The sequence below is a fragment of the Protomyctophum parallelum genome, assembly GCF_964188405.1.
Source record: "Protomyctophum parallelum genome assembly, chromosome: 4".
Classification (NCBI taxonomy): domain Eukaryota; kingdom Metazoa; phylum Chordata; class Actinopteri; order Myctophiformes; family Myctophidae; genus Protomyctophum; species Protomyctophum parallelum.
The window spans coordinates 31587621-31659709 of NC_139700.1; the positions used below are offsets into that span (position 1 = coordinate 31587621).

General features: G+C 41.9%; 2 protein-coding genes across 3 annotated transcripts in view; one reads left to right on the forward strand and one right to left on the reverse strand.

Moving 5' to 3' along the window:
* Nucleotides 1-4886: 4886 nt before the first annotated feature.
* On the reverse strand, nt 4887-52660 carry tubgcp6 (tubulin gamma complex component 6). The gene is made up of 28 exons (XM_083763633.1): nt 52386-52660; nt 50282-50643; nt 49885-50052; nt 48845-49174; nt 47237-47394; nt 45205-45415; nt 42545-42703; nt 41727-41848; nt 40203-40266; nt 39206-39315; nt 37881-37972; nt 34716-34855; nt 34122-34271; nt 33207-33288; nt 32292-32385; nt 29991-30101; nt 29719-29857; nt 29169-29261; nt 27089-28831; nt 24330-24663; nt 23899-24051; nt 22489-22660; nt 17706-17847; nt 17068-17262; nt 13576-13708; nt 9884-10097; nt 7279-7472; nt 4887-5394 (listed from the first exon to the last, which is right to left on the reverse strand). The coding sequence occupies exons 2-28, from the start codon at nt 50609-50611 to the stop codon at nt 5303-5305; spliced, it is 5925 nt and encodes a 1974-aa protein (XP_083619759.1). The 5' UTR covers nt 50612-50643; nt 52386-52660; the 3' UTR covers nt 4887-5302.
* Nucleotides 52661-61357: 8697 nt separating this feature from the next.
* Nucleotides 61358-72089, forward strand: part of LOC310857940 (myosin heavy chain, fast skeletal muscle-like) — a 24454-nt gene continuing 13722 nt past the window's right edge. For both annotated transcript variants that reach the window (XM_083763969.1, XM_083763970.1), the window contains exons 1-16: nt 61358-61454; nt 62739-62788; nt 62896-63114; nt 63216-63359; nt 63647-63803; nt 64535-64562; nt 65495-65618; nt 66221-66313; nt 66410-66473; nt 66602-66700; nt 69034-69137; nt 70060-70198; nt 70539-70657; nt 70991-71140; nt 71450-71620; nt 71856-72043. In XM_083763969.1, the coding sequence (XP_083620095.1) occupies nt 62908-63114; nt 63216-63359; nt 63647-63803; nt 64535-64562; nt 65495-65618; nt 66221-66313; nt 66410-66473; nt 66602-66700; nt 69034-69137; nt 70060-70198; nt 70539-70657; nt 70991-71140; nt 71450-71620; nt 71856-72043 (1787 nt within the window). In that variant the 5' untranslated portion in view covers nt 61358-61454; nt 62739-62788; nt 62896-62907. The remainder of the gene's footprint in view (nt 61455-62738; nt 62789-62895; nt 63115-63215; nt 63360-63646; nt 63804-64534; nt 64563-65494; nt 65619-66220; nt 66314-66409; nt 66474-66601; nt 66701-69033; nt 69138-70059; nt 70199-70538; nt 70658-70990; nt 71141-71449; nt 71621-71855; nt 72044-72089) is intronic.

Sequence of the window (72089 nt, forward strand, 5' to 3'; positions counted from 1 at the left end):
TTTTTAGATTTTTTAGATTTTTTTTTTAAATCCTCAAAAATGATGAAAAACGGTGTGCTATAGTATGCCGTACGGTATGGGCTATAGCCCATGGTCAAAAATGGGATAAAAAACGTCTAAAAATAGACGTCTAAAACACGTCTATTTTTAGACGTGTTTTAGACGTCTATTTTTAGACGTTTTAATCCCATTTTTAGACGCTCGTCTAATAGCCCATACCGTACGGCATACTATAGCACGCAGTTTTTCGTCATTTTTGAGGATTTGAAAAAAATGAAAAAAATATATATATGGGTTATAACCCATCGTTTTTTGATTTTTTTGATTTTTTCAAACCCTCAAAAATGATGAAAAACGGCGTGCTATAGTATGCCGTACGGTATGGGCTATAGCCCATGGTCAAAAATGGGATAAAAAACGTCTAACAATAGACGTCTAAAACACTTCTATTTTTAGACGTGTTTTAGACGTCAATTTTTTGACGTTTTAATCCCATTTTTAGACGCTCGTCTAATAGCCCATACTGTACGGCATACTATAGCACGCCGTTTTTCATCATTTTTGAGGATTTGAAAAAAATGAAGGAAAAAAAATGATGGGTTATAGCCCATCGTTTTTTGATTTCTTTTTTAAATCCTCAAAAATGATGAAAAACGGTGTGCTATAGTATGCCGTACGGTATGGGCTATAGCCCATGGTCAAAAATGGGATAAAAAACGTCTAAAAATAGACGTCTAAAACACGTCTATTTTTAGACGTGTTTTAGACGTCTATTTTTAGACGTTTTAATCCCATTTTAAACGCTCGTCTAATAGCCCATACCGTACGGCATACTATAGCACGCCGTTTTTCATCATTTTTGAGGATTTGAAAAAAATGGAAAAAAAACCGATGGGTTATAGCCCATCGTTTTTTGATTTTTTTGATTTTTTTTTTAATCCTCAAAAATGATGAAAAACGGTGTGCTATAGTATGCCGTACGGTATGGGCTATAGCCCATGGTCAAAAATGGGAAAAAAAACGTCTAAAAATAGACGTCTAAAACACGTCTATTTTTAGACGTGTTTTAGACGTCTATTTTTAGATGTTTTAATCCCATTTTTAGACGCTCGTCTAATAGCCCATACCGTACGGCATACTATAGCACGCCGTTTTTCATCATTTTTGAGGATTTGAAAAAAATGAAAAAAAAAAAAATATGGGTTATAGCCCATCGTTTTTAGATTTTTTCAAACCCTCAAAAATGATGAAAAACGGCGTTACTATAGTATGCCGTACGGTATGGGCTATAGCCCATCGTCAAAAATGGGATAAAAAACGTCTAAAAATAGACGTCTAAAACACGTCTAAAAATAGACGTGTTTTAGACGTCTATTTTTAGACGTTTTAATCCCATTTTTAGACGCTCGTCTAATAGCCCATACCGTACGGCATACTATAGCACGCCGTTTTTCATCATTTTTGAGGATTTGAAAAAAATGAAAAAAAGAAACCGATGGGTTATCGTTTTTTTTTTTTTTTTTTTTTTCAAATCCTCAAAAATGATGATAAACGGCGTGCTATAGTATGCCGTATGATATGGGCTATAGCCCATGTTCAAAAATGATGAAAAACAAGGTTACAAAAAAAATCAAAAATTCAAAAAATGATGGGCTATAACCCATGTTTTTTGAATTTTTCAAATCCTCAAAAATGATGAAAAACGGCGTGCTATAGTATGCCGTACGGTATGGGCTATAGCCCATGTTCAAAAATGATGAAAAACAAGGTTATTCTTTTTTCAAATATTCAAAAAACGATGGGCTATAACCCATGTTTTTTTTTTTTTTTTTTTTTTCAAATCCTCAAAAATGATGATAAACGGCGTGCTATAGTATGCCGTATGATATGGGCTATAGCCCATGGTCCAAAATGATGACGTTCTCTACCGCAACTACTTAAAAGTATAGCGGTGTATGAGAATGGGTGTTGCGGAGGATGAGAAACTGTTTCTCATCCTCCGCAACACCCATGATGATGTTTTGCTAACAACATAGAAGCCTACATTCTTACACCTAGCAACCCCATTCTAGCCTACTTAGGTTCATCTTACGGTGGACATGTTTGCCTGAAAAGGAATATTTGAAATGTTTCATAGTTTTAGAAATATAGTGCTTTCAAATTTACAATGGGGCTCAATGGCAGACATTGGCACGTCAAAAATCACTTTCACCTAGAAACTCCATTCAAACTTTTTATTATTCAGCTTACTGTGGAGACACATGCTGGAATTTTTTTACTTTGAAATGTTTTATAGTTTCTGAGTTATTTAACTTAAACGCCCAATGCATTCTCTATGGCAATAGCACAAACTTTGGCATGCTACTAGTCCTACATACTTAAACCTACCAACCCCATTCTAGCCTACTTAGGTTAGGTTCATCTTACGGTGGACATGTTTGCCTGAAAAGGAATCTTTGAAATGTTTCATAGTTTTAGAAATATAGTGCTTTCAAATTTACAATGGGGCTCAATGGCAGACATTGGCACGTCAAAAATTACTTTCACCTAGAAACTCCATTCACACTTTTTATTATTCAGCTTACTGTGGAGATACTCATACCCACACTTCACGTGGCACTGTCTAAAAGTCACAGTCATACATACTGTACCATACAGTGTTGCCTTTTCTGATTCAAAGTTCCCTCAGCACACACAAAGCTTCCCTCAGCACACACAAAGCTTCCCTCAGCACACACAAAGCTTCCCTCAGTCCATCGTTTTTTTTCATTTTTTCCGAATCCTCAAAAATGATGAAAAACGGCGTGCTATAGTATGTCGTACGATATGGGCTATAGCCCATGCTCAAAAATGATGAAAAACGAGGATTAAAAAAAATGAAAAAATGAAAAAAACGATGGGCTATATATAGCCCATGGTAAAAAATGATGAAAAACGAGGATTAAAAAAAATGAAAAAATGAAAAAAACGATGGGATATAGCCCATCGTTTTTTTCATTTTTTAATTTTGTTCAAATCATCAGAAATTATGAAAAACGGCGTGCTATAGTATGCTGTACGATATGGGCAATATTCGTCTAAAGGGCTGTCTATAAATGGGATAAAAAACGTATAAAATGAAAGTTTTTTAGACGTCTATTCTTAGATTAGACGTTGATTAGACGTCTATATATAGACGTTTAAACAACAGCTAATCAACGTCTAATCTAAGGTTAGACGTCTAAAAAACTTTTATTTTTAGACAAAACACTGGGCCAAACTGGTACCAGTCAATCCACTGCTTTTATTGGAGTTTTTTTCTTCTGGAATTCGGCCTTAAAAGTAAAGACTTGAGTGGGGTTTGAACCCACAACCTCAAGATCCAGTGTCCTAACAACCTAACCCACTATCCTACTTGAAACCTGACACAACACAGTCTTCCTTTGTATTTGATCATACAAAAGAAACAAAATAACAGATTTGTCTACTGTTTGTTGTGCTGTTATTTATCAAAATGTTTATGAACCACTGGCTTTGTCATTAGATCTATGACAGAATGTGGTAAAAGTACAACACAACAGCATGTGTGGCCAAATAGCCCACCTATTATTCAAGAAGATGTATTAGAATGTCTGTGTGTTTAAGAAGAGCCAGCTGAATGCGTAGAGAGGCTGCCTTTCAAGCTGAAGGTCCTGGGTTTGAACTACGATGAAAATCTTTCGTCCACTACCTTTTTTCACTGACAAAAACTACATAAAAAAATGTATCCTGGTTTTTTATCATTTTTGACCATCCCACTGAGCAATAGCCGGCTATTAGACGTGCGTCTAAATAAAAAACGTCTAAAAATAGACGTCTAAAAAACGTCTAAAAATAGACATCTAAAACACGTCTATTTTTTGACGTGTTTTAGACGTCTATTTTCAGACGTTTTTTATCCCATTTTTAGACGCTCGTCTAATAGCCCATACCGTACGGCATACTATAGCACGCCGTTTTTCATCATTTTTGAGGATTTGAAAGAAATTTAAAAAAAGAAGAAAAAAACGATGGGTCTAAAAAACGTCTAAAAATAGACGTCTATTTTAGACGTGTTTTAGACGTTTATCTAATTTTTAGACGCTCGTCTATCGTACAGCATACTATAGCACGCCGTTTTTCATCATTTTTGAGGATTTGAAAAGAATGGAAAAAAACAAAACGATGGGTTATAGCCCATCATTTTTTGAATTTTAGATTTTTTTTTTATCGAAATTTATTTATAGAATTTCTTTATAGACTTTATAGTGCTTTCACATTTGAGAAATTTATAATGGGGCTTAATGGCAGATAGTGGCACGTAAAAAAATCACTTTCACCTAGAAACTCCATTCACACTTTTTATAATTCAGCTTACTGTGGAGACATGCTGGAACTTTTTACTACGTTTTTTTCAAAGTTTGTGCTATTGCCATTGAGAATGCATTGGGCATTAAAGAAACACGACATACTATAGATCATGGTTTCGGACGTCATACTATAGCATGTCGTTTTTCGTGATTTTGGAGGATCTTTTAAGACACAGTAAGGAAAACGATACATGTTCAATTGTTTATGCATGTTAAACAAATTATGTGCCTTTGATTCTTTCAAAATAGTGAAGTGGGGTGCCCACATTTAGACCCACATTTTGATTTAAAAAAAAAAGACGTCCACAGACATCCCCCCCCCTCCCCCCGCATCTCAAAATATTTTGTTCCAGGGACCCCCAGAAGCAAACATTTCAGTTAAAAATGTTTGCTTTAAAAACGTATGTGCGTTTTATTTTCAGCAAAAATGCTAGATTTCAACAAAAAAAATACTGTAGGCTACCACAAAATGGTTAAAGCACTTTTTATTTACTTACAATGAAACCTTATTTTACACACAGCCCACAGGCTAGGGTTGGCATGGCCCAGAGCAGAGGGCTGTTGACATTTACATATACTGTACATACATCAGCCTAGTGTTGGCAACATATTAATTTCATTTTCTAATCATCTGTCCATCCATCCAGGTTGTCTATGCCTACAACCAACCACAGAGCTCCCTTTTTTACAACTATAATAGAAACATTATGTCCCATACAAATAAAACAAGAATGACTCAGTCATAATTGCCAGCTGCAGCAAGCTCTCGTTTATGAACATGTATAATCAGTGTGTGTGCCGCAGCCTCTGTCTCAGTTCACGTTGCAGCGTTCAGAGTATGCAGCCAATACGGCATCACGTTGCGGAAATGAAGGCAAGAAAGCATGACTGTATTTCACAAGCTTAATGTCCAACGTTGTTGCTTTCTGTCAAACTCAGGAGTCTTTGTAGTAGTTGTTGAAGTTGATGCGGAGCAGGAAGTCCTCTAAGTGAGGCTGGTAGCCTCTGTTCACCAGCTTGGTTACCACTGGAAGAAAAAAACTAACTTTAGTCACTACTAAGCATGAAAAACTAAACAAAGACTCACATGTACTGCCTATAAACCAACTGCAACAAGCCTTCACGTAGCATGCTATTATCTACTGTATACTTAGTTTTTTTATTTTTCGAGGGGCGCTAGCCCCTCCTATATACAGGTTCAATGTTTGTTTTTAGTTCAATGTTTGTTTTAAAAACGCCATTGACAATAAAGATAATTTACTGTTTGTTTTGTCTCAATGTTTGTTTTACATCATCATGTTGTAAGATGATAAGAGTGCCGGCTCACTTCACACAGGTGTGATTCTTTAAAGGGATTGTGACATTTAAAACACATTTTTGTAGATTTTTTGGCTTTTTTGGCTTTTCTTGACATCAATTTCACCAAAAAAAGTTTGAACATTCAGTGTATTCTCTGCTGTCTGGACTTTTGTGAATAATTATGCAAAAATGTCTCATCTGGTTGGACGGCAGAGATATACGTAGATCTCCGCTAAACCTCCGCCCCCTCCACTCTGCTTCCTGCCTAGTGCCTACCCTCTCTTCTCCACTTCCTCATTGTGACCGCGACTTTGTTTCTTTGTAATACTTACTAATAATGGCTTCTAGAGAAAAATCAATCTGCTCTGTTGTTGGCTGTGTCAATCAACACAAGTCCTTACACTGGATACCAACTGGCCTAGATGACTCTTTTATTTTTGACGATGACGTTCCTACCAAGTTGTCAAAGTAGCGCATCTTGGGTTGACAGGAAAGGGGGAATTACCGACATCTACAGGCTAAAATAATGTGTTTTTCCATGGCTTCTCAGGATGAAATTTACACATGCACAAAAACCCCTTTCAAGAAATACTGGAGTGGAGTTGAGTGTTCAAACTTTTTAGACACGTTTGAAGGACCATGGCCAAGACTTTTAATGTTTTTAAAATTATGTTATAAATCATGTCATAATACCTTTAAATAGCAAAAGTAGCAGATCTACAAGCTCAAAACATGTAGCTTTGTGCTGCATTTGGAGCTTGTGGATCTGCTACTTTTGATACTTGTGTGACACTGTAGTATGATCAATCAAGTCGGGCGTTACGTTACGAAAGAAAAGGGAAAATAAGTTAGAATATGGAGATAAGAGGTTTCTGCCTGACAGCAACAATATGTTCGATTTTTCTAAAACAAGCAGGGCCTGAAACTGCTCTCATCAGTAACCAGAGATCTTCCACTTGAGAGAACTTCTCCTGTTTCATGTGTTTATTTCTTATTGGGCACAACAGTAAAATGTTTTATTTTGGTTTGCATTTTACCCTTTTTCGTCAACCAATTTAGTTGTTGCCAATCCCTCCCATGATGAACAGCCAATTGTGTTCGTGTAGATTCTAGACGCTCGACAAAGTCGGATGCACAACGGTGGATTCAAACCCTCAGACTCTGCGGTGGTGGGTAGCTACTTTAGCACTGCGACACCCGATTTCTAATCACTCGTACCATGTTTTATATAATTGACAAAATGTAAATCACAGCTCTCTTCAGTGCCCAATTCACCCTTATCCCTTTAATCTGAGCCGTAACTAAGTGCAGTAACTACTGTACGTTTGGTTTTAATTTGTGTATCCTCAAATGAGCCTTCAAGATTTGGCGGGATAAACGGGATCAAGAACAGATACAGATACAGAATTAGTGTAATATCACTTGTATATAACCTATTTGGCTCACCAATTGAAACACTAATTATTTGCGTAGTTACTGCACTTTGGCTTTGTAGGGTTGTATGCTGCAGTCTGTACATAAATAAATACAAAGTTGGTTCAATGGAGAACAAACAAACAAACAAAAATCAAGTATGAATTCCAGTGAAATAAGCAGTTCAAGTGTCTTTTACCTTTGAAGAGGAAGTGAGAGTAGTACTTGAAGGTGTTGTAGGACTGCTGCATGGCAATGAAGCTGGGGTGCACTGCCTCCCCCTGCTGGCGGTCCCAGGGCAGTGCGATCAGCTGGGCGCGGAACTTGAGGATGAGACTAAAGATGCTGTGGATGATGTTCATGACGGGAGCAGCCTTCTCTGTCAGCAGACCCCTGGGAAGAGGCCGGGAGAAAGGGTGCAGATTTTAGACAACTCGAATGCTGAAATTAGAATGCCGAACAGTAAGAATTTTGTACATGGTATGAGGTTTCCACTCGACAAAGACAATATTCAATTAAATTAGGGGGGACCATACTTATGTTATAATTTAGCATTCTCAAACAGAAAACTTAAATGCTGGGAAAAGGGGTGTTTGAACAGCTACATCTGCCCCAACATTCAGTTAAGCAGTTTCTGAGATGTCACAAGTGGAAGAAGTGCAACTTGGTAAACTCACCTAAAGTCCCTATAAACCTACACGCAGATTACTTACATCATCAATATACATTTAAATAAAACATTTACAGTAGAGAGGCTTCCAGAGCTTGGGAAATAATATCTAGTTATTTTGAATGTTAGACATTTGTAATATAAATTTATAGGACAATATTATACTCAAAGTACTGGCGATGCAGTGTGTACATCTAGCAGCTTTCTCTGTGAGTAATGTCATAATTGTGAAGTTCCATCATAATAATGATATCTCTTCTGTAGGGAAGAATCCACCTAACTCCATTTTTAAATTAAGAAAACCTTAAATTTAACAAAGCAATACTGCCTGTATTAATGTAATAATGTCACGAAATATCTCATTTTAAAGCTGCACGTCTCTAGTTTACAGCAACAAATAATAAAAATAATAATGTTCCTAGCATGTTCCATCGTTTACTTATAAGCATTTTAGTACACCTTGGTTTGACTTATCACTGAAACCAAGGTCTACTGAAAAGCTTATAAGTAAACGATGGAACAAGCTATAATCATAATTATGTTTTCATTGTAAAGTAGTGACTTGGAGCTATAAAATGAGACATTTCGTGACATTGTGGTCATATCTCACATTTTCCGATTGCCATTCAAAAAGTCGCCAAATCTGGCCAATGCTGGCCAATGCCCCATTTCTTAATTCGTCATTTTAATGCAATAAGAGGGATCAGCGATCTAAATAAAATACATGACGTTTTACTTTCATTTTCAAATTAATACCCAGAAGTGCCACCAGATGGCGGGAACGTTCCATTATTCTGATTTCTGCAAAAGTGTCAAATCTGGCTAAATCACTTCCTGTCAAACGGAAGTAAACAAAGGAGGCTAATATGACCCCTAGCACATAGCTTGGCTGTCCGGATTGCTAAGCTAACATTAGCTTTTTCATAACTTCCCAAACATCCCAAAATATCAAATTTTTTGCCGCGGATCACATAGAGACGGCGCGCGTGCACGATAGTGCACGATCGCGCGGGTTTCGGCCGGTTTTTGGTAGATTACATAAAAAAAGAAAAAAAAAGTCAAGAAATTCCATTATTTTGTTATAATAAGACGTACTGACAGGGCAGTACGTCTACTACGTCAATAACGCCATTGGCCACGAGGGATTTGTTGATTTAACACGCAAATAACGTCAATGGCCACTAGAGGGTTTTAAAGGACAACTTTAGTTTTTTTCAACCAAGGTTCATGTTTTAGGTTGTTATTAGAGAAAGTAAAAGATGAGTGTTAATTATTTTTAATTTGCTGCTTTCTTTCGTTTTAGGGATTTTAGCTGTTTTTGACAGGGGGGCGGGGGCATTCGAGCATGGGGCTCTTTATAGCGACTTTATAGCGATTTTTTTATTTTATTATTTACTATAGTCCTACTAGACGCCAAGAAATGACATCTGGCCACAAAAGATCACAGGATCTACTGAATGTGTCAAACTGACATATTGAGCCTATGACACACACGTGGCTTCCCCCCAGTAGGCTACCTTCACATTCAGTAGATCCTGTGATCTTCTGTGGCCAGATGTAATTTCTTGGGGTTTATTAGGACTATAGTAAATAATAATAAAAAATAATCGCTATAAAATGTTGTAAAAAAATACATATTTAGCCCCATGCTCGAATGCTCAAGTGTGTCAAATGGTGTCAAATGGTCCTATTGGAAAACAAAAGTAAAAAAAAAAATCTATTCTATGGTGTTCAAAAATCTAACTGGAAATTTTGATCATCAACCCCCAAAGTGGGGTCCAGGGACCCCCAGGGGTCCTTGAGAGAGTTGCAGGGGGTCCCCAGCTAAATAATAGTTAGTAACAAAATGGACCCCTTATGGGTCTATAACTCTAAGAGTGTAGACTCTCAGAGTTAAATTAACAATATATTGTTAGTTAGATTTTACAATATACATTGGGGGGCCCTTGAAATGAAAATGGTTGAAAATCACTGCTAGAGCCGTAAAGATCTTATGGGGGTCCCTGCATATATTTTCAAATCTGGGGGTCCGACATGAAAAAGTTTGGGAACCCCTGATCAACAGATCAAAATGGCATGATGGACGGATGGATGGATGCATGGATGTGGTGCACGTGCGCTCCCCGGGCCTCACCTGAAGATGGCTCTGTTGAGGTAGTCTGCGTGCATACGGTGGATGGCGTCCAGGTCACTGGCGGAGGCCAGCTTGGCCGTGAACTCGCTCCAGGACACCTGCAGGATCTGGTTGGCGAGGTAGCCCTGGATCACCTTGACGAAGTGCTGCATCTCGTGTCTGTACAGCTGCAGCTGGCGGAACTGCGCGGAGCGGCCGGCGCCTTTCACCAAGGCTGTGTGGCGGGGGGGGCAAGGAGAACATGGCTATGATTATAAATTGAAGAGCACTGGTTCTTGAAACCTGTTTGGCTTCTGTACTTGGGATTCAGAAAGCAGGAAACCCTGCTTTCCAAGTAACCCCTTTATCAAATGGACAAAAGGTCAAATTTTTGTGTGAATATGTTCAATGTTCACCATGTTTTTTTGTTTTTTTTGTATTTTAACACTACAGTAGGTTCATTCATGCAATGTTTGGTAATGTTTTATCATTAAATATGACAGTCAAATATTGTTTTTCCATTTTTTACACACTCTCACGTAGTACCTCTGAGTACATGTACTCCTATTTGAGAAACACTGGCATAGAGCACTGGTTCTTGGCACTGGAAACGTTTTTAATTTCAAAGGATCCCAAGTTTGCAGGACACAGACCCCGAATTGATGCAATCTTCTGTCTCAGGCCAGGGACACCAAGCTACACTGTAAAGCCCTAACTCTGAGACTGTACAGAGGTGTACAAAGGGAACCAAATGCCATTTTCACACACTTAAGAGTTACAGACCCGTAACTTCTCAAGGGACCCCTGGGGGTCCCCAGACCCCACTTTGAGCACCACTGGCATACCTGTATAGCACTTGTTTCATGTCAAGGCCATTCACCTGTATTTGACAGCAGACCACTGATCTGAAAAGCTTTTGTGCCATGAGGACCTCCTCCGATAAGAGAAGATCTGTGTTAAAATAATACAAATGACCGTAGTCTTACCGTGCAACATGAAAATTAATGTCGGGTAGTCGACTAGTCGTTAAAAGATGATTTCTCCCTCTGCCATTTCCTCGTATTTCTAGTTTATTTAAATAATGTCATGCAAATTTGTCCAGTACATAGCCTACTGCAGGCCTGGTTGACTAGATTTAGAAGACATTTTGATGCTCTTACATTATGATTCCATTATGATTCTCTATGGGGGAGAAGGACAGCTTGACCCGTCTCCTCGCTGCTAACGTGCTTATTGGACAAGGACGGGTTGGGGAGGGACTTAGTGAAGGGCCTTCTAAAGTGTCATTTCAGATTGTGGCCCTCAGATGACTCTAAATTCACAGGCATTTTGTCCAACACGGTTACTTTTCAGGATTCAAATTCAAAAGTATCAAAAGTAGCAGATCTACAAGCTTCTGAATCTGCTACTGTGGATCTGATACTTTGATACTTTTGTGTGACTCTGTAGTGTGATCAAGGGCATTAATTTACGAAAAAACACTAAAGGTTAAAATATGGAGATACTGAAGGTTTGGTAGTATGTACAGACTATTATTCTTTCTGCATTTTGCACTTTAGTGAAATGTGTGCAAACAACAGTCAATTAGTTAGAGATGCAAAGATTGTTTTCTTGTCGTTATCCAATTTACAATTTACAATTTAGGCATTTAGCAGACGCTCTTAATCCAGAGCGACTTACAATAAGCAAGAACAAAAAGCATGGGAATACATCACATAAAAGCATTTATCATGAAACATGCGTAAGCTAAGAAAGTAACAGTGGAATATCTATATAATGAAACTATACATATAAACTATACATAATATACTACTATGCTATACATATGTACTATGGCGTGCTATGACTATATACAATGCAATTATAGTGCTGTCTACATAACATGCTAGTCTGTATCAAATGCTATCTAAGGCCTCTTTTAGACGGCGACCATCTCCATATAACACGTCAAAGTCCCGTTGCGTTCTCATTTCTTCTTACCCTTTACACGAGAACGCACACGTTATGATATGATGTGCTATTATGCTATACTGTCGCTAGGTGGCGATAACGGGCTGCCAAATAGACAGGTCACCCACATACAAGAAGAAGAAACCTTCACGCAAGCCTGCGCAACACGGCTCTGGGCGCGCCACGGGATGGTATATATTTTATAATACATTAGGCTACATAAACGCTGCTGCCGCGGCTGCCGTCTATCACAAGGCTTTTTATTTACATCATGGTTTTACATTCAACATCGCTGATGAGCAGCACTTTGTAGGCGAGGAGGGAGGCTTGTTCAGGAACTCCATTATATCATAATGATATGGCTCTGCATCAATGTAATAAACATATGCGCTGTGAGCCAACATGAGCCATGATGTCATAAGTTTTGCGGATTCACCGTTTTGCCTGTTTATATGGAGACCATAGGAAACGGTGTTCTGAATGATTTCCACTCTGGGAGGTGGTTTCACTTCGTTGCGTTTTCACCTCCTGAGAACACGGTTCTCGTCTAAATGACAGCAGCAAACGATACTTTATTTTGACGTTTTATATGAACACCATCCTCGTGTAAATAGCACCTAAGTCTACAGAAATGCCATGATGGAGTCTGAAGAGGTGGGTTTTCAGACTACGGCGGAAGATTGGGAGTGATGCTGCAGTTCTGACTGCAATGGGAAGTGCATTCCACAGTTTTGGAGCCAGAAGGGAGAAGAGTTTGGGACCTGTGGAGTGTTGTCCCGGCGTTTTTAGTGAGGGTACTTCCAGCTTCCCTGCGTTGGCTGATCTGAGTGCGCGGGAGGGTTTGTAGGGTTCAATCATACTTGCAAGATATGGGGGAGCCATACCTTTGGTTGCTTTGAATGCCAGCATCAGAGTTTTGTATTCTGTGCGGGCAGCGACCGGGAGCCAGTGGAGGGAGCGGAGCAGGGCGGAGACATGTGAGAACTTTGGCTGGTTGAAGACCAAGCGAGCTGCGGCATTTTGGATCAGCTGGAGAGGCTTAAGTGCACATGCTGGTAGGCCAGTAAGGAGGGAGTTACAATAGTCGAGTTTTGACAAGACTGTTGTCTGGATTAGGAGCTGGGCTGATTCCTGGGTGAGGAACGGTCCAATAAGCATCCAATAAGATGCAGGGTCAAATCGGCCGATAACGATAATATAACATTATTACATAAGAATTTATATTGAGCTCATTGATGAACTTTCTTTTTACTTTTATTTCATTCAAAACCATTAATGGTTATTGATGCATTAGTATTGCATCAATATCGGTGAAAACATATCTGAATTATTTTGACCTCGATTCGATACTGATCTTTTATGAAACATCGTCCGATATCGATATGCTACCTCTAATATTGTGTATCACTACTTTTATGACTTTAACCCAATTAGACCTGAGGACGATTCTACAAATGCCTTCTAAATCCTGACAGTTTTCTGGAAAAACCTATATTTCTATGTCAGTCGTTCTCAAACATTTTCATGTCAATCAAGGACCCCCAGAATTATCTGTATTTGGCCGCAGACTCCCATCTGAAAATATGTTGTTCCAGTGAAGCAAAGATTTGAGTTAAAAACGTTCGCTCTGAAATTATATACAGTATATTCAAAGATTTGCGACACATTTTCAAGAAATAGCAGATCTATGAGCATGTAGCGCGGCACTCTGTGCTATTTTTCAACAGCTAAAGTATAACATAACACCAAAAGGGGTTCCTCACCCGTCCTCTTGAGGTGGAACCACACGTCCCGCAGGCTCCACACCATGTGTTTGAGCTGCAGCAGGAAGGAGAACAGACGGTTGTACTTGTTCATGCAGCTGTCTGTGATGATGATGTTCAGCGGCCAGTCCACCTGGGAGAGAGAGAGAGACAGAGAGAGAGAGACAGAGAGACAGAGACAGAAAGAGAGAGAGAGACAGAAAGAGAGAGAGAGAGAGACAGAGAGAGAGAGAGACAGAGAGACAGAGAGACAGAGAGACAGAGAGAAGAAAACTTTAGAGGTGAGGTGTTCTCTTACAGTGAATCCCCCGTGGGAGAGGGTTATCGCACCGTCTCGCCCTGCATTTATTACAAAATAAATTTTGCCTTTTCTATTCTATTTATCACTTCCTTGCGTTCACTCATGCAGATAGATTAAAAAAGGGAGAGGGAGAGTGAGGGGGAGAGAGGGGGGGGAAGAGAGAGAGAGAATAAATTGGGGGAAGGCAGAAGTAAAGTGATAGGTGAGTAAAAATGGGGAATTGGGTGGGGGATGGTTTAAGGCCTTGCACGCCAGCATAGCATTGCGAGCTTGTAGATGGTCTATTTCCCATGTGAGACACGACGGGCAGACCGTCGTGTCCGAAAGTACAAATCAGGCACAAGGAGACCGTGATGAAAGGGCAGAGCAGAGGAAACGTGAAGAGGAGAAGACAGAGTGGTGGTGAGATTAAAGAGCCGAGATGGATGCAAGATAGTGTTGAGGTGAGGAGAGGATAGCAGAGAGTCAGACATACAGTAGTAGCCTGGTAAGAACAGTCTGGGAGAATAAAAAATGTTCACAAAAAACACACTTTATCGCAACTTTTCCCACACTGTTTTCTAATTCTCACAATTTTGCCACATAAATTCACATTAAAACTCCTGCATATTGCCATATTCCATCGCAAAATCAATTATCTTTTTTCTGGGAGGGACTGATAAGACATCGACCACCAATCTGATCATGTAACACGTCAGTCAGATGGGTGGACCGTCAGGACACATTTTCAAGTGGGTCCTGATCCAGAAATGATTGGGAAGAGGGACTGTTGAGAGTCAAGAGGTTGTTAGGAAGGAAGAGATAAAAGGGAGGAGGGAGCGATGCCGAAGGACAGACAGGATAGTGGAGAGAGACGAGAGAGAGAGTAAAAGACAAAGTGAGATGAAGACAATGTGTGTGGGGGACATTACTCACTGTTCTTGGCACCCCAAACTCCAAAATCCAATCAATCTGAGAGTATCAAGCACTTTACTTGACAAGCTCATTTTCACCCCCACGGTAGTCCGTCACTATGCGACAGCTTGTCACATTAAAGCCGTCACTGAGTTTCATTCATGGTGGGGGGGCTGGCGCATTCCGCTGGCACACACACACACACCAATCCATTTAAAACTTTTTATCTACTCATGCCAGGGCAGGGGCAATACGTCTTCAAATCAATATCATGATTATTGCAAGCTTTTGCCTCGATCGCGATTCATGGATGATTATATAAAACTAGCAGATCTACAAGTCCACAACATGTTGTGATGCAAGACATTGGGAGCATGTAGATCGGCTATTTTCTTTTTTTTAAGATTTATTTTGTAGCTTTTATGCCCTTATTAACAGTAGATTGACAGGAAATGGGGAGAGAGAGATGAGGATTGACACGCAGCAAAGGCCGTCGGGATCAGGACCCTTCTAGATCGGCTAGTTTTGCATGCCACAGAGTTACGTGGTTTAGACTAGACAAATCCATTTTGGCGATAATAAAAAGGGCCATTGCCTTTTAACGTCTCACCAGATCCCTAGGGGGCGAGACAAACATCTATTAGGACATTTTGAGTCGATTCTTTGATATATAATAAGGGGAAAAATATAAAAGAAAAACCGGCTTCTCGATTAACATACAGGAGGAAGATTAAGTTGATTGTTGATTCTAAATATTGGTTACTTTCAATATATTTCCCATTAATAACGTAGTTCCAGGCAGTGCAGTGAGTGCGTTTTTACCTTGTAATGTAGTTCCAGGCTTATAACGTAGTTCCAGGCAGTGAGTGCGTTTTTACCTTGTAACGTAGTTCCAGGCAGTGAGTGCGTTTTTACCTTGTAACGTAGTTCCAGGCAGTGAGTGCGTTTTTACCTTGTAACGTAGTTCCAGGCAGTGAGTGCGTTTTTACCTTGTAATGTAGTTCCAGGCTTATAACGTAGTTCCAGGCAGTGAGTGCGTTTTTACCTTGTAACGTAGTTCCAGGCAGTGAGTGCGTTTTTACCTTGTAATGTAGTTCTAGGCAGTGAGTGCGTTTTACCTTGTAATGTAGTTCCAGGCAGTGAGTGCGTTTTTACCTTGTAACGTAGTTCCAGGCAGTGAGTGCGTTTTTACCTTGTAACGTAGTTCCAGGCAGTGAGTGCGTTTTTACCTTGTAATGTAGTTCTAGGCAGTGAGTGCGTTTTTACCTTGTAATGTAGTTCCAGGCAGTGAGTGCGTTTTTACCTTGTAATGTAGTTCTAGGCAGTGAGTGCGTTTAATTTATTTTATTTTATCCCACAATTTTGTAACCCATTTTTTCACCCCTGTGTCAATTATCTAATGTGATCCTGGGCTCTACACACCCTCCGCCAACCTGGGGAGAGCAACGGACTTGAACTCATGCTTCCTTCATGCCTGAGTGTCCAAGTTGCTCCTTTACACCTGACAGGGGGGAGTTTCCCTGGTTGGACGTAGCGCATGGAAGGAACACGTTATTCCAACCAGTTCCTTTCCCCTCCATCAGGCGCCCTGGCTGGCCAGGGGGAGGCAGTTTAGAGACCAGGATTACTGCATGTTTTTTGTGAGGGTACCTACCGTAGGGGACACGGGAAAAACATGCAAACTCCACACAGAAAAGCCCTTTCGCCAACGGGCGGGGTTGGCGGAGGAAACACGCCGCCAGCACCCACAGCGCCCCGAACGGGAATCGAACCCAGGACCTTCTAGCTGTGAGGCGACAGCACTACCAACTGTGCCACCGTGCCCCTAGTGAGTGTGTTTTCCACATGTTTTCCACATAGTTCCAGGCAGTGCAGCGAGTGCATTTGACCTTGTAACGTAGTTCCAAGCAGTGCAGTGAGTGCATTTGACCTTGTAACGTAGTTCCAAGCAGTGCAGTGAGTGCATTTGACCTTGTAACGTAGTTCCAAGCAGTGCAGTGAGTGCATTTGACCTTGTAACGTAGTCCCAGGCAGTGCAGTGAGTGCATTTTGACCTTGTAACGTAGTTCCAAGCAGTGCAGTGAGTGCATTTGACCTTGTAACGTAGTTCCAGGCAGTGGAGTGCATTTTTACCTTGTAACATAGTTCCAGGCAGTGCAGTGAGTGCATTTTGACCTTGTAACGTAGTTCCAAGCAGTGCAGTGAGTGCGTTTTGACCTTGTAACGTAGTTCCAAGCAGTGCAGTGAGTGCGTTTTGACCTTGTAGCGTAGTTCCAGGCAGTGCAGTGCATTTTTACCTTGTAGCGCAGTTCCAGGCAGTTGAGGGAGTCGGGGGCGTGCGGATGAAAGGTCTCGGGCAAGAAGCGCAGAGCGAAGGTGAAGTTGGCGGCCTGTGCGATGTCTCCGTGGAGGCTGTACTGCAGGGCCTTGCTCAGTATGTTGTTCAGCACCAGAGGAGTCAACAGCTCGCCTGGAGTCTGACCGCTGGCCAGCTAGGGGAGGCCATACACACAGACGAATGAACGCTAAAATCTATGACACAGATGCATTCCCGTTTTTAATGGGTTGTTAATAAACCATTTACTGTAGACCTGAGGCTCATTCTAAAAATGTCTTCGAAATCAGTTTTCTGAAAAAGTTATGTTGCTATATCAGTGGTTCATAAACCCTTTCAACATTATATAAATGTTTAAATTAGAATTCCATTACAAAATGTTATGAAACTTTTTTTTGTCATTCTATGAATTGCCCACTCAGGAGAAGGAGAAGACAAGGACAGACATTTGGTTTTGTGCCAATGTATCCTCTCTCGTCTTTCCCCTGGATGACCATACACTTATAAACCACCACCACATATTCCGTGATTCAACCTTTTGACACTGGCAATGGTGACGCCGGAAACAAAAGTAAGACGGTGGAAACAAACGTGCCTCACCTTCTCAAAGAGCAGGTCACTGAGGGACTGGGCGAACTCTCCGTCCTCCATCAGCAGGAAGTGACGCAAGGCCTCAAAGTGTCTCTCCATCCCCAACTCCACAAAGAAGTAGTCCACCACCGCCTTGTTGACCAGAGACACGCTGGAGAGAGAGAGGAAAGACAGAGGGGGATACCGGTATATATGTGTGTTAACCCATTTAGGCCTGACCTTGAAATAAATAAAAAAATCTTCTAAATGAAATGCAGACCTACAAGCTCGTAACGCGCCACTCGGTGGCGCGCTATGAGCTTGTAGATCTGCTATTTTTCAATAGCTAACACCAAAAGGGGTTCCCGCCCCAAAATGGGTTAAATATTACCATTTTGTTTATATTATCATTATAGATCATCAAACTTCCTACACCCACACTTTCAACAACAAATGACACTGATCAATCCCTTGTATCGCTACTTCGCCCTCGTGCCATCTGGGTGAAGATACAGAAAGTGGGAAAAGGTTTGTTTTAGCAGGAGTTTTGTCCCCTCGGCCATTGTGGCATTAAACAAACTGCCCAGTCCATGGGAGCTTGTTTTCTGTGTACACAGTGGGGACCTCATGTTTTGTGATTTACGGTTATGTGTTCTTATAGAAGCAGTGACAACACATAAATCTGTGTGCTGAGGAATCAATTGGCATAGTGAATAAAATTGGGGAGAAAGAGGGGTAAAAAAAAACTATGTTAATCTCTATTTTTGGCCCCACTTATAACCACCAATAAGCTCACGTCCCACAGGCGGCAAATGGGTGAGATAGACTATACTGTTAGTCTAATCCCTAGATTAGATCCACCACTATGTATTAAGGATAATAAGGGCTTATAGCACATCGCAGTATTAAATTGCTTTCCGGTTTATTCAAGTTTTGGTATTTCCCACAATACAGATTACAGAGTGTATCAGATCGACTGTGCTGAGAACTTGTTAAAAGGCCTGACCTCTGTTTCTGGTTGGAGGGAATTTGAGGGATACACAGACCAAAAGCAGCGTGACACCACTAGCCAAATGCCAGTACTCTAACGCTAACAGCAGTGGTGTAACGTTAAGTAACATTTACTCACATACTGTAATCTTGAGCGTTTGGTGCGAGGCCCTCCTATGCACATCGTTGTGGGTCTGTGTGAACACAAACATTGTGATTGGCTGTTCACCCCATAGCGATGATTTGATTGGCTGAGTGAGCAAAATACATATTGGAGATAAAAGTGAGGGCAGAAAAGTGAATAGTGATAGGCCGGAATTACTTTTGTGATAATTTGATTGGCTGAGCACAGAATGTGATGTATGATGATAAGAGTGCCCCTCACTTCAAACACAAGTGTGATTTTATTTTATTTTACTAGTGTTTCCAATTTTCAGTACTTTTACTTCTAATCCGCCAGAGGGAATTGAGTGACACACAGAATAGAAGCAGTGTGACACTACTAGCCAAATTCCAATAGTCTAACTCTGATTCTACAAATGCCTTCTAAAACTGTTTTGTGCCAAGGATCCCCCAACTCCAGTCCAGAGGAATTGAGCAGGTTGGACTCATAGCCACATGATGCCAATACAAACATGTTCTGCCTGCTTGTCAGTTGTTGCTTAATGAATAGTATTACAATGTTATTGTCTTTTATTTATGTCCAATGTATTTGTATTTAATTCATAAAGTTAACATAACTATAATTTAAGGCATTTCAAAAGCATTTGAAATTAAATAACTAATTATGTACATTTTCAGGATTCCATTTCAAAAATAGCAAAAGATTATTTAGAATTTCAATTCAAATATAGCAAAAATCGGCTATTTTTGCTACGACATGAATATGCAATGTGGCCCTCTGGAGTTTTGTGTGGAAATGTAGTGGCCCAATCCATGGTCAAAGTTGCCCACCCCTGCCATAGTGTATATGTTGTACTGGACTCTGTATCTTCTCTATGGACTGAGCTGTTTGACATACATTCTCCCACAGGCAGTCACCCACGCACTATAAACTGTGTGCTTGTGTAAATACAGATGAAATCATTATTTTATGTGTTGCTTCAGTAGCGTTGAGTTTAATCAAATGGGACACTTTCACTCTCAGACCGTTGGTACAACCTTTATGTTCATGGTCAGGAGTGTCGGAAACCAGGGCTGTCATGATTACACATTTGTTTGTTGTCAATTAATTGTCACAAAAATAATTGTGATTAACAATTTAATTTTGTACAAATGGGACAGGGCCGATATGACAAATAACTTGAATATACAAATAAATTAATGACGCATTTAATAGTATCTATTAAAGATCTGATATTTCCGATATTCTTTGGAAAGATTTTGAACATGGAAACGATTATGACAATTAGGCACAATAATTATGATTATCTCAAATAATTGATTAATGTATCCTAAAATAAATGCGCCACGTCTCTGCGTACGTGCGTCCGTCCGTGCAAAGCAATGAGACGAGCCTAGTAGGTGCTCACTATTACGAGAGAGAGAGAGAGATAGAGAGAGATAGAGAGAGAGAGCTGAGCACACAGCATCCACAGAGGCTTTTTGGATGATTGAGGTCAGCAGTAGCACTGCAGAAAACTGCAGCCAACACACACACACACACACACACACACACACACACACACACACACACACACACACACACACACACGACTATTTCTAACATTTCCACTCACATGACAGTGCGTCACGATTAAGGTGAAGTCTTTTGAACAGAGAGATCAGTGATAGCAACAGGGTGAGTTCACAGTGTCAAGTGTTCAGATGAAAAAGCGCTGCCTAGTGCATTTTGCTGAAAATGAAAGGCGCAACATCCTCCAAATCTAAGACCGCCCAAACAGCGGTACAGGTCATATGTGGGTGTCATAACCTCATTACTTCAGGCTAAGCAAGGGATAATCATCACTTGAAGACGTGTGGCGGATGGGTTGGGTCAGCAATCTCGAGACGACAGACACGATTTATCGTGATTGATAAAAGTAGCCCACACATTCATTAGCCTGGAAACCAGACGAATCTGCCAGAGCTAAGAAAATAAATAGCAGCGATATGTTGTCTGGCCATGCCAGGCTAACACGTCATATGCATGCACTCAAAAAAGTTTAATTATTCTCAACTTTTTAAAGTGGTCCCGTCCGCTCATCCCCAAAAAGCACACAGGCCAACAGCTCCGTCCTTTTAAAGGCCATTTATATATTTGTTAACAAAGAAAATCAACGCCTGTTGATCCCAGGATCCACACGGATACGTTGTTACTCAAATGTGGATCTCTGACTTAATTTGGTCTGCCGCTTACATCAGTCATCTAAAGTATGTCGTATCTATGATGTATGTCTTGTACCACTACACATTTGGGCAAGGTTTCAGTTTGTCAACATGAAGAAGTTGAACCATGTCAAACCCTGACCGTATTGATTTCCTTTGAAGAAGGTACAAGTTCCAACACAAACTGATAGGACCTCATCCTGTACTTCCTTGGAATGCGACACAAAAGTGACTCTTTCGCATTCACAAAAGAGACACTTCATGGCATTCAATTAACTCGGTGCCAGATTGACATGGGCAGCTGACAGCAGGATATTATTTTGTCATGAGCTTGGATTGTTTTTAGCAAGCAAAAATGCGATGCGAGTGCGAATGAAGTTTATGATATAGTTTGCCTGATATATCAGACAAAACTGTCAACTTGTCACACTCCATTTTAATCTTCCATCTGTCAACTCCAGTGGAGTGGGTGGATTTCAAAAGGTCTGTCTGGACCCTGTCAAATGACAAGTGGAAGGTAATGAGAAGTCCAAAGGTCTGTCTGGACCCTGTCAAATGACAAGTGGAAGGTAAAGGTCTGTCTGGACCCTGTCAAATGACAAGTGGAAGGTAATGAGAAGTCTAAAGGTCTGTCTGGACCTTTAGACCCTGTCAAATGACAAAGTCTCTTTGAATGACTCTTAAGGTGACTTCAGACCAAACAAACTTGTTCAGACTAGTTCAAGACTATACTTAAAACTTCCAGACTAGCATTTTTGTATCAGCACAAAACCAGTCTGCAGACGAAACATTATTTTTCCCCATGCAAATTGCAGAAAGCAGCCTGCAGCGCTGGTTTGCAGTGTTGCCAGTAATGCTTATTATAGGCGACTTTGGGCTAGTTTTCCTGTAACTTAATTCATAGTTGCCCGTTGCTTTAGTTTGTTATTTCTGAAGTGTAGTTGCTTATTTGGGCTTGCTTTCATGATTCTTTTAACAAGAAGCTGATGTAATAGGGCTCAAGTAGTGAAACTGGTTGCTTCTTTTGGATTTGTTTTCATAGACCTGGTCGCTTGTTTCACTCACAGAATCTGGCAAAACAGAGCTTCTCACCAAAACAAACAAAGATAGCATTATTTTCGCTAGCCTTGCTTTGGATTGATTGGTATTATATATATATACATTGAGAGTTGATATTGAGAATATGGTATCTAGTTCACACTACACCAGCCCTAGTAGTCAGCCCTGAAACATGACGAGCAGACTAGAAGTCCACACTACAACCTGGACAGGGTCGCTCCCGACATCGACTGGACATGTTCGGTTCGTGTTGTTTGTGTTTACACACTTTTGTCTGTTTACACAGACCCTCAAAGCTGGACATAGGAGGCTCAAATACTGAGTTTTGTGGAGAATTGTTACGTGCCGGCAGGTATGCAAAAAAACCTGTCAAACCTCCCATATACATTCATTCTCCCGGCCTCTCGCTCTCCGCCACCTTTAAAAGAACACTCACTGTGTGATGAGAGGCGTGGTGACCGAGTGCTTCATCAGGACCGGCAGGGAGACCATCTCGCTTAGCTGGATGGTGGTGGTGTCTGTGGCCCCGTGGAGCGTAGGGTCCACGGGAGGCAGGCCCCAGGGGCCCCGTGTCACCTGCTTCAGCAGCTGACAGTCCGGGGTCGATGCTGAAGGAGAGAACACAGATAAGATTAGAGTGAAACAGGAAAAAGACACGACGCCGGCAGCTGTTTGAAAGGAAAAAAAGACATGCAGTAACTCCCCACAAACAGTGGTGATTAAATGACCTAGCTCAAGTGGCTTAGAAGTGTGTTAGTTTTTTTCATCAGGGTTTTCTTTTTACCCAAGTTTCATCAGGGTTTCCCCTACCTACAGTATATGCATTCATCGTCGGTCTCGTCTTGTACTATGTTTACTTACTTGTATTTAATTGTATTGATGTCTGTTAAAAAGTGTTCACCACTTTTAACAGCCTGCTCAGGGACTACAGATGAAAACTTTCTCATTTACATGGATGTGAAAACTGAAATGTTGATCATTAGTGGGCACTACTGGCCCTGGTAAAAAAATTAATCAATACTCTCTCCCGGCCTCAATAGCCCTGGGGATCCGTTTATTTGGGCTTGAAGCTTCTGTATCGCCTCCGTGTTGCTCATATGTGTTTTGCCTGAAGGCAACAGTGGCTCTGTGACACCTGTCAATCTCAGACACTGAACTTCTTCAAAAGAAGCTAGTATCCATCTATCTACAGTATCAATCAATCTCTATATCTATCCATCTATCTATAAATCAAATCGATCAATCCAAGTATACAATTTTGAGTCTTACTCTAACAGCGTCTTAATACAAAGCCTCAAAAGTGGACTAAAAACACAGATCACATCCTGAATCGTGCAGAAGTAATCACTTCTTTCCGCTGTGTGCTCTGAGCCGTACTCACACACTCACAGCTACAGTAAGGCACAAAATACATGTACTACCATTCCTCCTAGGGGAAACACTGTCTGCTTATCAAAGCAAGTCTGGTCTCTTTCAATGCATTTACAAAAGCGTTACAGTACAGGCTAGAAGAAAAAAGATTGTGGTTGTCGGGCAGAAACCAGCTATCTCCATTGTGGTAGAAAAGGCACAAGCTCTACCGGATGAGCTACCCGGACACTTCTATCAATCTATTTACAATATCCATCTATATATTATCCATCTATCTACAGTATTCATATATCTACAGTATCAATCCCTATATCTATCTATAAATCAAATTGATCAATCTAAGTATACAATTTTGAGTCTTACTCTAACAGCGTCTTAATACAAAGCCTCAAAGGTGGACTAAAAACACAGATCACATCCTGAATCGTGCAGAAGTAATCACTTCTTTCCGCTGTGTGCTCTGAGCCGTACTCACACAGGTTGTAACCGTCCTCATACTGCTCCACTTGGTAGTGAGCAGCCAGAGAGAGGACGTATTCCTGCTCAGAGCGCTGGGCGGGGGACAGGACCCAGCTGTCTGCCCAGGACCCCAGCATGCCCTCGGCCAGCTGCTGCTGCTGCTGCTGCTCTACGGGGATGTCTGATTCCCCACCTGGAAGGGAGATGGTATGAAATGTTTAGCTAACTTGAACATGCTGTCTGTCGGGTGGAAACCTCAATACCTCCTATGTCCAAACCTTTCAAGATTAAAATGCTAAAGTAGCAGATCTGCATGTTCAAAACGTGTCACGCTGTAGTATGATCAAGTAAGTAAGTATCATTTACGAAAAAACATAAAAAGTGGAGATAAGAAATGTTTGCCCCAAAAATACTTAATACGTAAAGAAACTTTAAATCATACACCACCTTGATTGCTTGGCGTGTTGTCGTCAGGTTTCTGCTCCCTCGCTCCGCTCTCATTGGCCATCACCTGGCACCCTCCTCCCAGTGCAGAGTCTGACGAGTGGCCGTGGGTGCCTGGTAGGTGCAGAAGCTGAGGCTGCACCCCCGACACCATGCACCCTCCGCCCAGAGTCGAGTCAGAGGAGTGGCCATACGCACTGCCCGGCAGCGTGGACGGCAGCGGCTGAGTGCCGGACACCACGCAACCCGTCTTTAAAGCGGAGTCCGACGAGTGTCCGTAAGCACTTCCGGGCAGAGGGGACGAGACCGGTTGGATTCCAGACACCAAACACCCCACCTGGAACAGTGGTGATTTTGACAGAATATTTTTATTTAGCTTTAGTCAGTCTTTTTTTTTTTTTTTTTACTCTTTATTTTTGAATATTTTAATATGCAAGACGAGACACAAAAGACAAACAAGGCATACACTAAAACGAAAACATCAACAGAAAAAACGGAATAAAAAAATACAAAAAACAGAAGAGGTCAGTAACAAGCAACAACAATACATATTACAGAATTTTGGAATCCTTACATTCATTGACAACATGAAAGACACAGCCCATATTCACTCCATATCCGCCCCCAGCTAAATACTCTCCCATCGCTTAGAAGGTCCGGATCAAGGACCAAGGACCAAATATTTGCATTTTGATTTTGGTCCGTTAGGTGTTCACACTGGACTTTGTAAAGCGTACCAAATATGTAAACAAATGACACGTGGACATGTTAAGCGAACCAAATAGTGAGGGGGAAAAGAACATGAGGGGAAATCACTGTCTACAATTTTTGGGGCAACCTTCAGTCACACAGAGAGAGAAGAGAACAGCAACATGACAGGCAGCAACAACTTGCTATTGCATTCATTCTTATTAATTATTTTCTTAGCCAAATAAGAGCAACAGATGAACAGAGGAGTAGGTGTTTGAACAATAATGTGCTTGCTGCTGAATGCTGATGCATAAATTCACGGAGACGTATATAGCCTACAACAAGGTATCCCCGATAAAAATGACTTTTCTTCCATGTGTGCACCTTCACCCATGTTATTTCTGCGCATCAAATCGGCGCCGCGCGGGCATTTCCATGTCATCTTATGGTTTGGTCAGTTGGTTATTGAGCTTCAAGTCAGAACAGCTCCGCTGCAGCTAATTGAGTTGACCTAGTTTTACGTCTTTTGCTATAGTGATGTAATCAATTAATCATTTGGGACCACCTGTGTATAGCCTATTTAACATTAAATATTTCTCTGTCTCTGCGTCTATATATATCGGGTCTCTCCCCCTCATGTACACACACACACAAACACACAAAGAAAGAAACTCTCTCGCATGAAGACTCATCGCATTGCGTGGCGGCCCAAAGTAAATAATACCGTAAATAATACCGGGTGACAGAAATATGTCACATATTGTACAATAGCCTATGAAGTTAATATAGGCTATATTTAATGGTTTGCACTGCAATGACATGACAATGATCTGAAAAATTAATGAAAATCTATTGTGCCGTGCCGTCGCCCGTCGCCCCGGATCGCACACAAATAAAAGAAATTGCCAAGACCACTAACATTTTACTTAGGCATATCTCGCTCATTTCTTATGCGATTTTTAAAATTAAACAATCACCATAATTCTTGGGAACTCTACTTTAAATTGGTGTTGTCAACCAAGACTGTATTGTCTTCCAATCTAACGATATAGTCACATTACGCACAGGTGCGCACAGGGGCTGCATGCGTCTTCCTGTGTTGTAATTACGAGAGAGAGAGAGAGAGAGAGAGAGAGAGAGAGCGAGAGCTATATAGGATATATTAAAGGCCTGTAGATATAATTGCTTGCATGCGCTGAGAGAGAGAGAGAGATGCGCTCCAAATTTACCATACCGTACATACCATTCCGTGTACATCTGTACAACTTGTACATCTGTTATTTTTGCGCATGTGAACCACGCTGCCATTACATTTGCGCTGCGCAGTGCGCCTCGACATATATGCGTCTACTATTAAAATCAGACTGTCAGCTGTCATATCAATAGTGATCCCCGTAAAAAATACATGCTTTTATAACTCATTATTAATGCAGCCTCACAACTGCCGACGCCCGACGGCTATTTTGGCTATCATACTGTATTTGGTCCTCTATAAAGTCCGAATGCATTCACACCAGTAACGAACCGCACCGTGGTTCGTTTGGAAGCGAACCGAGTCCGGCCTTTTTTAGCGGACCATGGTTCGTTTCTTTGATCCGCACCAGAGTTCGGATGCACGTTCACACCAACCGAACCAAAGGGGTAAGCGGACCATGGTTCGTTTTAAACGAACCAAACATGTCCGGTGTGAAAGCGCCCCAAGAATAGGTCATCTGTTCTAGGAGATGCAGTTTTTTCACAATGTTGATAAATAGGTCAGCAGTAGGACAATTAGTCAGTCTTTTGAATACATTTTCAATTTAGTAATCTGAAATGTTTTAGTTTTAGTCTAGTTTTAGTTGACTAAATATCATAAGACGTTAGTTGATTTTGTCAACTTAAATGTATTTTGATAGTAGTAGTAGTCTATTTATTTTGGTCATTAAAAGAGGAAAACAGATGAATACAGTGCCTGCATTTAAAAACAAATGGTGTTGGATGGCGTCATAATGACCGATTTTACAATTGGTTGCATGCTGAAAATAGCCGACCTACAAGACCTGCCAAAATCTGCCATTTTCATTAACACTGACCTGGAGGGTGCAGTCGGCGGCGTGTCCGTGCTTATTCCAACGAGGACTGGCTTCAGGCACGTCGGACACGAACCCGCCCACTTTGATGTGTGCGTCCGATGAGTGACCGTGGACGTTTGGAGTGGGCAGGTGGCCGCTCACTTCAGAAACGTGCTCTCCCACCCTGATGTGTGCGTCCGATGAGTGACCGTGGACGTTTGGAGTGGGCAGGTGGCCGGTCACTTCAGAAACGTGCTCTCCCACCCTGATGTGTGCGTCCGATGAGTGACCGTGGACGTTTGGAGTGGGCAGGTGGCCGGTCACTTCAGAAACGTGCTCTCCCACTCTGATGTGTGCGTCCGAGGCATGGCCGTGGATGTTGGGAGAAGGAACAGAGGCGACGAATCCCGAAATATTCTCCCCGATTTTAATGTGTGAGTCGGAAGCATGGCCGTGTATGCCGGGGGAACGCAGAGGGGCGGTCACTTCAGAAACATGCTCACCGACCTTGATGTGAGCATCGGAGGAGTGGCCGTGGATGTTTGGAGTGGGGAGGTGGCCGGTCACTTCAGAAACGTGCTCACCGACCTTGATGTGAGCATCGGAGGCGTGGCCATGGACGCTCGGAGACAGTAGAGGAGCGGCGACCTCTGAAACAAAGTCTCCGACCTTGATGTGAGCATCGGAGGCGTGGCCATGGACGCTCGGAGACAGTAGAGGAGCAGCGACCTCTGAAACAAAGTCTCCGACCTTGATGTGAGCATCGGAGGCGTGGCCATGGACGCTCGGAGACAGTAGAGGAGCAGCGACCTCTGAAACAAAGTCTCCGACCTTTAGGTGTGCATCGGAGGCATGGCCGTAAATGTTCTGCGAGGACAGCGGTGCACTGATTTCGGACACATGCTCCCCGATTTGAATATGAGCCTCCGAGGGGCGAGCGCGGGTGTCTGCCACGGACGGCTCTCGCAGAACGGAGCCAGACGGGGCGGTCAGTGTTTGGTGATCACCAGCAGGGGCGGTCAGTGTTTGGTGATCACCAGCAGGGCCTCCCTGCTGCTGCGGCGTCGGCGAGGGGCCAGCAGCTGCAGGAGGACGAGAAGGACATTCTTCTCCTTCCGTGAACACAACAACAGATTGGACCTCTTCCTGGTTTGACTCCACGATATGGTCAGCAATCCGAGTCGTGGTGACGCGGCCACCGGCCTCTCCTTCTGATGAAGATGCAATGGCTTCCCTCTTGTCGTCAGTCGCGGCGTTTCTTGCGTCCACTGTAGCCTGCGAGGGGTGACCGTGCAGGCTGGCTTTGGGTGCAATATCCGTGGCCATATCCGGCGTATACCGGCCAAGGGGGAAACTGGACTGAGAGGCGTGGCCGTACGGGGAGGCTCTGGGCAGAGTCTCCTGGGTCTCGGACACGTTCTCCCCGATGGGGATGTGAGAGAATGAAGGATGCAGGCTGGAGACGTCGGGCTCGACGGGCGGCCCCCAGTGAGGCCGGGGCTGGGCCGGGACGTCACCGCCGATGCCCTCCAGAGGGCAGAAAGGGGTACTGAAGTCATAGTCTACAGGTGGAGGAGGTTTGCAGGAAGCGTCGGGGAGGTCAGACCCGATTTCCTGCAGGGCCTGGTCCACCTGCTCACTGTCGGGGCCTTCTGGGGAGTTGGGTAGAACGTCCTTGATATTAGCATCCTCAGAGATGTGAGCAGGGCTGACCGTGGGAGCGGGTGGAAGCTGCCGTGCAGACGACTCCTGCATAGGAGATTCCTGAGTGAGGAGAAGAGGAGGAAGGAGTTTCCTAGTGATTATTCCATTGATTACTTTTCCGATTAATCGAATAATCGAGAAGCGCATTTTGGATAATTGCATAATCATCAGTCTGATTAACCCCATAAAGCCACTTAAAGCCCAAGTTTTATACTTTCTCGTGCAATAGTGTCAATCCACAATGGGTAGTGAGCTTTCAGATCTGCTATTTTCCGTATTATTTTTATATTCAATCAAATCGATTGAGACAAACGAGACAAGACGAGACAAACATTATAAACAGAGGTTTAGACTGTACAGAATGTTCTATACGCTCTGAGACCAGGTCAGACTGTACCTGTGGAGTGTTCTGGAGCTGTGCTGATGAGGCAGGTGGTAGTGCTTCTACTGGCGGTCTCTCCAGGCCTAGAGGATATTTCTCCAGTATGGCCTGTGAATATGCCGGTACAGAACTGTAAACCTTGGGTTGTTTAGCTAATGAGTCCAATTGTATTCATCTGTTGCGTCTGCGCTCATATGAGTGAGAAACTGAGAGTAACAATTACGTTACTATGACCAGGTAACACAACACACAACCTCATGATGTGCTACCAAACATCAACATATGTAACAATTTGTATCATATTGTTGCTGTTGGGCGGAAACCTCTTATGTCCATATTCTTTTGTTAAATGACGTACTGTCATACTACAGTGTCACACAAAAGTAGCAAAAATAGCAATTCTACAAGCAAAGTGCTGTGCATCACGACAAGCTCTGCAATGTTTTAATTCTGAAAAGTTACAGTTTTGGACATAATATAATACACCCTACAGCAACAATAAATATTTATTAGCATTTCCATTTTCTTCCACTGTGTGTATTTGGTGCTAATGGCGTCTACTGACCCCAATTTGCAGATTGTCCTGCATTATGAATTGCGCTCGGGCTTCGTCGAGTCTCATTCGCTGGACCCTCCACAACGCCCGCCTTTCTCTGCGAGCGGCCTCCTCTGATAGGCGGCTGTACCGGGCAATCAGCTCCTTCCTACAGACAAAATGGTGACACATCATGTCAAGTTATTACCGTTTTCACAACCAAGCTTCATAAATAAAACAGCTGTGTGTGTGTGTGTGTGTGTGTGTGTGTGTGTGTGTGTGTGTGTGTGTGTGTGTCAAACCTAGCCCTCTCCTCCAGTTGCTCCTCCAGAGATTGTAGTCTCTTCTCTCGATCCTTCAGCTCCCGAGCAAAGCTGTAGTCATCCTCCTCTTGCTTTCTCTGGGCCACATTTCTCCACTGTTACACACACACACGCACGCGCGCACGCACGCACGCACACACACACACACACACACACACACACGCACCCACACACGTTACAGCAGTGGTTCTTTGGCATTATCACGTCGGAGACCCCCATATTGATTGATGTATTTGCAAAGATTCTATGCCTTATAGGAACATGTCATCATTCTTCAAACACAGCCGATCTATACAAGCTTGTAGATCAGCTATATTTTGAATATCCCCCCCAAAAATAAAACAGGGCTATAAAGGGTTTAAACTGTTCCCCTGGAACCCCCCTGCGTCATTTGAGGGCACCATGCGCGGAATGGAGCGCGACAGAATATTCTATGATATTAGAATATTCTATTCTATTCTATCAAAGGTAGGTGAAAAACAATCTGAATCCAGGCAGGGAATGTTGAAAAGATAGAACCCTGTGTTATACTTTGTTGTACAATGACGACGTCCAAAAACAGACGATTTACAAGCTCACAATGTGTCGCATCACGCAACGTGTTGTGAACTTGTAGATTTGCCCATGTTCACATTTTGTTTAATAATAGTTAATTAATCGTAAAGGAGGTGAAAGTTTGAAACAATGGGGTGTAACTATATATAGTAACTACATCGAAAAATCGATTTTAATTTCAAGAATCGAAGTATATCAAAATGAAAACAGCAACTATGTACTGTATCGTATCGTTTTGCAATGGAAATAATCGGTATCGAATCGTTTTGCTATGCAATTAATTGATTGTATCAATAGTTCAATACTACATTTTTGTGTGTGGCTTTAGCAATTTTTCGAAGGAAAATGAAAAAAGAGGGGTTTAATTACTTAATTAAAAAAAATGTCATTTTAAATAGTTACTGTATCGATTTCAAATCATTGAATCGTATCGTATCGCCATAATGAACCAATATCGTCCATGTATTGTATCGTCAACCATGTATCGTGATACGTATCGTATCGCTGTTAAAATGTATCGTTACACCCCTAGTGATGATAATATCGACCTGCCCTAATTCACGTACACCACTGTCTCATCCTCTGACTGTTGATTCACTGTTGCTGATGAATGTTAGATTGGATTTTAATATTTCATTTGTTTTAATATTTAAAGAAACACAACAACTATACTAACTAGAAAATTCACAATTTAAAAAAATTGCAGAGTGTGGTTGCCGCAGTGGCTTACATATGCCCCTCCCACTAATATTGACAGCCAATTACAATGTCGCGTCACCCCTGTGATCATTCGTAAGTAATTCGGAGGGGATTTAACCCCCAAAATTCATGTTATTGCGACAAACGGTTACATTTCTCGCATTTGCAGAACTTGGTTGATTGAACCACCCCGGACATCTGATTCAAATTTGGGATGGATTGGACATTCCGTTCGTGATTTGCGGCATTTTTTGTAAAATGGGCCCCTCCCACTAACTTCGGACGACGATTACGGCCGAACGATACGCATTATCAAAATTCCGCCGTTCCAGTTTTCATCGGAAAGGTCCAGAGATCACGTGTACAGATTTTTGTGAGATTTGGACAAAATATATTTTGCGAAAAGCAAAAATTGTGTTTTGGACAAAATTCAAAATGGCGGAAAATATATCATGGCGGAAATACGCCTACGGTTCAAGAGTTTATAAGCTATATAAGAGTTTAAAAGTTATATCGCCACCATGAGGCCGGACCGATAAAATTATAAACCTATAGGTTAAATAATTGTAGTGATAAGTATGAATCTTTCCTCCAAGTTTTGTAACTATAGTGATTACAGTCTCCGAGGAAGAAATACTTGAATGTGAATTTTTGCATTTTCCCATTCATGTCAATGGAAAATTTTAATTCACTAATAAATTCATATCAATTAAACTATACAACATTTCTCTTAGCAAAACACAAGCACACGATTCACGGTTCCGATTCCGGTCAATTCCGGTCAATTTGACATATGGCTCAAGGGCGTACAGTCAAAACTGTGGGACTAGTAGTGCGCCAAACTTTGTCTTACTCCAGTAAAATACGGAAAGTGTTACAGTTACTAGAGTCATTAGAGTCATTAGTGTGGTTGCCCTTTGGGCACTAATCAGATGAACCATGCAATAACTCAACTCAAACTATGGAATAGCGCACAGGGATGAAGATTCTTTCACATTTATTAGTACTTAATGTACGCACACACACACACCTCCTGCCTCATGTTCCAGGTTCTGTTTCAGCTCCTCAAAACGCTCTCTCTTTCCAGCCTCCACGACCAGACGCTGCGACACCTGGCGCCCTGCAGGGGCGAGAAAGAGCACAGCAGGTCACTTACTCCTCCAGATTACACATGCACACCCACACACGCCCCCCCCCCCCCCACACACACAGAGTAACCATCTGCCTCAACGCAAACCAATGTTCATATGCGCCCCCTCGCCGTGCACGCACGCACACACACACACAAATAGGCTTGAGATGCTGCATGTCTTTTTGTAGTAATAAATGATATGAGGAGTTAACCAAACTATGTGAGTGATGATTCGATTTCACAGCCTGCAGTGCTGGAAGCCGTTCAAAGTGCTTCACCCCCGTGAACTATCTCTCTCTCTCTCTCTCTCTCTCTCTCTCTCTCTCTCTCTCTCTCTCTCTCATCTCCTCTCTCTCTCTCTCTCTCTCTCACTCTCTCTCTCTCTCTCTCTCTCTCTCTCTCTCTCTCTCTCTCTCTCTCTCTCTCTCTCTCTCTCTCTCTCTCTCTCTCTCTCTCTCTCTCTCTCTCTCTCTCTCTCTCTCTATTCTCTCTCTATTCTCTCTCTCTGCTCTCAACTCCCCCTCAGAGGAGCCGAGTTTGAGTAAGATTCTGGCAGTCACGAGCCAACAGCCAGCAGTGTGGTTATAATCATTTATAATCAGTCCTGAGCCATGTGTTAAACAGGTAATATCAGTGAGTTGGTGGCGGGAACATGCCCGTGTGGGTGTGTACTGTGTTTGCGCCCCACATCTGTGTGAGCGAGTGCAGTGCATGCATGCATGCGCGTGTGTGTGTGTGTGTGTGTGTGTGTGTGTGTGTGTGTGTGTTTGTGTGTGTGATAATGCACGGCACGTGTGCGTATCACTCACCACGGATGCTCTCCAGGGTCTTGGCTGCAGACTCTCTGACCTGATTGATCAGCTCCTGGCGTGCCTGCTCCGTGCGCAGCGCCTAACAGAGAGAGAGGCAGGGAGCATCATTAACAAAGATCTATTGGCCTGCCCTCTGGCTTACCTCGCCACCCCCCCCCCCCCCCCCCCAACCCGCCACACCCACCAGCCAATCATCAGCCAGTCGCGTTAGCGCGGCACAGAATATAGACTACAGAATGCGGGCCGCCACACCGTTAAGATGATGGCAATGTATCAGTCTAATGGGTCTGCCGCTGAAATTCTCCCTACTTGAGGCGCAAAGTGTCATGCTCATTTATTAAATGATTGCAATACAAGTTTCTGTCTTTCCCATACACAGACACGTCACATTTATTGTTAATGTCACATTTAAGACAAGTATTGGGTTGAATTTCAAATACAGTACGACATACGTACAAGGTGACTCCACTTATACACAATGCATAATAACTGCCACTGCAGTCAATGTGTCACACGGGAATGGCACGTGTGTGGAGGATCTCGGCGGGCGGCCTGTGATGTACTTGACAAATGACTCCATATTCTGGCATGGTTCCAGCCCGAGAACATATACACACACGCACGCATATAAATGATACGCACGCACGCACGCACGCACGCACGCACACACGCACACACAAAATAGCAGATATACAAGCTCATAGAGCCGCGCTACGAGCTTGTAGATCTGTTGTTTTTTTTTATCGTGAAAATGTAGTGCAAATCTTTGAATATATATTCTTTCACGGCGAACAATTTTAACTCAAATCTTTGCTTCTGTGGTCCCTGAGAGGGGGGTTGGTGGCCAATTATTACAGTACATATCATTTTCGTTGTTCCTTGTACGTTAAAAATCAGTATCAGCCGCAATACCTGCTCCTCCCTGCTGATGGCGCTGTGCTTGGCGATCCTCTCCATGCGGCCGCGGTACATGGCGCAGTCCCTCTCGATATCCTCCACCTCCTGCAGAGAGAAGGTGACGGCGATGCGTGGCACCGGCAGCTCCGACCCGCAGATGTAGTGCTGTGTGTGTGTGTGTGTGTGTGTGTGTGGGGGGGGGGAGATAGGAATTTCAGCTCATTAGACCGGAGAGAACTCTGTCAACGTGGGGCAAATGTGCAAAAAACGATTAAATCAAAAGGCTCAGAAAAAAGATGAAAGACATGACCTTCAAATGAGTTGATGTTTAAATTTGACTTCATAAGCCTTGACAGGGCATTTAAAAAACAATGGGGGCTATTGTTTTTAAAATTCCCTTTCAATTTTAGACAGAAGGCAACGGACGGACGGACCGTCCGTCCGTCCGTCCGTCCGTCCGCCCGCCCGCCCGCCCGCTCGCCCTCCCGCCCGCCCGCCCGTCCGCCCGCCCGTCCGTCCGTCCGTCCGTCCGTCCGTCCGTCCGTCCGTCCGTCCGTCCGTCCGTCCGTCCGTCCGTCCGTCCGTCTGTCCGTCTGTGGGTTAAGCAACCTGTGGGCAGCAGATCTTGAGGAGGTTGATGGTCTTGCCACAGACGTACACGTCGTTGGCAATGTGTCGCAGGAACACGGGGACACAGTCCTCCACATCCTTGGAGATTAAGGTGTAGCCTTGCACCCAGAAGTGCTTGTCTGAGGAAATATATGAGGGATTAAGCTTGCAAGATAAAACAAGATTAAATAAACATTTTTTGATCCCCCGGAGGGGAAATTTCAGGTGTCAGAGCCGCAACAGCAGTGACGAATTAAAACACAGGAGAGAAGCAAGATAAAGAAGAATACAAATAGAAAAATGATCAAACTGAAATAATTAGCTTAGAGGCTGGCCCTAGAATTCTGCATTTTATACACAAATACATTAAACTCTTCAAAACTTTATATACTGCGACGTGTTTGAGCTCGTAGTAACATGGATTCTTAGAATAATCACGATTAATTCATCGTGATTATTAATCGATTCACAAATATCAAAAATCTATATTATTAATTTAAAAAAGTATTATTTGATATTATTTTACAAAAAGGACTTGTTTATCTTCCTGAGTTTTCTGGTGATGTCAAATATAACCTTCCAGTTGACAGTGACACATCTCTTCCATTAGTTTTTATTAGCAATACAAGATAATGGAAGTAAATTAATGTGTTCTCATTATGTATCATTAGAAAGCACTTTGTTTATTAGTCACACAGTGAGGGGGAAATAAATCATTGCCCAATTAATCGAAAACAAATGGAATCGCAGCCCTCTGAATCGGAATCGAATCCGTCAGGTACCTTGCGATTTCCGCCCCTAGCTTGTAGATAGTTAAGATTAAGTAAGTAAAGATTTCTATACATTTTGAAAACTGGTGAAACGGAACATTCTGCCTAAAAAGTACTTTTGATGATTTGAAGACTGTAGATGATGAGTGCTATATTGTGCTAGGTTTATGATTGGTAAATAACTGGCCAACAGAAATTGGACGTGTTGTTAGATACAGTATATAATCAGCATTTCTCTGCCCTTGCTCGTGTTAATTCAGCACTATCCTCCTCAGTTGTTTTGTTTATTTAAAAGATGATCTATCACTAATACTTTGAACCACTTTTGTTGTCCATTCAACATCATTATATAAAATGTATGCATGCATATCCATATTATAAAAAATTAAATTCACTGCACTGTAGGAGGGCATGCTTGTTATTTTCTATTTTATTGTCGGCTATCGTATTGTGTGCAAGCATGTAAATGACAAATAATGTTGATTACGTTGATTTAGAGGTACAGTACTCGTCTCTCATTGGGTAGGTCTCGTGAGGTATTGCAAAGCTCTGTGGCTTGAATTAGCAGCTGGAAATTGTTAAACACTTAACTGATCCTAAGCAAAAAAAAGCACAGGGGGGACGACGCGAACGTGCAGGAGGGGGCTTTCCACAGCTCTTTAGACTGAAAGCCAGCGGCTTTGCCAAAAAAGCTTAGCTGCTGATTACTTCTCTGGGCGACGGTCTTGGAGGAGAACAGTGACATTTGTGGAAAGAAAAAAGAAAAAAAGGAAGAGCGGGGAAAAAAAGCGAGGAGCGCACAGGTTCACTGCAGGAGTTGATGAGGTGTAGCCGATGGGCAAATGAACCTCTAAGCCATTTAGGCCTGACCTCAAAATTATCTTCTAAATCCTCCAGTTTTCTGAAATAAATATTTTCACGATTTTTCAAAAATAGCAGACCTACAAGCTCGTAGCGCGCCACTCCGTGGCACGCTATGAGCTTGTAGATCTGCTATTTTTCAATAGCTAAATTATAACATAATGTTTAAAACACCAAAAGGGGTTCCCGCCCAAAATGGGCTAAGCCAGACAGAGATGAGGTGACGCGCCTGACCTTGAGGTGGCGGCTGCTGTTGTATGATGGGCAATATTTTAGACAGGAATTGGTGTCACATTCACAGGCCTGTCTTCCCAATTTTGGCTCATATAGATAAAAATGACATGGCATTTTAGAAAATGTTTCTTAAATAGCAGATCTACAAGCACACGGCGTGTTGTAAAGCTTGTAGCTTTGGCTGTTTGTGAAATAGACTTTTGTGGCACAAACAGAAGTGGTACAATGCTTCTTTGAACAGTTTGCCTTTTTGATGGACACAAATCACTGGCTGGGTTTATTTTACAGGACATTCTAGCTATATTGCATGCACTTAAAATGCATGTGTCCTCACTATGGACAATAATTCTAAATAGGAAATGTGCTTCTTACGGCAGGCTGGAAAGGGTAAAAAAAAGAAACTACAAAAGCCTAGATAAACGCAACAAATCGCTGAGGGAGAATGTAGAGTTTGTCTGTGTTTTTAAGCCCTGTGAGCCCAGCCTCAACTCTCCCCTTTTCTCCACTTTGAAGTCTCTCAAGTCATTAATTAGACTCCTAGTCTACCGCAGCCAGAGTTCTTTTATATATATTTTTCTCTACCGTGAGCAATTATCAGCGGAAACTAATTTATTTTAGGAATCACCAACAAGGGGAAATGGTTTGAGAGTCTAGAGTGAAAACAGAAGCAAAGAAACATAATTTCAGCGAGAGAGAACAGCGCAACAACATGCACGCCATCAATTATTAGTTAATTTGTGCCTGCAAACAGCTTAGCGAGGGCAGGCCCCTCCTTCACCCCCTGCAAACCTCACTGAATTATTATCATCCAATGATGAGTGTCGGTGTGCACCACACAGTGTACAAGGACAAAGTCCAACTAAAGATGGAAGGGTCCGTAATTAAATGAAACGGCTACGTTTTGTGCTTGATGGCTTGAGGTCTGTCTGAGAGGCTCTCAATTTCCATAGACAGTCATTATTTTTTACAAGGCTAAGACCTGTGCAATTACTGCCTGTTCAAAGCAAGCTGTGATGTGATGTTCCGGAGTATTTGCAATCTTTTGGTACTTTTACTACATCTCAGAGTCAAATACTGCAACTTCAAATATAACAACTTCCGCCATATTTAAACTTTGGCTTATTTAAAAAATATATTTCAAGATTTTTAGACATTTGAAACCTGTAAAATGGGGACATTCTGCATGAGATGAGTACTTTATAAACGTTTGGTAACTTTAAGTACATTTTGATGTCTATACTTTTGTACTTTTACTCAAGTAAAAGTTGAATTCCGGACTCGTGCGTGCGTGCGTTCTTACCTCTGATACTAAGGTAGTCCTCATTGACTTGGATCATGAATTCACCGTACACGTCGCGGAACACACCGCTGTACACCCAGTCATAGACAAATCTACCAGTGACAGAAAAGGAAAATGTTAAAATATATATAATAATATAATTTTAAAACATCTTGTGTGGCACTGTAGTATGATCAAGCAGGGCGTTAATTTACAACAAAAAACGAAAAGTTAAAATATCGAGATTTTGGCGGTTTCTGCCTCTGAACAGGTTTGTGCCTTTGTACAGGTTATCCAACCTGTGTCTATCCTGTGTGTGTGTGTGTGTGTGTGTGTGTGTGTGTGTGTGTGTGTGTGTGTGTGTGTGTGTGTGTGTGTGTGTGTGTGTGTGTGTTGTGTGTGTGTGTGTGTGTGTGTGTGTGTGTGTGTGTGTGTGTGTGTGTTTTATTCTCTCCTGCTCTTACCTCTCATGCTCTCTCTCCTAATGGAAACATATTAATAACAGAGCGAGCACATAAAATAACTATCTCACCCACGTCGTTACACGTGTAAATGTGAGCTGTGACACTGACGTGAAGCGACTGACCGTGTGTAGGGCTCAGCGACTGACCGTGTGTAGGGCTCAGTGACTGACCGTGTGTAGGGCTCAGTAACTGACCGTGTAGGGCTCAGTGACTGACCGTGTGTAGGGCTCAGTGACTGACCGTGTGTAGGGCTCAGTAACTGACCGTGTAGGGCTCAGTGACTGACCGTGTGTAGGGCTCAGTGACTGACCGTGTGTAGGGCTCAGTGACTGACCGTGTGTAGGGCTCAGTAACTGACCGTGTAGGGCTCAGTGACTGACCGTGTGTAGGGCTCAGTAACTGACCGTGTGTAGGGCTCAGTGACTGACCGTGTGTAGGGCTCAGTGACTGACCGTGTGTAGGGCTCAGTAACTGACCGTGTGTAGGGCTCAGTGACTGACCGTGTGTAGGGCTCAGTGACTGACCGTGTGTAGGGCTCAGTAACTGACCGTGTAGGGCTCAGTGACTGACCGTGTGTAGGGCTCAGTGACTGACCGTGTGTAGGGCTCAGTAACTGACCGTGTGTAGGGCTCAGTGACTGACCGTGTGTAGGGCTCAGTAACTGACCGTGTGTAGGGCTCAGTGACTGACCGTGTGTAGGGCTCAGTGACTGACCGTGTGTAGGGCTCAGTAACTGACCGTGTGTAGAGCTCAGTAACTGACCGTGTGTAGGGCTCAGTAACTGACCGTGTGTAGGGCTCAGTAACTGACCGTGTGTAGGGCTCAGTAACTGACCGTGTGTAGGGCTCAGTAACTGACCGTGTGTAGGGCTCAGTGACTGACCGTGTGTAAGGCTCACAGCTGCTCTTCAGCAGGGACAGCAGAACGGGGTAGTTCTCATTGCTGCAGTTGCTCTGGGCTTCGTTGTAGAGGTAGGACAACAGCTTAACGCCCTGCAGGGGGAGCCAAAGAGCACTGGGCTTTACACTGATTCCATCTGTATGCTGCTGAGTGTTCCAGTCTTCCAGACGCCCCCACCCCCCACCCAGGGACGCAAAGTTACAAACATTACATGAATTCATTACTTAAGCCTTGAACTTGAAACTGTGAGAAATGAATAGCAGATCTAGCTTTTTGAAAAAGAGAAAATTCAAACATTGGAAAAAGTTGTATTTATATAGGGCCCCTAAGCTTTGGAAAACCTGACTTGTTGACTTAAGACGTGCAAAATAGTCATCTTTAAATCTCTTCTGAAAACCCATTTTATGCCTGCTATTTAATTCACTGATCTTTTGTTGTAGTTGCTTACTTTTACCCTGTTCTGTAAAGAACTTTGTGACTATGTCTGAAAATGTGCTACAGTATATAAATAAATTCATTGTCATTATAAAAGCATTTATTTTATTTTTTATCGTTTGAAGATAAAGATAAAGAAAACTTTTATTGTCCATTAAATTGACATAAAATGTAAATTTGTCTTTAGCACACCGGCAGTCAGTTACTGTACAACAATAAAACATTAAAAAAATTACACAAGTGCATTAAAATACTATATAAAATGCATTCACATTAACACAGCAACAGTGATCATGAGCAGTGGGGATTAGACTATTTCAAAAAATAATTATTTAAAATGTCTATTGTCTACAGCAGTTGGCACAAACAAAGTTTTGTAACCCACAAACCCTTCTTTTTAGACTTGCTGCACTCTTCCTGCACACTCGACTTACTAATGCGTCGGCAACAAAGCCGCAGACTGCAGACACATAGTCTCGTTTTAAATAATAATTGTCAAAAGAAAATATATATATAGGAAAGAGGAAGGAAGAAAGCCCCTCACCACGGGAAACGTAGCCTGGCCCACACCCGAGGGCCCGTCCACACAGCACAGCTCTGACAGGTACCTTGGATTAAACACACGCACACTTGTCATATTTAAACACAGCTACTGGTTGTATATATGTAATGTATGTCAGCAGCAGGTCAAGGGTCCAAAATACACAGCAGAGCCTCCAGCACGTAACTATGATACATTTATAATAAAGGTTCATATTGGTTTAAAATGCATAATTTAGTAGCGCATGAAGTGAATGAGTCATCTCGTCTTGTTTGTTTCTAGACTTCCTCTAACAAAGGGAATATTTACAGTGTAGAAGAAAACAATTACGCAATCTGTTTGATAGACCGGGGTCCACCATGGGTCTATCCATGGCCTACTCACCCCCTAACCTGACGCTGCCAGATGAGGGCGGTATTGGGTAACCATGTTCCCCAACACAGCCTTCATCTGGGATCTCTCAGGGAGTTGAGCTGACAAAAATCCGTTCCGTACCGGACCAATCAGCGTGAGCTAAGGGCGGGATATGTGCGAAACCGGATGTGAAGCTATCTAGACACGTCAATATGATTGGTTGTGTTTGCACGCCCACACGGTGATAGACAGACGGTCCCATCCAATCATCTACCAAGTATCTTGAAAAAAAGGAACATCCCCGTCATCGAATTTGCTTCCGCGATCCCAGATCCCAATAAGCTGTGAAACAAATTTGTGCAGCAAGCTTCTTGGATCTGGCAGCGTCAGGTTACTCACCCCCACCCACACCCCCCAAAACAAAAACCCAAACTCTTCACCAACAAAAGCCCACATTGCGTCACATTGATGTTCTGTTCGCTTTAAGTAATAGTGTTTCCCTATTAATTTGTTTGTGCATTTGAAGACAGTGGTTGGAGGTGATTTCCCTACTTTTTTTTATTAATTTTGACCATGGTTTTGGGTAGGAGTGGGATATCTTCTGTCGGACAATGTTAATAAAGTTATTTGAAGAGGACACTTATTTAGACTATATGTGACTAAATTTGACTGAGGGGCTGCCATTGGATTTTTTTGAATTTCGATATCTTCAAATTTACATATTGGTTGTTCAGTTTGACCCACCAGTTTTGGAGATATGGCTTAGAGAGTTGTCTTGCAAAAAACAGCGAGTTGAGAAAACAGGCTTGAAAGGTTCACTTCTGTGGTCTCTAATATTACACCTAGCTACATGTTTAAGCATTTATTTAATATTTACGTACATGTCCATTTCAGCTCTGACACTTATTTCAGACATGCTCTAGTATGTGAATAGTCTGCCTGTGCTATTAACTCATTTTGAAAATAAATTAAAAAATAGTTTGCGCGATGGCAGGCTCTCAGTCAAATCTGGTTACATACAGTATGTGCTGCCATCTGTACTGTAGTTCAAAGTAGTTGTAGTTGTAATTACCTTTCTCCATTGGGAGAGGGATTCAACAGACATAAAATCTACAGGCGGCTGATATGATGATAATTGGTGCTGACAGTGCCAGGCATGTTCTCAGTTCTCACCTGAGCTGCCGGCCCACTTTGCGGAAGAGGAAGCCGATGGTGATTAGGGTGAGGGTGGGTGGCGTGCTGAGGACGCAGGCTCTGTAGTAATGCAGATACTTCCTCAGTCCACCTGTGAAAGCCTTGGGAGAGACGCACACATTTTTCATTTCCGTTATCTACACACTGCAGTGCACCCTGGTTGAATGCATAGTGTATAACCAATTTCTTTTGTACCGCTCGTCACAGTCCCAAACCATTCTGTGGCTTTGTTCAAACTAAGTGAAGGCAAATTCTATTTGTTTCTCAAAATATGACCTTTAGGACTGACTGACTGACTGCACAGTTATTATAAGTAATCAGACAATATTTGTGTATTCAGAGTCAGACACATAGTACTTTCCGCAGTGATTATTATCTTTCCGAATCCAAGTACTTCCATTGCACAACTGCAACATTTTGCTTAGACAATTATTGACATCAAAAGTTCAGCTTGTAATGTCACGGCAATGAAAAACGGCATAACAGAAAATAAGTATTGCTTTCTTGTAGTCTAGCATGTGTTAGTGTACACAAGGGTTTTAAATGTTTTATCATGAAACATAACATGTTGCGTGCGTGCGTGCCTGTGTGTGCGTGTGTCGTCCAGGTGTACCTGGAATACGAGGACCTTCTTGTTAGCACTCTGCTTGTAGTCTAGCATGTGTTAGTGTACACAAGGGTTTTAAATGTTTTATCATGAAACATAACGCATGCGTGCGTGCGTGACTTTGTGTGTGTGTGTGTGTGTGTGTGTGTGTGTACGTGACTGTGTGTGCGTGTGTGTCATCCAGGTGTACCTGGAACACGAGGCCCTTCTTGTTAGCACTTTGCAGGGCGAAGCGGCTGAGCCTCAGGTAATGGGTGCCATACTGAGCCAGTTCACCCAGGAGACGAGACACGCTCTCTGGGGACGCTCCGGATACACACACGCCTGGCCTGACGTCGAACTGCACACACTGCGGAGAGAGAGAGAGAGAGAGAAGGAGAGCGACACAAACGTTTGGTGGTGATAAATACAGGAGAGGGAGGAGTGGAGCGTATACCAGTGGTTCTCAGACTTGTTTATTGTCTCTCAGGTCACCCTTCTAAAATAATAACTTTTTCATCCACTATTAATTGATATTAGAGCTGGGACTCGATTAAAAAAATTAATCTAATTAATCAGAGGCTTTGCGATTAATTCATCTAGATTAATCGCATTTTAATCGCATATCAATATTCAACCCGAGAACAGCGAGAAACCTTTTTTTTAAATGTTTTTTGGTATCCCAGTGAATCAATGAATAGTGACTACAGGATACCACTCATTTTCAACATTTTACTGTCATTAATAATATACCTGTAATAATAAAAGGTCACCCCATTCTGTGTTGCCTAGAACTGGAGGTCTGAAAGAAAATTAGTAACAGTAACAAGTACATCTCAGTGACATCACAAAGCTGTACTTACTTCATATTGTTACTGTTTTTTGTCAGACCTCCAGTTCTAGGCAACACAAAATGGGGTGACTTTTTATTATTTCCAGTTTTCAGTACTATAGAAAAGCGCCCAGTGAGAAACGTTCCGCGGTGAAAAAAAAGGTGCGATTAATTTATCTGTAGTTAATCGCGATTAATTTTTCTGTAGTTAATTAATTTAAATTAATCGCAATTAGTCCCGGCCCTAATTGATATTAAAGACACTGTGACACTTTACCAAGAAAAAGATAAAGTACTCCACAACTGGACCTGTACACCAATACAAAGGATTGACCGTGTGTAGGGCCCTACCACGATTCTGTGGTTTAAAGGGATAGTTCAGATTGTTTTAACTTAAGTTGTATGAAATACTTTCCATTAATATAGTGGTTGCAACTGTATTAATTAATTGATTGCACGAGTCCCATGGTGATTAAAAGAAAATTAATTCTCAAAACTAGCGTCATTTGTATTGTTGACCTAATACGTGGCCCCAGTGCCCACCACAAAATGACCGGAACTACTTAATATTCACCAAAAGTAAAAGTAAAAAAAATGTGAACTATCCCTTTAATAGAGGTGTTAGGGCATTGAGTGTTGTTATGCAACAAAGACAAAAGACAAAAACTGAGGAAACAATTTTGTACTGTCACCTCCAGACAGTCTGGGTGACTTGATACATCTAAAAGTCAAATTTCTCCTCCATAAATACATACGTATTGGTAGTTATTTTCCATTGTCTCTATCCTTACATTATCATACAGAGATAAACTGCCATTCATCCGGCGACAATTTATTTGGAATACACAAAAGAATATGGAAAAAAAGAGCCGATGCAATCAATTTGGGCATTATTTGTTACTTAAGACGATGACAGATGGACTGGCGTGGAAAAATTCAAATTAGCTATGAATAACAATAGCTGGAAATGTGGTAGATCAATAGGAGATATTTGCTAAGCACAACAGCAGACGGGCGGTAAACAGGCCATTTATGTCTGGAAGGAAATGCTGTGGCATGAGATTGGATTCTGACTGGCTTTGCATTTTACTGTACCTCCGACATTTCCTCAATGGAAGAGAAATAAATCTATTTTTCTGCTTTCCTCCAACATGTTTTGATTGATTGAACACTTTTATTAGTCAGAAATGTAAACAGCGGTGGTAACAAAATATTTGATTTAAAAGGCATTCTACAAATGCCTTCTAAATCAGCAGTACTTCTTCATGTGTGGCTGTGTCCCTGGGTCTGTCCCTGTGTCCCTGGCTGTGTCTGAGCACGAAAATAGCGCTATACCGTTTGTTCACCACCAAGTGTCACTGTTGTACAGCCTAACAAATGGTAAATGGTGCATTTATATAGCACCTTTATCCAAGGTGCTTTACAGAGATTGTGCATTACATTCACCCATTCACACACACACATTCATACACCGATGGCAGCGGAAACCATGCAAGGCACCAACCAGCACATCGGGAGCAATTATTAGGGGTTCAGTGTCTTACTCAAGGACACTTCGACAGTAACTCTGGGGGAGCCCGGGTTTAAATGGCAATCTTACGGTTACCATCTAGCCACTTTACCCCGGAGCCACCGCCGCCCCAGACACACACACACCAGGGAGGAGGGCTTGTACAGTACAGTACAGTACAGTACAGTACAGTACAGTACAGTACAGTACAGTACAGTACAGTACAGTACAGTACAGTACAGTACAGTACAGTACAGTACAGTACAGCACGAAGTGACATGGTGTGAGCTTGTATATCTGCTATATTTGAGAATGACTGTTCTAATCTAAACCAATGTTCTTAATTCTAAGGGTTTTCTGAAAAGGTGCTTTCACCGGTTTCAATGGGTCCAATGGATGTTAACATGGCAGCGGTGTTGGCATACAGTCAATGCGGCGTCTATGAATGCTACAGTATGATCCCATATGCCTCATCGGCAGATGCCTGCAGAAAACCAGGAGGCTTTGTGATTAAATAAATGCACTGTACCTGGTTCAGAGGGAACGTTGTAGACGCCACTCCAAGCAGGACATTGAGGAGGTCCGTTACCAGCTGGGTTTGAGAATCCAGGGGCAGGGGAATTAAGGGAGATGGGGTGGCACTCACCACCCTCATCTCTCCCTCCCAGAGTCGGTAGAGTTGATCAAAGGCTTCCCTGCCTCCCTCCGTCAGGTAGGGTAGCTCCCTTTTCCCTGGTGGACTAAGTGGGAGAAAGATGTGTTGTGTTGTGAGAATGTCAATTCTGATTCAAATTCTGCCAACAACTCTTTTTTAAGAATTTTGATTTGAGAATCATTATTGGTCACTGTACAATTCTACTTCATGCAGGTGAAACCGCTGCCTTCACACACGTGCACTGTGTTATTTTTCAACGCTGCTCATGTGTCTCAGTCTCTGGCAATCAACTACAAAATGTTTCACTTCATGAATTTAGATTGTCTAGCAAGCATTACTTAGTATTATATTAACTTCCAGCCATAACAAGCTTCAAGAAAGTTGTGATGAGAGAAACACAAATACGATTCTATTTGACTGTTTTGGTAATCGCAACCTTAAACCATTTGAAAGGAAAACAGCAAATTGCAAATGTAGACTACATAATTGCACCTTATCCTCATAAAGATGAGTGAACAGCTCCCTATCCTTTTAAAATACGTCGGGTGAATAAAATAAACCAGCAGTGTTCACGGGAGGGCAAAACACCAAACACGCGCGTGGCGTGCGCGTGTGTGATGCCGATGATGGCTTCTGAAACGAGTTTGTTTGTTCACTGAAAAACAGACTCTTCAGCCATAATATTTTGTCACTGTAAGCTAACCTGCCCATGTTCAGCTGTAATTATTCCCCATGATGAATGATACACACTGCGAGGAGGAGAAATGACCTGTGTCGCTCTGGGACCAAAGCGTTCACTCATGCCAGGACAGACTGCAGGGTTGAGCGGAATGTGTCGTTAACTACCAGCGTATATTGTTTTCTTAACAACAACACGCACAACCAAGCTGCGTGACAGACTGCTGCAGTAGTGAGACAGGGCAGTGATGAGAGAACGGCTTGAAATCAGCTGTCGAACAACAGACACACAGGCTAATGAATTATTGTATTCTTCTTCCCCAAATCATCTCGCCGTATTGGACACCCCAATAATAAGTTAATAGTGAAAACAGCTGAACTACAAGCTCCTGATGCAAGCTCCCAGGATAGGAGCGTTGTTGGAAAAATGTCAAGTGGCATTATTTTCTTCCCCAGCCTAGTGGGAATATGCGTGCACAGTTTCACTGCAATCGGACGCTGTGTTCATGATTTACGGAATTGTGTACAAAACTGGCCACTACTGTAAACTTTGGAAGCAAATCGTAGCCAATCAGCATAGAATATGAGAAATCAAACAGACCTGTCTTGATCACATGACTATAGAGATCAATACCAATTCCAATTTATTTGGATAAAATCTGAAGGAGTAATATCAAAGAATGTATTTTACATAAGTCGGCCTCCTGGTGGTGCTATAAAGTGCATAATGTAAAAAATCCAGGTCAAAGGTTTTTCATTTGCCTCTAGGGAGTGTGCATACAAAGTTTTACACAGATCGGTACAGTTATAGGTAAAACACGAATGGGCCAGTTATAGCGCCACCATGAGGCTGATGTGTACATTTTCAAGTGGCATTTCTTCCTCGACATAGTGGGAATGTGCATGAAAGATTTCCCTCAAATTGCACATTTTGTTCAAAATGGACTAATCGTGCAAACTTTGGAAGGCAATGGGGATGGAATATGGGGAAGTGGTATAACAGGCTGTTGTGAAGAAATTGGGGCAGACTGGTTGTCGTTGGCATCCAGTGAGTTTTAATATTAATATAATTTGTTTATTTAAAAGTTTTGAAAATCTTTAGAAATAATGAAAACAGGGATATTTACTCAAATGGGTCTGTGGAAATGGGGGCCGACCCGTTGTTTGGGTCTTTCCAGACTGCTCTGACTGCATCTACAGACACCACCAACGACTCCACTAAACTCACCCGCCGACAGATTCCCAGCAGCGACGCCGGCGTGGCTCAAAGGTCCGCAGGGCCTCCCACACATCAGCCTCCGGGGTGGGACTGGGCACCGAGTCTGGGGTCAGGTTGGACGCTGACAGGAACCCCTCATCCTCAGACTGGTCCAAGCTGGGGGGAACCTGAAAAAAGAAGACAATGAACAAAACACAAAAGCATTTGGGCATTGTTAACGGTTTGGATTAATTAATACAGGGAATTGGGGATTGGTGTGAGTTATTTTTCCAAGCTGAACAATGTGGGAATAAATCCAAAAAGCTGGAGAAAGGAAAGGCTCAACGGGCAAAAGATCATAAACAATGATGATTAATGGAGCCTCCGTCTGTGTACGAAGGGAATTTTGTCGGGAGGAAAACACCTAACTCAATTTTTTTGTTTTTCATGAATCAATGCTATTGAACACCCTTTACGTCTGTGTGTTGGTTAAAAAAATAACAGACCTGTCTGAAGTGAGTGGTACTGTACTGTACTGTACTGTACTGTACTGTACTGTACTGCACTGCACTGCACTGTACTGTACTGTACTGTACTGTACTGTACTGTACTGTACTGTACTGTACTGTACTGGCCCCCCTCCCTGGCCTGTGTATGCCTGTGTGTTAGGCTGTGCAACAGTGACACTTGGTGGTGAACAAACGCTATAACGCTATTTTCGTGGTAGGACACGGTCACAGAGACACAGCCACACACATAGCTATAGGAGTCTAAAATTTTAACGAATTAAAAGTATTAAAAAGCCCTCTTAACTCCATTGCACCTTAAACTGTCTGCTAAAGCAGCTAACTCCACCCCCTCTCCTGCTCTCATGCAAGTAATTGACAATATATAAAGTCACAATACCAACTTTGATGAGGCAGTATTGCATTGTTTTAAAAATATATGGTTTTCTTCATTTGCTGAAAAATATTTTTTTTTTTAATTTTCTGAAAAATGAACCTTTTGGAATTAGGTGGTTTCTCCTCGACAGTAGAGATATACTGTAGTTCCTTTATTATTCTATATTATTGTGATACCTGGGGCTGTCTCTATAAATTGCGGTTTGTTTTGTTACAAATAGTTTCGTATAGTGGAGTAACCACTTAAGCCCCATTTTATACTTATTATATAAGGGGCGCTATTATAAACGCGCGGAATTATAAACAGCTTTTGTCCCCACACGTCTCAAAGATTTGCCATTGACCATGGTAAGAGAATTTCGGTTAAATATCCGCAAAAGTTTGTCCCCGTCCGTCTCAAGTTTTGCCATTGACGATGAACGGAGAAAGGACGTCAGAATTCCGCTAAATAGGACGTAAATTAAACATCAAAACATTAACCGCCATTGACATGTACGTCATATGTAAACGAGCAAATCAGCTAACCAATCACAGGCAACAGGCATTCTGATTGGCCAATGGCCAGTATGAGATGATGCATGATGTATGGTGATAAGAGCTGATAATTCCGCTAAATATGACGTAAATAAAACATCAAAACATTAAACGCCATTGACAAAACATCAACATCAACATCAAATATAATTGATATAATATAAATATATCTGAGGTGTGAGCGAGGCTGCAAGACTCCTACCCTGATGACGAGCCCGGTGGCGTCGGCGTTGCTGGGGACGGGAGGCAGGTCCAGTCTGACGTCCAGGTCGGACGTGCGGCTGTGCTGCAGCGCTCCGAACAGGGAGGTCCTGGTCTCCTTCTGGAACCTCTCCTCCTGCTCGTGGCCCTCCGTCCTGGTGGTCCTCATGGCCAGCAGCCCCGTGCCCGGCGGGGCGTCCATCAGGCTCAGGGTCCCGCACGCCCCGCCCAGCAGACCCCACTCCTCTCTGCACACCAGGCCCCAGGCCTGGGCCTCCAGCCTCTGCAGGTCCTCACTGATGTAGGAGCCCAGAGGAGGCCTGCGCAGCACCTGCCTATAAGGAGGGTTTGTTTCAGCCATAGTCCATGATTAACCCATTAACCCATTCTGAGATCAGATTCTAAAAATGTCTTCTACATCCTGACAGTTTTCTGAAAAAGCTATGTTTCTATGTCAGTCGTTCTTCGATTTTTCAAAAATAGCAGACCTACAAGCTCGTAGCGCGCCACTCGGTGGCGCGCTATGAGCTTGTAGATCTGCTATTTTTCAATAGCTGCTGCTAAAGCATAACATGATTCTGACACCAAAATGGTGGCAGATTCTACAAACACAGTTTGTACGTATATAGCTCAAATCTAAAAATGCATTCCCGGTTTTAATTGTATTCTTAGTTGTGTTTAATGGGTTAATTGTCATACACATACGATTGCGATTAATGATGTAGTTGTGTTTTTGGCATTGAGCATTTGTAATATGTATTAGCAATTACATTTCTGTTTGCCTTAATTTAAACATTAATTGTATGAGGCAGATATGACAGATCACTTATAATAGAAAGAAATGACTGGCAATGATCGGTGCCAAAATACATAATGTACTATGGCCAAATATTTGGCCAAAAATTTGAATAATGTTATCCTTTCAGATGTCTTATGAAAGGAAGCGATCTTATACCGATGGATGGAAAATACTATGCTAAAATAACTGTCATCATAAATAAATTAGGACCGTCGATCATGCAGTAATGGCGTGGTGTAAACATGCCTCTCTCGTCTCATGTAGTCCCTGCTGAAGGAGGTGGGAGGTAGGGGGGAGGATCCAGCCAGCTGCACCAGGAGCTCCAGGACGGCGTCCATCTCCTTCAGGCCGGAGGCGGCGTGCGCCTCGTGCAACACGCCCAGCAGCTCCTCCAGCCTCTCGGCATCCTCCTGGCAAAACCATCACGAAAGGCGTGAGTTGACGATCAATTGTCAGACCAAATAAATTACGGTTAATTTGGCATTGAACATTGCAATATATCCTATGTTAAGGAGGAGCTGCCGGTCGGCCGCAACAGCTGGCGGACCTCTGGAATAATTTATACAGTTGCATGTGATTAATTATCTCAAATAACTTCAACTAGGCGATTATTAAATTAACTATTGTTAACGGGCCTACCTGGCAGCCCGCCACCCGCAGGTCGAAAGAAATCATCAGGACTTTGTTTCTGGCCGGCGTGGTGTTGTTGGTGACGGTACCTCTGAAGGCCACGCCTTTCGAGGTACCGTCTTGGAAGAGTTTGGAGAGCAGCGCACCGTACGCCCGCTTCTTCAGCGCTCTGCGGACTCCCTCCCTGGAGACGCTTCCCAGAGCACGGCGCTTCCATGACACGCCGGTGAGGCTGCAGTCGCACAGAGCAGCCAGCAGATCAGTGATGCTGCCATTGGGGCTGGGTCTGTCGGCTGCCTTGTTGTTGTTGTTGTTGGGCTTGTGAGGCCTGAGGTTCATGTTGGCACTAGTAGCGCCAATCTGCCCTCAACCTGTCAGGAGAGGAGGGACAAAAGTGACATTGGATCGGGGCATTTCTGTACCTATTTGCACGCAGACAGTGGGTGAAGGGCCAATACGGCAATCATGGAAGGAGGTAGGGCCCACACACACCATTCTTTAGGTAAAGGAATTACTTTATCTGTATGGACCCAAAAGAGAAATGATCACATGTTTGCCCGGGACCCAAACTAGTGAAAATAGCAGACCTGCTACAAGCTTGCGGCACAAAGGATCTGCTTATTTTCCACTACTTCTTAAAACTTTAATGAAAATATATTACCGTATTTGATTTTATTCATGAAGATCTGTTTAAAAATGGTGGAATTGATTTTAATTTATGAAACGACTTTTTCCCCTCACTGTATATGTTTTCTTTTCCCTTTTTTACCTCCTTTATGATGATGATTTCCTGTTTTTTGGCTATATAGAAGTGTATATTTGTAACAGTTTTTTGGATTGAGTTGTGCTTGAAATGTACTGTAATTCTGCAAACTGGTAATAAATACTTCAATCAATCAATCAAAAAAACCTAAAGGGCACACATCCGAGATCTAGGGTGGCAGCGGGGGCAGTGTCTTGAGTGTACAGTGTTTGGAAAAAGAACCTGTTGATAATTCCCCATCCATCCTTCCTCTTCGATGTCTCCCTTTTGACTGATACATGTCCATTTAAACTAGACAGGCCTGTCCCAAAGTTTTTAGTGCTGCCGAGCACGGCAGTTTTTTGGATTGAGTTGTGCTTGAAATGTACTGTAATTCTGCAAACTGGTAATAAATACTTCAATCAATCAATCAAAAAAACCTAAAGGGCACACATCCGAGATCTAGGGTGGCAGCGGGGGCAGTGTCTTGAGTGTACAGTGTTTGGAAAAAGAACCTGTTGATAATTCCCCATCCATCCTTCCTCTTCGATGTCTCCCTTTTGACTGATACATGCCGAGCACGGCTGCACTAAAAACTTTGGGACAGGCCTGTCTAGTTTAAATGGACATGTATCAGTCAAAAGGGAGACATCGAAGAGGAAGGATGGATGGGGAATTATCAACATATGGAATATCAGAACAGGTAGCTCCATATATGTTGATCTAAGGGTTTGAGGACAGATGTAGAGTTGCTGGCCAATATTGATTTGATTGATTGAAATATTTATTAACAGTTTGCAGAATTACAGTACATTTCAAGCACAACTCAATACAAAGACTGTTAACTGTGAGTGGACGACCCAATAAAGCATTACACTTGTTTACAAGAGGGTCCTCCTTGTTCAATTCATCAAAACATTTAGAGACTACAATTGGTTACAGACACTTCTTCTATATAGCCAAAGAATGTCATCAGGGATCTTCATCCCTGATGATGTCTGACCATTATGATCATGCCTGGGGTGAGGGTGACCAACCAAACAAACAACTGACGGGAAATGCACGATTTCATAGTTAACTGCGACTTGCAGTCGCAACAACAATGCTAAAAGGATAACACACAAAAAAAACGAGGGCTTGTTTACATTGACCGCCTGCCTGGAACCCCCCATAGACCCTTGGCCATGGTTCCTTGAGGTGGGGGTCCGTATCAAGTCCAGGGGCCCCTCCTGGACCCCCAACTCAAGACCCACTGCATTAGCACTGCTAGCTTGCCATCTAGCTAGTGCCAGTGTGTCAGCTAACATGAATTGAACACAATCTTGCCTCAAACCGAGATGGCGTTCTTGATACCAATCATATATTATTTACCTTAACGATCGGTGAAATGTTTTCTCAGTCAGTTGACAGTTCCATTATCAGCCCATTTCACTCATTCCCATTCATGCTAGCTAGCTGGGCTATCGATAGCTGATGACCCACTCGGCATCCCACACAATGATCCAACCATTGGTTTATAGTGTATAAGAGTTTAGATTTATTATGGCAAAGATTTATTCCAGTTTATATGCTGAAATGTAGCACTCAGTGGCTAACAATAAGTTTAACAACAACACAACAACAATCTGCTCTGTGCCTCGACTCCATTCATCAACATTCAACAACACACCGCCGCCGCGATACAACCAAGTCTGGATGGTTACGCCCCTATTATGGTATATGATTGGATAGTAGGGTAAGAAGGGAGGTTGTTATTGGCCGAGTGTGGTTGTCAACCATCGGGTTGATTGTTATTGGCCAGCGTGTTACTATGACAGGCGCGCGAATGCGCGCGAATGCGCGCACGCACGCACACACACCATGAGAGAGAGAGAGAGAGAGAGAGAGAGAGAGAGAGCTGCACTTACACAGTAGAGAGACCCACAGTGCAACTAAATAGATGGGATGTTACACTGTGCCACTAATAAATTGCTGTACGAGTTCCAATCTGGTTTCAGAACATCCCACTCCACTGACACATGCCTCCTCTATTTGAGCGACCACATCAAACACGAGGTGGACGCTGGAAAATACTGCGGCATGGTCATGCTGGACCTCCAAAAGGCTTTTGACACCGTGAACCACTCCATACTGGTTAACAAGCTTAAAGCTATTGGTTTTGATAGCACATCAGTGAGCTGGATGCAATCCTACCTGGAGGGGAGAGAACAGATGGTGGAGGTGAACGGAACACTGTCCCCTCCCCTCCCAGTGAGCTGTGGCGTCCCACAAGGAAGCATACTAGGGCCTTTACTGTTCCTAATATATGTTAACGACATGACTTCAGCTTGTGACTGCAACTTGTTCCTGTTCGCAGATGACTCAGCACTGCTGGTCTCGGACAGGAACAAACTGCAGGTTGAAAAGACCCTCAGCTCTGAACTCGGTAGAATCTGCACCTGGCTCGCTGATAACAAACTATCCTTACACCTGGGAAAAACTGAATCCATCCTCTTCGGATCAAATAGTAATCTCAGCAAGGCAGATGGCTTCTTGGTTAGAGTGGGTGACAATATTATCACACGAAAAGATCAAATTACCTACCTAGGTTCCATCCTGGAGGCCAATCTTTCCGGTGATAAGATGGCCACCAACGTAATCAAAAAAGTCAATCAAAGAACAAGATTCCTTTACAGGATCTCCTCACTGGTCAGCAAAAACACCTTGAAGACCTTAACAGGAGCCCTCGTACAAGGTTTCTTTGACTATGCATCCACCTCTTGGTACCACAGCACCTCAAAGGCCCTTAAAACAAGGCTCCAGACCTCCCAAAACAAACTGGTCAGGCTCCTACTTGGCCTCACCCCCCGAACCCACCTCACCCCTGCCCACTTTGACAGGCTGGGATGGCTTAGGGTCGACGACAGAGTACAGCATCTTGCAATGGGTCTGGTCCACAAGATTCGATACACCACCAAGATACCCATGTACCTGTCTAAATACTTCCTTAGTGTAAACGAAGTCCACACCCACAACACCAGAGGGAGTACAACAAACCATGTACAACCCAGATTCGGCACAAACAAGGGACTAAATTCTTTTCGCTCCTATGCCACCAAAATGTGGAACGCCCTACCAACAGTCATTAAGACATGTGAATCCCTTGACTCCTTCAAAACCGCTCTCAAAGGGCACCTACGGATGGCTGCAATTCGAAACTGGCCTCTGTAAAATCTGAATCCCCCCCCACCCCCCCCACCCCATTTTCCCTCACTGTATATTGTATCTTTTCCCTTTTTTGCTTCCCATATGATGAATTTAGCTACATAGAAATGTCTATTTGTATGTCTCTAAATGTTTGTATGTCTTTAAATGTTTTGATGAATTGAACAATGTGGACCCTGTTGTAAACAAGTGTAATGCTTAATTGGGTCGTCCACTCACAGTTGACAGTCTTTGTATTGAGTTTGTGCTTAAAATGTACTGTAAATTCTACAAACTGTTAATAAATATTTCAATCAATCAATCAATCAAAGTGTGTGTGACTGTGTGTTCTACTGGATTTCTAAGATTGTTCAATTTCTGAAAATGTAGGTGATAGATATATAATAAAGTTGCATTGGTTTTCAAAGTGGGGTCCAGGGGTCCACTTTGAGGGGTCGTTGAGGGGTGCTAGGTCACACATAGGCCCCAGCAAAATGGAGTAGCCTATGCCTATGGTAGCTATTATTTGAGGCAAGACAAGTTTATCTGTAAAAGTAAAAGTACCACGTTATAATGTAACAGAAATGGTTTTGATGAATTGAACATGGTGGACCCTCTTGTAAACAAGTGTAATGCTTAATTGGGTCGTCCACTCACAGTTAACAGTCTTTGTATTGAGTTTGTGCTTGAAATGTACTGTAATTCTGCAAACTGTTAATAAATATTTCAATCAATCAATCAATCAATCAATCAAACACCCATTTCCTTAAAGGTATATTCAGTGATTTCACTTAATTCAAATATCACTTATTTTTTTGTTTTGTTGTGATAATCCTCCCTACTATAGAGTGTGCTGGCCATATAAGGAGTTCCTCCCTGTCCCCAGTTAACCCCTGGGGGTCAAAAAACCTTAGGTTTCGTTTTTGACTCTCTATCCTGATTGGACGAAAGGCTGGGTCCCACAGTCAAAAACGAAACCTAAGGTTTTTTGAGTGAAATCACTGAATATACCTTTAATATGAAACAACCCAGCTAACAAACGTTTTTCTCCCGGCGTGAGTCATGCCGGGACAACATGGCGGTAAACGTAAAAGGCCGATCCAAGAACACCTGGCGTGGACCAGTGGAGGGAGAGCTGAAGACCCTGCATTACACCTGGGGTTCCATGCTGGCCCAAAACAGACCAAACCATGTCAAAGTGTCCATGAGCAAGGCACTGAAGTTACCCCTATTGACCAGGTTGGTGCCTTGCATGTCCTCCGCATGAATGAATGTAGGTATGCGTATATAATATATGTCGGTCGTATGTCGGTGTTGTCCATCGGCTAATCAGGGAGTGGCTGATGACGTAACTAAGGTACGTGTGCGTGGCGGGCGGGCGTGTGCGCGTGCGTGCGTATCATTGTAAAGCGCCTTGGAAAGGAACTAAACCATTACCATTCTGTACATGCCAGCCAGCATAAAGGGCTCAACTGCCAATAAATAAAAAGGAGATCTCCCTTTGACTGTATTAAATACCAATCCCGTTGATATTAAAATACCAGTGGCATGCCGCATGACACTGGAATTTTAATAGTGTAGGGGCCTATGGCTCTGTGGAAACATTTGGCACTAATTTGGCTCAGGGTCACAGACAGGGTTAAGCATGCAAATATCAATGGGATTGATATTTAATACAGTCAAGGGGACAGTCCCCTCCTTTTTATTTGGCAGTTGCTTACGGTTACTTATAAATAAGCAACCATCAATAAATAAAAACACTGGTTGACAGGACTGGCATGGCATGCCAGCTGCCTGGCTGTCATGTAGGGACAAAGGATAACAAAGGATCTTCTCCTCTCCCGTCTGTTCTGGGCCAGTGTCTTTATACTAGAACCCCAGGTGTGATGTACAGTCTTCAGCTCTCCCTCCACTGTCCACTGTCGATCGGCCTTTGGTTCAATTTCTGAAAATCTAGGTGATATAGATGATAATAACTGTAACAGCAGTGGTTTTCAAAGGGGTCGTTGATGGGTGCTCCAGGTGGGTCCCAGCGAAATAACCTACAGTAGGCTAAGTACCTATGGAGTAGCCTATGGTAGGTAATAACCTACAGTAGGCTAAGTACCTATGGAGTAGCCTATGGTAGGTAATAACCTACAGTAGGCTAAGTACCTATGGAGTAGCCTATGGTAGGTAATAACCTACAGTAGGCTAAGTACCTATGGAGTAGCCTATGGTAGGTAATAACCTACAGTAGGCTAAGTACCTATGGAGTAGCCTATGGTAGGTATCATTTAATAACCTACAGTAGGCTAAGTACCTATGGAGTAGCCTATGGTAAATAACCTACAGTAGGCTAAGTACCTATGGAGTAGCCTATGGTAGGTAATAACCTACAGTAGGCTAAGTACCTATGGAGTAGCCTATGGTAGATATAATTTAAGGCAACAAGGCAAGTTTATCTGTATAGCACATTTCAACAATAAGTCAAATCAATGTGAAAAAGTACCATGTTATAACAGGACATTTGAATTTGGTAAAGATTTAAGAGAAGTTGTTACACCTATCTACTTAACAACCCAGCTAGCAAACGTGTTTTTCTCCTGGCGTGACACTGGTATTTATTTAACAGTGTGGTGCCTCGCTCTGTGGAAGGAGTGGAGATTTTAGCATATTATAGCATAAATATCACATAATGATATGATGTGATAATGCCCACGTATTTAAATGATCAAACCATCTCCAACTCTTCCATTCCAACACACTTTGCTAATTTGGCACGTCTCAGGGTAGCAGACAGGCTTAAAACAAATACCAATGGGATTGGTATTTAATACAGTCTACAAAGGGACAGTAACCGCTCCTTCTTTTTATTTGTTGGCACTTGGCAGCAATGCTATTGAAAGAGATTTGATCTTGCCGCTTGTTCTGTCTCAATGTCAATCTCAATGTCAATCTCATGGTTCCAAACATTGGAACCATGACTGGAACTTCCTCATTGAGAGAACGAGCAACTCTGCATTCCATTCTTACAATGGGAGTCTAATAATGAATTGCAATTTTATAGCGCTTTTCCAAGTGCTCAAAGCGCTTTACAATGGTTCATTCATTCATACATTGTGAGGTGAAGCGGCGAACAGTCGACGCCAGCGTCCTCACTTCCCACATTCACACACCAATGGTGGCAACCTCACACCAACCGACTCATTGGAGGCAATGTAGGTTTCAGTGTCTTGCCCAAGGACACTTCGACATGTAGACAGGAGGAGCCGGGATTCGAACCGCCAACCCAGGGATCATTGGATGACCTGCTCTACCTCCTGAGCCACAGCCGCCCTGTCTTTGTCTATGCAAGTGATGTAACTCTCTTTTCAACAGGTCTGTTTGGCAGTTGCTTACTTAATACTGCCCTTTAAGCTGGCTGGCATGTAGGCACTAGGCAGCAACAAAGGATCTCCACTCCTGTTTGTTCTGCGCCATGCAGCATCTATGGAACCCCAGGTGTGATGCAGGGCCGATCAGCTCTCCCTCCACTGTCCCACGCCACGAGTTCTATAGGCTCGGCCTCTTTTACGTTTACCGTCTGGTGTCCAGGGCAGTTTGGGTGATGTTGTCCGGATTAATTGCCCAATCCATTTCCACTGCCTTCTCATAAGGATGGTAGCCATGTTTTCCTGTTTACACAGGCTAGGTGTTGATTGGAGATGGTTTGTAGGCAAATATTATTTTGTTCTCCAACATTTAGAACCATATAGCAGGGTAGACAATCACAGGACCCACCTCTGGTACATGCAGTCTCAGCTTGGTGTTGGATCTGTACTGTGCCGACGTTGTTAAGCCTCTGTAAGGTGTTTCTGGCCTGCAATTGCTGACTTGCTGCAATTGTTGCTGACTGCACCTCCATCGTGATTGACAACGCTGCCTAGGTATGTGAAATGATCTGTTGTGGGTAGGTTTATTATCTACCTGTATGAGTATTTGTGAGGGGTTTGGGATGTTCAGAATCATCACCCAGTCCATCTGTCATCAACATAGGTAGGTATTGTATGTGAAATGATCTGTTGTGGGTAGGTTTATCCTATCTCACCTATGTTGTATTGGTGAGGGGTTTGGGATGTTCAACATCAACGGCTCTGTCTTCTTCTGGTTAATCTTCAGACCTACTTGCTTGTTGTGTGTGTGTGTGTGTGTGTGTGTGTGTGTGTGTGTGTGTGTGTGTGTGTGTGTGTGTGTGTGTGTGTGTGTGTGTGTGTGTGTGTGTGTGTGTGAGAGAGAGAAAGAGAGAGAGAGAGAAAGAGAGAGAGAGAGAGAGAGAACAGAGCCACGTCAACTGCAAAGTCAAGATCTTCAAATTGTGAACATCTGATGGTTCTTGGTTTGTCTTCAGTGGTTCTTCTCATCACCCAGTCCATGGCCAGTAATGCAGACGTAACACAGCCTTGCCTCAGCCCTGTTTTTACAAGTTGACAAGTTCCAATTTGTCGATGTGAAGGTGTTATATAAACTGTTGATGAGAAGGACAAGTTGTTTTGTTTTCTCCATAAGCTGTCTCGATCTGTGAATACTATCGGAAGCCTTCTTGAAATCCACAAAGTTGATATGCAGTTGAGTTGTCTGTGCCACTCTGTACACTGCTCTATGATATTACGTAGGGTGAATATTATGTTCAGCACATGCTCTACCTTTTCGGAACCCTGATTGTTCCTCTCTAAGTCTATTGGCAGTTGGTAAAAAAAACCTCAAGTAAAGTACCTCAAAGTTGTACTTCAGTACAGTACTTGAGTAAATGTGCTTTGTTATAGAAACCTGATGATGTGACAATATTACTTAATCATCTTCCACAAAGACCCTCTAAATATTGTACAGTGATGCACTGTAAATGGTTCAAAGCTTAGGTTTAATAAGGCAGTGGTTCTCAAACCTTTTCATGTCAAGTATACCCAAATTGATATGTACTTGGCCGCGGACCCCCATCTGAAAATCCTTTGTGCAGGTTTTCTAATAATTGTAGTGGTGTAAAAAAAAAAAGAGAGATGTAGTGGAGTAAAGTAAAAGTACTGAAAATGTAAAAGAATCTAGTAAATAAAAAAATACCTCAAATTTCCAGCACTGGATTTGGGTTTGTAGACTCTATAGTTCATTGGACTCTCTCTCAGTATTAATTCTGTTTGAGTGACCTCATCTCTCCTCTCCTCTCTCCTCTCTGTTTGAGTGACCTCCTCTCTCCTCTCCTCCAGAATAGGGAAGGAATCTTTTGGTATCCCAGTGATGTTGTGGATGCATGCTGACGTTGCAGATTAGGGATCAAGTGTGTTGTGGCCCTGGGAGTACTGCCCAAATAGGTGCAGATATTCCAGGACCGATCTGATGAAGGTCAGGTGGTACAGTATATCTGGGTAATCAACACTATTAAATCATATACCCTTGGCCTTCTTCTTCAGCATAAATAAACTAAACATATACCATTTCAGGTCACCCTCTCTACTGCCTTTTACAGCATTGGCTGCGTAATTATCAGTGGCCATTTGTGGAGTTTTAATTCCAAAATATTCCAAGCTTAACTAGCCTACTATCAGCGCATTGACATACACACACTCAAGAGGCACATGAAACAGTTTTGTGAATTCTGGATGAGTTGAATCACCAGAGTTTACAGTAAGGTTCATGAAAGTCATGACCCTTCCTTTGACAGAAATACCCTTTCATTGGCCCTCCCTAAGTGATAAAAGAATTAACTCCTGATAAGGGCTACTCGAAAATAGCCAATATATAACCTCATTGTGATGAGGTTCTTGAGAGCTTTATAGTCTGCTATTTTCGAAACATTTTGACATGAAATGCAAAATGGGACATATTCTGTGATAAGTATAGTTCTCCATTTGGTATTGTAAGTATACTGTAAAGCCAATACTTTTATAACTCAAGCAAGTTTTTGAATATAGGGATTTTATAACTCTGAGTCTGAGTACTTCCACCTCTGTCATGATTGTGTAAATGAATCCAACGGCCACATCTATAGGCCTTTGTGTACAGTATGTTTTCCATTATGGATATACTTATCCAAACCTTCAAAACCGCTCTCTAAACCCACCTCTTCAATCTCACATTCCATAGTTTTTATTGATTTTATTCCATAGTCTTACTTTTCTTTTGTTGATTTCTCCTCCCCCCATGTAAAGCAGATTTGGGTACTTAGACGGCATTTGAGATATTATTTATTATTATTACTATTATTATATCCACATGAACCTGAGCAAAAAGTGTGTTCATTATGTGGACCCTAGGTATGTAGTCCAGAAATATTCATTATTGTTTGTTCCTGGTCCGATTGGAGCATTAGAGTAGAGGTGCATCTGTTTCCGAAACATCATTTCAGAAACAAAGTAAAGAGTACAGTAAAGAAGTGACCAGTTAAACTCTATTTAAAACAATTATAATAAAATTAAAACAATGTGGCTAATGACTGTATGGTTGCAGACATGTGTCATGTCTGTGTCAGATGTGTAGATTAATACAGAGACGATCTGGAAAAAAAGAACGAAAAAAGTTCAGAACTGGAGCAAACAAGAAGTGAATTTGAGGCTAATCATCATCATCATAACCTTTATTTTAATTCAGTTGAGGGGCAGGCCATATCACCCTCATTTTCAATGTAGCCAAGGTAAAAAATACAGAACACAATACTCAACAAGGGCAATTCTACAACAAGGGTAATTAAAAACACATGATTCAGAAGAGATCACCAAAAACAATCTTCAACAAAAGTGTTGGAAACCATTGCCCTGAAACTGACCCAAAGAAGGAAGCTGAACTGAGTTTGAGGTTAAATGGGAGCAGGCCTCCGCTTGTTCCTCCACGTCTTTGCCTGGGTCCGTTTGGGTCATCAAACATATTCTGAATAGTAAGATCACATCTAACATTTAATTCTACAGCCAATTGAAACCCAGCACCCTACCAACAACCCGATTATTTTTATTACAAGCAGCAACTGCTGAATCAAGGTCATGAATGTCTTATTGTGTGCTACCAACTGTCTCGTCGCAAGGTTGAAGGTGTATGTTACAATGTTTCATACCACGGTATATTAATAGGATTTAAATGTTTGACTAATAAAATGATGAACATAAAACACATGTCAGCAGATGCTGAATGAAAACCTTTTAAAGGCATGTCCCTACTTTTAGTTTCTGCGTAGCAAGCGATAAACCCTTGATATAAGTGAGGAAGGTGTGAGATGGTTTGAGTGCAGGAGGATTTCAGAGTTCCATTTGGAAGGTGAGTGAGACTTACTCAGCTGTCTAAAATGTATAATGAAATAAATCTAAGACGCTAACTGCCTGACAATTTATCTATTGTTTGTCTTTGACAAACAAATAATGTAACATTAATTAATGTAACGGCATTAGAATAGATTTGAATATAACAGAAAAAAGAGAAAACAAAAATACAATTTGAGCAAATAGGCCATCACTTAATTTCATGGCATGAATATAACTAACATATCAATGGATGGATCAAAACATGTGGAACTATTGAGAAATTGATTATTTACAAGTGATGTAAATTATGTAATGTAACATTTAACAGTGTAAACTTCTCATTTAATGTGATTAACTCAACATTGCAGAATTTACAATTGCATACTGTTGAATGTTACGACCAATGCTATAGTAAGCAATTGTGACTACTAGCAGTTTTAGTATACTAGTTAGTTACTGAATGAATGAATGAATGCATTTTCTTTTGTATAGTGCTTTTCCGAACATGTGCACTCAGAGTTAAAAAAGAGGGAACTGCCTTTTATACCAACATGTTTCGACCACACCGTGTGGTCGAAAAAAACAGCATTTGTATTCAGCCAATAAAACAATCCTTAGGAAAAACACTTTATTTATACAGATTTGTTTTCAAAAACGAGGACACCGACTCTGCTAGCCTATAAGATCCATGCATGGGCATTGGGCAGGGCGTTCCAGAGCAAAAAGCCCGGTCCCCGGGTGACGAAGCTAGGTTTGGGAGGATCCAGAAGGGCCCTATCCTATCCGAGATAGGTGATAGATAGATAATCTTAAAATCTATTCTGTAGCTCACAGGCAGCCAGTGTAGAGCAGCCATGGATGGCTTTAATATGGCCGCATCTCTTTGTGTTGGTTAGTAATCATGCTGCAGAGTTACTGTTATTCCTTTGTATCACAGTCTCTGCTATAGCAAATACACATGTTTTTCGAAAGTTACATATTATGCCTTAATCAATGTGCATGTATATGTATATGCCTTATGTACGTGCCTCGTTGCACTTTTATGTAGCCTACTTTATTCTCCCTTGCCCTACATTTATCTAGTTTTGATTGATTGATTTATTTAAATTTTACTATATTGTCATTGTTGTTGTAGTGCAATACGTTGTAGACCACACAACATTGCACTTTGTGTACTGACAAATTAACCTTGTTGTTCTTGTTCTTCAAAATGGTGTGTCCCCCTCACACACACACACACACACACACACACACACACACACACACACACACACACACACACACACACACACACACTTAGGGATTGCACGTGACTTGAAGGTTCCAGCTGTTACTCGGTAGAGGAGAAAAGTGAGTGTTCATCCATTTTCTATTAAACTAACCTTCAAGACAATTCTCTATTCAGATCTCAAGTCAGCAAAGGCATCAATGAACGCCATCTTTAATTGTGTCTACAGAAAGCCGCCACCATGAGTACGGACGCGGAGATGGAGCAATATGGCAAGGCCGCCATATTCCTCCGTAAGCCAGAGAGGGAGAGAATGGAAGCTCAGTCTGCACCCTTTGATGCCAAAACGGCAGCATATGTGGCCGATGTCAAGGAGCTCTATCTCAAGTGTAAAATTATAAAGAAGGATGGTGACAAAGTCACAGTGGAAGTGCTCGACACCAAGACGGTACGTAGTAGAGGTGTCGTGTATATTTAAAATCAACTGCAAATGCACCTGTAATCACAGTACATTCTGAAGTTGTGTTTTCTTGTTTTTATTGTCTATAGGAAAGAACCGTGAAAGAGACCGATGTGACCCCCATGAACCCTCCCAAGTATGACAAGATTGAGGACATGGCCATGATGACCCACCTCACTGAAGCCACTGTCCTGTATAACCTCAAAGAGCGTTATGCAGCGTGGATGATCTATGTAAGACTTTCTACAAGAAAATGTAGATGTGCTATTTTCAATTTTTAATTAAGGCTGAAGTGGTAAATGTATGTTTTGTGATGTACAAAGCAACTATAAGTTTTCAACTAATTCTAGTGGAGTAAAAGTACAACATTTGCCTCTGCAATGTAGTGGAGTAGAGTTAAAAATAACCTCAAAACTTGTACTGAAGTACGTGTACATGATGTCCTTAGTGGTGCTCCGTTGTCCCAGATAGGTGAGAAATGTTGGTGTTGTTATAATGTTCTCTCTCTTGTCCCCTTCAGACCTACTCTGGCTTGTTCTGTGCAACTGTGAACCCCTACAAGTGGCTCCCAGTGTACGACCAGATCGTTGTAAATGCCTACAGAGGCAAGAAGCGAGTGGAGGCTCCACCCCACATCTTCTCTGTCTCTGACAATGCCTATCAGTTCATGCTGATGGGTAAGTAGTACTGGTCAAGGACAATGGACACATATTACAACTAGAACGGTTTTGTGCAGTGGTGGTTTACCTAAGTAAAAGTATATATATATATTTAAAAAAATGTCTCTGTGACACCTAGGGGTCGCAATCTGCATTCAAAGCTTTTCCTAGAAGCTTTGTTATTGGTCGATTTGCCCGTCTATTTCCTCATTGGTTAGTCATTTTGAACGGGTATTTTTTCGACCAATGACAAAGCTTCTAGGAACACCTTTGAATGCAGATTGTGGCCCCTAGATGTGTCACAGAGACTACATTCTTTGGGAGCGTTTTACTCATTGCTGGCTGTCTGAATACAAAAAAAATAAAAAAGTTTGACATATTATTGCTTAAAGCAGCTTTAACGTTCAGTCTGCCTGGGGTGGATGTCCCCCCCAGTCAGTCGAGCCTAGCTCCTGGCTGGCGTGTGTGGATGGATGCACTTCCAGGTGTGTGTGGGGGAAGGGGGGACGACGACTGTAGGCTATATGGTGCTGCGTTGCTACTTGCCCATTGGGCCATGTCTCTATAGTCGACTGGTAACGTCGGCCTATACGTGCCTGGGGAATGGGGAACCCGGGTTCGCCTCCCGGCCAAGGCTATACAAGTGTACCTTGTACCTTGTACACTAGGTATTTTACACCACTGGTTTTGTGCTATACATATACAGTACAATATATACATGACTAGTACATCTGCTTTACATTTTACAGATAGAGAGAACCAGTCTGTCTTGATCACGTAAGTTTCTCATGTACTAAGCATTATTATATTACAAAAAATGAACATATGACATATATTATATGAAAAAAGAACAATGTAATGAAATTCACTAACTGCATTTCTCTGTCCAGCAGTCCTGGAGTGCTTTTTTGGCCTTTATTGTTTTTTTTTTTTTTTTTGGCCTTTATTGATAGTGAACAGTAGACTGGACAGGAAATGGGCAGAGAGATGGGGAATGACACACAGGAGTCGAACCCACGACAAACTGTCAGGCCTATAGGTGCCCAGACCGCTATACACTAGCCTCCCTGGCCAGGCCCCGGGATATACTGACCTGGTCCCACGTTATGTGACCAGCAGGGCCCAACTGCTGAACAGGGTCTGTTAGATGTTCCCAACACTCAAAACTAATGGTGACAAAGCCTTTCAGGCTGTATAGTCCCTAGACTTTGGAATGCTCTTTCACACTTTTTAAGAAATTTGAAAAGGCGTTTTTTTTTTTAATGGTTCATGATTGTATTTTCCACGCCTTGTTGTCCTGCTTGAGATTAATTCATTTGCACAGCCTTTTTTCTGCTTTAATAATACCCTGTTTTGTTTTTTGTAAAGCACTTACAGCAGAGTTAGATCCCTCTGTGAGAGGTTCTATACAAATATAATTTACTTAGTTACCCCATTCTGGGCGGGAACCCCTTTTGGTGTTTTAAGCATTATGTTATACTTTAGCTGTTGAAAAATAGCAGATCTGCTATTTTCAAATCTTTGAATATATATTACTTCAGAGCGAACATTTTTAACTGAAATATTTGTCCTTGACGTGAAAAATGGAGAGCCACTGGCATAGAAACATCCAGGGTATTTCAGAAAACTGTCATGATTTAGAAGACATTTGTAGAATCTGGTGTCAGGTCTAAAAATGGGTAATATAATGTACTATTTATTCTAACCAGTGGTGAGTCCGGTGCTGGGAAGACTGTGAACACTAAGCGTGTCATCCAGTACTTTGCAACAGCAGCTAGTTCTGGAGCAGGAGGAGGCACGGAAGCACCGGCGGGTTCTTCTGGGAAAATCAAGGTATGTACAGGTTTTTATAAACTTTTAACAAATTACACACATTTTGAATATAAAGAATTTAGGCTGTATATATATGCACTAGGGGTTTTCAGGGCCACCAAATCTTGTATGATTTTTCTTTTTTTACATTACCCACTTGAACCCTTCTGGTGGGAGCATTTGCCAAAAAAAGATCTGATCTACAAGCTTACGTCTATAGTTTAATCTGCAACACAATGTAGATACAATATAGCTGTGCTTAGCTGCTTCAGATCTCTCTCAGCTAAGGGGTACTTGGCCTGAAAAACGTCAAAGACCGGCGTACTATATCGAATTTGATTCTAAATATTGTGGGCGGCTGTGGCTCAGGAGGTAGAGCAGGTCGTCCAATGATCCCTGGGTCGGCAGTTCGAATCCCGGCTACTCGTGTCCACATGTCAAAGTGTCCTTGGACAAGATACTGAACCCTACATTGCCTCCAATGAGTTGGTCGGTGTGAGCTCGCCACCATTGGTGTGTGCATGTGGGAAGTGAGTGAACCATTGTAAAGCGCTTTGAGCACTTGGAAAAGTGCTATGAAAATGCAATTCATTATTATTTTTGTGACATCTAAAACATTCTAGGGGTCACTGGAGGATCAAATCATCGCAGCCAATCCCTTGCTGGAGGCCTATGGTAATGCCAAGACTGTGAGGAATGACAACTCCTCTCGCTTTGTAAGTGTGAAATAATTAAATACTTAATGAGAAATCTTGCAATCATTGCATAATGCAGAGGGATCTTTTTTTAACAAATCATGCTTTATGATACAGGGTAAATTCATCCGAATCTGGTTCAACAATAGCGGTAAACTGTCCAGTGCTGATATTGAGACATGTAAGTTTATGAAATTCATATTATGATAATTAAACTACCGGTATGTGTGGCCATAGTTTTTTGAGGAATACATTTTGAGTTGACTTATGTAAATAATAATAATAATAATAATAACACAACCCTTATAGATCTGCTGGAGAAGTCCAGAGTGACCTACCAGCTCCCCGCTGAGAGAGGATATCATATCTTCTATCAGATGATGACCGGTCACAAAGCTGAGATCATTGGCAAGTTGAAAATGGACTAATATAATGATGCAGTAATTACATCGATTCATGAATACTTTTCAAAAAAGACAACTAAATACTAGAAAATGAGACGGAAATAGCAAATGAATTCAATAAGTTCTTTGTAAATGTTGGACCAAATCTAGCAGGCAAAATTGAGGAGCAGAGACATCAGGACGGTCTGGATGACAGACTGATTCAGATGAACCCCCACTCCATCTTCATTGGCAGCGTAAATGAGCAAGAAATATTAAAAATTGTGCATAATTTTAAAACCAAAAAGTCTACAGACATTACCAATATTGACATGCTAATAGTAAAAGATATAATGGAGACAATAGCAACACCATTTACGCACATCTGTAACCTATCATTTCAAACAGGCATTTTTCCAGACAAAATGAAAACCGCAAAAGTAATTCCTATCTTTAAAAATGGCGACAAACACCAACTTACCAACTACCGACCGATCTCTCTGCTATCCCAATTTTCCAAAATATTAAAAAAGGTTTTTGTGGGAAGGCTTGACAATTTCATAGATAAACATCACCTGTTAAATGAGCATCAGTACGGGTTCAGGGCTAACCGATCCACCTCAATGGCAATAACGGAGCTAGTTGAAAACATCTCAGAAGCAACAGACAGCAAGAAATACACGGTGGGTGTCTTCATAGACCTACAGAAAGCCTTTGACACAATCAACCATGAGATACTGCTTAAAAATATATATAGATATGGAATCAGAGGAATCGCCCTAACCTGGCTCCAAAGCTACCTTGTGGGAAGAAAGCAATTTGTAAATATAAATGGAGTAGACTCTAACACCCTCCCAGTAACCTTTGGAGTTCCCCAAGGCTCCGTCCTTGGCCCAAAGCTATTTATACTATACAATACATAAATGACATTTGTGAGGCCCTGCAGGACCTCCACTGTGTACTTTTTGCTGATGACACCAGTCTGTATTGCTCCGGGCCAGACCTTGCGCACCTCATGCAGGTAGTAGAGGATGACCTAAAAGTCCTAAAAATATGGTTTGACATCAATAAATTGTCCCTAAACATCAGCAAAACTAAATTCATTGTCTTTGGCAATAAACAAATACATACACCAGTCAAATTAACTATAAACAACAAGGAAATTGAACAAGCAACACACATCAAATTTCTAGGAATTATTATTGACACCAAACTCACTTGGAAATACCATATAGACAACTTAAAAACCAAAATATCAAAAACCATTGCAATTCTGTATAAAATGAAATTCATTATTAATAAGAAATCACTCCAGACACTTTATAACTCCTTAATACTGCCTTATTTAACCTACTGTGCTGAAATCTGGGGAAACACATACAAAACAATAATAAATCCCATTTTTCTCCTACAAAAGAAAGCAATAAGAATAATTAATCTGGCTGAATATTGTGCACCAACAAATACACTATTTATAAATAACAACAAACTGAAACTTGAAGACCTAGTCAATCTCAACACAGCTACAATAATGTATAAGATCTACAATAATCTGCATGCAGGATCTGTTCAAACCCAGGGAGAGTAGATACGAACTCAGAGGAACTGGATTATTCAAAAAAATCAAAATCTCAAGAACTAACATAAAAGAGAGATGTCTATCTGCCATTGGTGTGAATCTGTGGAACGAACTCAATACAGAACTAAAAGAGAGCAACTCCATAAGAACATTTAAAAAGTCATATAAAGCTATTGACAAATATATAAAATCACTTTAATATATACAATATGCATAGGCAGTAGATATTACAAAATTATATTACAAAATTATATATAAAAAAATATATATATATAAATATATATATATATATATAAAATAAATTATTTGAAGTAACCACTTCAAACATAAATATACAAACACATATGCAGTAAAAGTAAACGAGAATAAAAAATACACTATATTTGAAGCAACCACTTCAAATATAAAAGTACGCTCTAAAAAAGCAAAATCTATGTGGGCGTAACGTAACTAGTATAAGGCATTTAAGCTAAATATGAATTTTCTGTTCATCATTGGTATACAAGAAGCACATCACTACAGAGAATCAGTTTTTCCCATTGCTATTGTTCCTGTTTTTGTTTTTTTTCTGTTCCTTTTTTTCCCTTTCTTCTATTATTTGAATCATTAAAAAGGTGGGCATAATAAGCTTCAGCTTCAGCCCAAACCTTTTCAGTCAAACTGTAATTCTGAAACCCCCATTCTGAAATGTACTGTACTGTAAATGACTGAGATAAATAAACTAACTAACTAATACGAACAAATGTTCACAGCGCTTTTCCTTTTGAATCTCCTTTCAGATATGTGTCTGATCACCACCAACCCCTATGACTTCCCCTTGTGCAGCATGGGTCAGATCACTGTGGCCAGCATCAATGACAAAGAGGAGCTGGACGCCACTGACGTGAGTATTTTTTATAATAGTTGTCTAATGTTAAAGGGTGCAGTCAGTTGCTCTACAAGTGCAATATATGCATGTATTTTCTAATGATGATTGATTTTGACACACATTGTCACATTTTAGTCTGAAATGTTCTAGTGTCAGTCTCGTTTTAGTCGACTAAATAGTCTATCATATGATTTAGATTTTTTATTTTATTTATTATAAAGTATATTTATTGGTTTTTAAAGACAAACAGACAATACACAACAAGAACATAATAACAAACAAAAGAAAATAAAATAAAAACAGCTCAGGCACAACACTATTATAAATAAAAAGATTGAATATATACACAGACATGACAAGGACAATGAACCATAATGACAAGTGACTTTCGAATTTTCATAGACTCCCAATCAGGGAATACATCCATACAGTACATTAATACATATATTAAAAAGGCAGACAACAGTTATCATAGGCACCATGATTTAGATTTTTTAAATAAATGAGTGACGCCTTGGTGGCGTCATAATGACTACTTAAATAGCCAATCTACAAGCTCACAATGTGTCGCGGCGCGACAAGTTGTGAGCTTGCCATTTTCAGCATGCAACCAAGCAAAAAAATGACTTGTCTTTTAGTCCTACTGGAATTCTTCTCCACTAGTCCCTCCCTGACATTTTAGTCTAGTATTTATTTGTTGATCTCCACACTGGCCTGGGAACACATTCCCCAATCCCCAGGAGGAAGTTGCTAATGTTGCTTGGGAAAGGGAAGTCTGGAGCTCTCTGCTGGAACTGTTGCCCCCGCAACCCGATTCAGGATAATCGGTTGAAGAAGGATGGATGGATTCATGGATGGATGGATTCATGGATGTTTGGTTATTGCATTATATGTTAATTTAATTGTGTTTTTAATCTCATATCTTTTTGATGGACAGGATGCCATCGACATCCTGGGCTTCACCGGTGAGGAGAAGACGTACATCTGGAAGTTCACCGGTGCAGTGATGCATCATGGGGTCTTGACGTTCAAACAGAAACAGCGTGAAGAACAGGCCGAACCAGACGGTTCAGAGGGTGAGCATTGTCTTCATCCAAGGATGGAATTGATTGACAGTGGTGGAAAGTATGACTATAAGTAGGCTATATCGTATAGTACTCATTATGCAGAATTTTCCATTGCACAAGTTTTCACATGTAAAAAATTAAAAATCTTTTGAATATTGCAGATCTATACAATGCTCCTTCGAACCAATGATATGTCGGACCAAAGTATGCTCCCCGCTCACAATGTGTCACATTGCGACACATTGTGAGCTTGTAGGACTGATATTATTAGTTCCTTTACACAACTAATCAATAGTTTATCGTAAGTATTGTATTTTAATACATTCTACATTTTTATGACTTATTTTAGTGTCTGACAAAATTTCCTACCTGATGGGTCTGAACTCAGCAGAGATGCTAAAGGCTTACTGCTATCCCAGAGTGAAGGTTGGAAATGAGTATGTTACCAAGGGACAAACTGTGCCACAGGTGATGAAGTTACTTTATTTTATTGTTGTTTTACTGAATTCATACGCACCATAATATTCTTAACACAAAATACCATTAGAACGCTAATATCTGTTTCAGTTGGAACTTGCATGTGTCCAGAGACTCCAGACTTAATTGCAGTCCGACATATTTTGACAGTAGTCCTACCCACCAGTAACGCCCTGAGAGCGAGAAGCGACCTCGCCCTGAAGGGCGGAGGATGCACAGCAGATGCACACTAAATGGGGGTGGAAAATGGAGCTATACTTCTTTGGAAGAAATGTAATAAATTCACATCTCTACTAATAACTTTTTTCCCATTTCCTTGCTTAGGTCATGAACTCAGTGGGTGCCTTGGCTAAGTCAATCTATGAGAAGATGTTCTTGTGGATGGTCATCAGGATCAACGAGATGCTGGACACCAAGCAGCCAAGAAACTACTATATTGGTGTGCTGGACATCGCTGGTTTTGAAATATTTGATGTAAGCATGGACTTTTTGTTGTTGTTGTTGTTGTTGTTGTTGTTGTTATTGTTGTTGTAGATTAATTCATTCACAATTACGTAACCGGGAAAGCATATGTGTCATTTTAGATATATCGTCTCTGTTGGGTGGAACCCATTACGTCTTAAACTGTTACTTCCAAAAGTAGAAAAACTAGCAGATCTACATATATATATACTGTAGCTACATATGTTTTTCAGAAAACTTCGGAAGACATTATAGAATCGGTCTCAGGTCTTAATGGGTCAAGAGATTAAAGTAGCGTAATGATATTATTTCCACCTACAGTACAACACCCTGGAGCAGCTGTGCATCAACTTCACCAATGAGAAACTGCAACAGTTTTTCAATCACACCATGTTTGTTCTGGAGCAAGAGGAATATAAGAAAGAGGGCATACCCTGGGATACCATTGACTTTGGCATGGACTTGGCTGTCTGCATTGAGCTTATTGAGAAGGTAATATATTGTCTGCATTGAGCTCATTGAGAAGGTACTATATTGTCTGCATTGAGCTCATGGAGAAGGTAATATATTGAGCCTATAATCTTGCAAACGTCTAGATCCCACAAGAGTGTGTTGCTGGGACAGAGAAGTGGGAAACCCGTATTTTTCATTTCACCACGTCTTTATATTGTTTTTGTTTTTGCTTTTGGTGATTCTTTTTGTTGCTTTTGTCTCCTTCTTCACAAAGCCCATGGGCATCTTCTCCATCCTTGAAGAGGAGTGCATGTTCCCAAAGGCCTCGGACACCACCTTCAAGAACAAGCTCTACGATCAGCATCTCGGAAAGTGCAAGGCCTTTGAGAAGCCCAAACCTGCGAAGGGGAAGGGCGAAGCCCACTTCTCCCTGGTCCACTATGCCGGTACCGTGGACTACAGGTGAACGGAACCTTATATACAGTATATATTATAATTATTTATATTA

What these genes read in the sequence shown, in the direction of transcription:
- tubgcp6 (XM_083763633.1), bottom strand. Translation starts at nt 50,611, where the DNA reads ATGAACCTCAGGCCTCACAAGCCCAACAACAACAACAACAAGGCAGCC. An exon ending in CAACTGGAGGAGAGGGCTAG is followed by an intron (nt 29,858 to 29,990) that starts GTTTGACACACA and finishes TTTTGTCTGTAG; the next exon opens with GAAGGAGCTGATTGCCCGGT. An exon ending in CAACACGCCAAGCAATCAAG is followed by an intron (nt 24,052 to 24,329) that starts GTGGTGTATGAT and finishes ACATCCCCGTAG; the next exon opens with AGCAGCAGCAGCAGCAGCAG.